The sequence below is a fragment of the Phasianus colchicus genome, chromosome 3, assembly GCF_987193195.1.
Source record: "Phasianus colchicus chromosome 3, bPhaCol1.hap1.1, whole genome shotgun sequence".
Classification (NCBI taxonomy): domain Eukaryota; kingdom Metazoa; phylum Chordata; class Aves; order Galliformes; family Phasianidae; genus Phasianus; species Phasianus colchicus.
In genome coordinates, this window is record NC_143438.1 from 81,016,966 (window position 1) to 81,089,054 (window position 72,089).

Here is a 72,089-nt window from a genome sequence, read left to right on the forward strand (position 1 = left end):
GAATTTTGACATGGCAGAGGACTATTACAGAGAAAAAGAAATATTAGATTGAGGGATCAGCTCACTCTCTAACAATAAAAAATATTTATTATTCTGTTCAGCCTGTCAGGCCATAATAGGGAGAATAAAGTTGTTTAGGTGATGCAAATCACGGGGCTTCTTCTTCCCATTTTTGTGATGATCAGTATATGGAATAGCACATAAAAAGGATTTAAGATACATGCACGTATTTGACTATCTTAATCCTCTTAACTACTTCTCAGGCCAATCTCTTCCTACACGACCATTAAAAGCAACCAGGGAACAGAGGTTCTATTCTAAAATCTTTTCGTAGAACTGCATATGTATGTTGATGCTGAGATTTTTGTTTATGTATAGACTTCAGCATTAAGCCAGAAAATACAACATCACTGAATCTAAATGAATACTTTCGTAGAAATATATTAACAATCTGTCTTGCACCAACATACATTTTGAGGAGGAAGTGTCTATGAGATACAGCTTATCAGATAGCTCCCACCCCCTGGGAACCTAAACAAATAGGCTTAGTTTCTAGTTTTAAGAATTGCTACTTTGTGCCTCTGTTTTCCCATTGGTAGGGCAGATAATGAGATCTTCCTCCTATAGAAGGCATTTTAAGATCTACTGGGGTTACTCTAATTAAGAAATAGTGATATTTGTTATTGCTATTATTTAAAATAATGAAAATGAATAACCCTTTGAATTAATTTTGAATTTTCCCAACCTTCCCATTTGGATTTTTATTTATTATACCAGACCTCTGCAGAATCACTTAATAGTGTCATATCCAAACAGTGTGTTATTATCATGATTTCTAATATGTGAATAATATAGTCAGTCCACAATAAATATAAGTCAGGATACCACACTGCTACTAAAACCACTGATGGAAATGTCTGCTTAAACTGCACATAACCCAGCCTGTTCAATAACTGCCCAAAGAACGTAATACCCCTGAAAATGCAGAATGAGGCACGAAGATGTCAAAAACTGCTCTTCTCTGTTCATTGCATGGATTTATAATAACCCTGTGTGGAGCTGCCCTCCATTCAGCATGGCCAGAACCTTGGATGGGAGCAAGCCCAGGAGCTGCTTGCTGGCTCTTCCTCCTGAGCTCATCCTCTTCTTACCTTGGGTATCAGAAAAAGGAGGGAGGGCAAAGGAAAATAATCAATTTGTAACTTCAGTTGTACAGGAGAGAAGTAAGAGAGAAAACATTTGCTCGATCTTGTGTGGCTTTGGCTCGCTGTTATTTGTATTAGTCAAAGAGGGTAATCTTACCTGCCTGAGCTCAGTGTCAGTTTTCCAAGCACAGCCCAGGGTTTCTGTACCATTTTCTGTCTGATAACTCAGGCCCCCTCTTTATTTCCCCACAATTGCTGCACATCTCTGCTCAAAGCTCTGTGTGGTGACTTTTATGTCTCTTTCCTCAGAGAGACTTTGAGAAATCAGAGCCCTTCAGCCTATCAGAAGTTCAACCTATTTTTACTAATGTGCGTTACCTGACGGTTCTCAATTATACTTTAATAGTCTCTTATGAGGGCCCTTATCAAAAAATCTTTTGAAAATCCAAGTGTGCTGTTTCCACTGGGTCACTGATATTAATACTCCAAAGAGCTCTAACAAGATTGAGAAGCACATTTTTTTCCTATGGAGAAACAGTGCTGCTTTGATCCTGAGAAGCTCTGCTCGCCGGAGCATTGTGCTATTCTCGCCCTAATTGAACCCTCAATCAGGTTCCCCACTATCATAATAAAGTTCACTGATCTGTGATGCCTCAGATGGCCCTGAGCTTCGTTTGAAGATAAGCACTATGCTAATGAGTTTTAAGTTTTCAGACCTCCTTGCTGTAAAGGCTGTAATGTATCCTTGTCAGAGTTGCTCCTGTTTACTGCTTTGTTTGTTTTCCAATCCTGGATGGGTATCAGTCAGCCTGTGTGATTTACTGCTCCTGAGTCTCACAGGCTGTACCACAGATAACTTTCTCCTTAGGAGATTCAGTCTATTGAAGGCCATAATTTGATTTCAAATACAAAATGCCCTTTAAATAGATTTTGCCCATGTTCTATCATAAAGACTGATGCACCAGTGTACATTTTCCCATTATAACTGACAAAAAAGAAAAAATCATGAGTGGAACTTTATTAAAACACGCTTTATTTTTTTCTATCACATTATAAAACTCACTGTGAAACCACAGAGGAGATTTTGCTATAGCAAGACCAAACCCAAGAACACAGGAACATCCCCGTGAGTTTCAGCAATCTAACCCATGAAGAAAAAGCCCTTACAATCAGTCTGAATTCTCTTTGCAGGTGCTTTCTCTTCTCTGTAAAAGAAGCCCAAGACAACTCCCAGCTCGGGTCTGTCAATTACATCCCTTACGGAAAGATGACTATGTGGAAGAAAAGACCTTATAGAGCTTAATTTAGAGTTCCTCAGTCAGGCTTCTGCACTGAGGTGTGCCTCCTTCTCTAAGAGCCCACTACTTTCTGCTCACCGTGCAGGGACCAAGGCAGTGCCTTCCTCAAGCACCAGCTCCCCAAAGTGCACTATCCCATACATTTAGGAAAACAGTGCTATATCCCATTTTTATGAGTAGACATACATGGTGGGAGAAATACATGTTGTCCATAAGTAAAATCTGTTAATTTTCCCTTTAAAAATACTTGGACATTCACACTTAGAAGTAGGACTTGGGAAAACTAGAGACACAATAATAGAATCATAGAATCATTAAGGTTGGAAAAGACCTCTAAGATTATCTAGTCCAACTTTTCAGCTGCCACCAATATTGCCCACTGAACCACGTTCTCAGTGACACATCTACATGTTTCCTGAACACCTTCAACTGAAATGACTGGAGATGCAAATCCAAGCTGGTGCTCCTTCCTGTCTTAGGGAATATCCCCTCAAATTTGATCAAGGAATACAAGACTTTGAGAAATACACGTCCTCAGGAAAGATGTTATTCGAATTTTATACATATTTGATGAGAAGATTTGGATATGAACAATCTTCAGTCTGAGGGTAAAGACTGCTGAGCACAGTTACTGAGCACATAGGCCAGACGTGTGCCAGGCATGGATCAGTGCTGTGCAATGGCAGAAACTGGTATTTGTCATGGTGGTACCTTCCAACATCTGCAAACTGTTGCCCTGAGAAACAGCAGAAGCAGCTGCCCCACAGCAGTGCTCCTGTCAGTCATTGAGCAAAGCACATGGAGCAAACCTTGCAAAGCCACCAATGCTGAATTCCTCATTTTCCAGCTGGCTGAGCTTACAGCTCTGAGGCACTGATCGTGCGCACACCACTTCAGCTAAAAACAGTGATAACTGTGATCAGAGCACATTAATTAGAGATGCTCCAAATGTTTTGGCATGACAATACTTCATCCAAGTCAAAATATTGCACAAGTGGCTTTCATGATCTCTATTTTTGAGGAAAAGTGGGTAGAACATGTGGGTAAGGGCATGAGCACAGCACAGTGGCAGGAGGGTCAAGTCCCTGGTCTGCAGAATTTGAGGTGTTTGCACCACATGGAAAGCTTTGCTCCGAGGAAGGCAGCTGTGCAAGGACATCAGCCTGAGGCTGCGTCTGCATTGGCAAGGGATGTAGCATGGAGAGGATGAACCAGAAGAAAAAAAGGGCTAGTGCTGAGCAACCAAGGCCCAAGTCATGAGTGTCTGCATGGTTAAGTCTAGCATAGTTTGATGGACTTAGTGTCTGTTAGCAGGCTGGAAAGCATCAGGTATCCTCCACAGCATATTCTTCAGTCACATTTCACCCAAAAAGAATTCAGTCAATGAGCATGATCAAGAGAATCACTTCAATTTATCTCTGATCAGAATTAAAACACCAGTGTTTATGTACCCACAGTGTCTGGCACACCAATGTCATGGTCTGCCCAACACATTTTCTGACAGTTCCAATTTCACAGTAAAATTGAAAGAGGTTTCAACTCAGTATGGATTAGAAACAAAATCAGAATGTCAAAGGGCAGTCACAGAGATGTTGTCCTGCAGGTAGCTCTACCATGAAAAACAACAGTTCTGCTTCTCAAAGTGGCTCTTTTTGATAGCTGAGATGTTAAACTCCCACAGACTTGATTCCATGACTGTAAGTGGGAGATAGAGTATCATTTCCTAACCTCATGGAAGTGTAGCAAAATCAGTGAACATTGTATAGTGTTCACAGACTTCAGAGCTGAGGGGGAAAAAATGAAGTTTAATAGAATTCTACAGTGAATGAGGCCATCTACTGAATAATGAAGGAAAGACAAAAAAATAATGTCTATTTTTTAATTAAGTATAATATCTTTTGCAAGAAGTTTTGGGCTTACAGAAAACATGTATTGATGACAACAGACTTCAGAACTATATCATCTGTATTTGCTGCACAATTTTAGAGTAAATAGTATGCCTTCTGTGATATGCATAAGGAGACCAAAGTTCAGATATCTTTATCCTACTGTGAGATATTTATATTTAAAACCTTAACAAAGCTAATGTAGTTTTATGGTGTAAGATATCTGTCTGTCCATCTAAATAGCTCTCTACTAGTACAGCACACCAGAGAAGTGGTATCTTTGCTGATAAATGCTTGTTTACACATGAGTTAAGAAAAAACAAACAACTGAAAGAGTAGAAAACAGTAATTCCCACATGTGTAAATACAATGCTCACTTTATGCATCCATTTTGGGGAACTGAAGCTGTCACTGAGCACAGACACAGGAGATAGCTGTGTGTGTATGTGCAGTTCCTCCAGGGCTGGTTGGCACAGGGCTGCTCTCGCTGCAGGACAGCCACACGGCTCTGCTGCTTGGCTGCCAGCTGTGCTCATGGAAACGCTCCGCAGGTACCCAGAGTGCATCCCTCAGCAGGAGCTCAGTGAGAAAAAAGGAAACACACTGACTTCTGGACTCTAAAATAAAATTCTGAATCTCCAATACAGCTTTATTCAGATTGCTGTGAGGGCACGAATTAGATCTCTGTAGAGATTAGCTTTCCCTTCTGTGTGGCCCCCGCTGACCCCAGGACACTCATCAAAAAATGCACAGCCTGAACCACTGCTTCCCAGGGAATTTAGTGACTGTCTCCAGCCTCAGCTTCCATGGGCAAATCCTCCTGCCCCTGAACAGGTGGGATGTGCTGATTCTGAAGGAAGGCTGGTTCTGTGGAAACTACAATAATGGAGGACAGTTCAAATTCAGAAAAAGAAATCTTAGAGAAGTGATGTTTGCCTGAGTTACATACGTCTTGGGAGGATGCAAGGAAAGAATTGCTGAAGTTAGCAAACAAAGTATAAGAAATGTAAGAACAAGCAAATGCAGAGATTTAAGTGTTGATGATCTTTAAGGTCCCTTGCAACGAAAGCCATTCTATGATTCTGTGATCCTAATAATAACAGCAGTGAGCCTGGGTAGTCATAGAGGCTCAATACGCAGCCAGTTCTGACCCAGATCCTAACAACTTTCTGAAAGACATCACAGGGCAGAGGTGCTCTGAGAACAGAGATTGAAGGGGGCATCCTATCCATATTCTGCTCCCAGCTCTGCTCTGCTCTGCAGTGCTTCCTTTTCACAGCCTGCGGATGGAGTATCACCCTACCGCCTCTAAGGGCTTCCAGCCCTGAGGATGTTCTGTGCTTTCAGAGGCTCTCAGAGCGAAGAGTACTCTAAAACTATCACATGCTGCCAAAATAAAGCATGCATTCCTTCTAACAAACTCTCAGATTAATTCAAGCCCCAAGCAACAGCTATTCAAGTGTCCTCTATAAATGTGAATGGGAGTGAGGATTTCATTTTTATCACTACAGAGCATTAGGCACTTTGTTAAGCACTGGCCAAGCTGTCTGCAATGCAAAACTTTCCTCAACAGGAGAACAACACAAATTACAATTCCTGGCTCTATTTTTAACTTTTTTGAGAATTTGAGTGAAGAGCATGGACTATCTACTGAAGGAACTGAAATATTTGTACCCTACATAGTGTTCTTGGAAAAAACTCAGCTTCCCCTGAAACATGGCTGTTTCTGGATTGCAAGGCTGGAGTACAGTGGACAGGTGTACAGCCGTGAAGGCAGTTCTGAAATGGCTGCTACTTGGTGTTTGCCCAAGTCTTAGCCACGTCAGCCTTAAAATCTGGATCAATTTGAAAATATGTAAAGATCTTTTTTTGGATAAAATGCAGAAAAGATCTTGATTCTGTTTCTTACTTGGAGAATTGGCTAGCAAACCCTTAAACCTCATGATGATGCATTGATTTAGCAGTTAGTATGGATGAAAAAATAAAAGACTCAATAGATCAACAATTCGGTCTCCTGTCATTAGCAGGGATGTGTTTAGAACAAGGACAAAGGCTTCAAATGGTGCAGAAGCAAGCAGAAATAGTGACAGCAGCTTCAATATAGACAGTAATGCTAATAATAATGTCAACATTGAAGCTGCAGTTGCCTGGATTGCTGTGTGTGCTAGACAGGTCCATGGGGCACCCTGAGTAGCCAAGCTGCTAGCTGCCAAGCTGGCTACTTTGGGTATTTCTGTCTTTGCTGCTGTCATGCATCTTACTGCAATACTTCTGGGAGTCTCGAAGTCCAGCACTGAGGCCCTTTGCTTAGAATATGAAAACTGCTGCTTGACATACAAATGGCACCTTAAAAAGAGAAAGCCAAGAAACAAAGTCAGCGTGGTCAACAGACCCATGAAGTTCATCAAGATGGCTAGGAGGATCGTGCTCAGGAGGTTCCGCTGGCTGTGTGAGGCTGCCCAAGAACTACCTCTGCTGGAGCTGCTGTGTCTTTGCAGAACAATTAACTCCGTTTCTGCTACATGACAAACACAACTCCAGAATTTCCTGGGGCAACGTATGCTGCTTTTTACGCAGCTAAACAGTGCAGAATAGTTCTCTACAAGATTTCCATTGAGACACCACCAAAGCTGTAATGTACAATCAATATTATTGACTGCTGCCTGGTTCCTGGCCCATCCCTAGGGTCCATGAAAGAAAGGAAGACCTGGTGGGCAAAAAGCCGTCATAAAAAGCTTTTCATTTTTACATGTTGTCAAAAGAAAAGTGTCTGCAGGCAACAAAATTCTTGCTATGCTTGCTTCCTTGCCATGCTGTTTTTTTCAGCGCAGATAAACTGAAGCCTGGATGACTCATGGTTATCACAAGTGTCTGGAGGAGTACGTGATGGCTTCAGGGCTGAGGCAGTCTGGAGCACTGGTTCAAGTGCCTGAGGCAGGAGCCCATGGAGTTGGTTCTGTCAGTGCCAAATCAAACCTGGCCCAACATTGCCTTGGGCAGTGGTTCCTGCTTTGGATCTGGGACCAACACCAGAATCTCCAATTTTATGAGTGTTCCACGCTTACATTTGCGGGGCTGGGTCTCAATCTGACTTCCTGGACATGTTTTGTATACAGACCCACTGGGTATGGAAGAAAAATTTTAAAGCCTCTTCCTTGCTTAATGTATTTAATGCTAATCTCAAGAAAGACTGTTTTATCCCTGCAGCTGCCTAGATGTTAGGACACGCCTGCCATATGGCAGACTAAAGTCCCATCCAAGTGTTTTGAGTACCATCTAATTGCTTTTAATCATCAACCAAAAAGATACATCAAAAAGCCTTCCTTTGAAACAGAAAACTCTGAAATCTCAAATTGTTTCCTACCCAGACCGAGATGTGAGACTGCAGACTCACTGCAGACAGCAATTGGACTTTGTTACTCTGGCTCCATGCAAGCCCTAGCAGTTGGATTTTCTCTCCAGGTGGCTGCGCCAAGGGATGCTGAACAAGCTGCAACACTATTCACAGGCACAGGAGTTAGCAGGCTTAGAACCAGGATTTACAGGAGGGCTTTCTTCTTCTTCTATCAGGGCCAAAATTAACTGAGTTCTTCCAGAGTAACTGATTGCGACAGAAATTGCTGCAGCTCTATCAGAGAGAAAAGGGCATTGGAAACTTTTCTGCACTGTTTCTAAGGTCAAAAGACCCCAGCGTTTGCACCGTCCACTTGTACAGACGGTGAGGTTTTTCATTTTGGAAGGTCTGAAGACTGCTGATCACCTCCCAGGGGCTTAAAGCATCGGAAGGGATGCTGCTCCTCGGGAGGGTTCAGGGGTGGCATTAACACCGCACAGATCGCAGCCCAAACACAGAACCCCACACACTGCCCTCTGCCGCGAGCCTTTCCTTCATCTCTAAAAAACAACTGCAATGTCATTTTGCAGAGAAGCAAAAGCCACGCTCAAACTCGCTCAGACCGTTGTGCCTGGTGTCGGCGTGGCTGCAAAGCACAGATCATCTGCTGCAGCAATTAAAGCTGGAGGAGGAGCAGGAGGTCAGCGGACGAGTCAATAACTGGTGCACCTTTTGCTCGCAGCTGGTACGCCGTCCTGCTTAAGCTTGGTGCTTAACGAAGGGCTGGAGTTTTCGGTAGAGCACTTCTGCCATCTAGAGGCTCGTCGCCATGCCGAAATCTTTATCAGGTCGGATTTCCTCCTTTGTATATTCCAAACGTCCCTAATCAGGTATCAAAGCTGAGCAGAGAATGACAAGGCTAAGCCTATATCACATAAGACAAAACTAAAATGAAGAATTAGTTGGGAATGGGAAAGAGGTGTTCTGTGGATCACAGTTTCGTTGGACTGAAGATTTTATCTATCAAGTATATTTCTTCATAATCTCTGAAAGGAAACATTTTGAAGCAAGGAGGATAATACCTGAATCAATATCTAAGATAAACCATTCTGGGGGAAAAAAAAGAAAAAAGAAAAAGAAACAGCATAAGACTCTGATCCCTTTTAGAGCTCTCTAAGACTGGGAAAGAACAATCCTTCTGCTTATTGCCCACAAATTAATTTGACTTCTAATGAAGGCTGATCCTGTGATTAATAGAAGCCTCATACTGAATGCACAGCCAGCACACCACAATTAAATATCCCTCAGCACTTGAAAGTAAAGTACGAGGATTTACATAATGACTGCACCCAGCCTGCAGCTCTCTCCTCACGCCCAGGCTCATGCTGCCATCATGTTGCCACCTGGCATCTTGACTCTGACCTTCAAGACATCCTCAGAACCTCTTTCAGCATGCTCAGCTCCTTATGCAGGTTTCAGACACTTCACAAGAGGGACAACAGTCATATTAACTGAGCTGACATATCTTTGCCCTGCAGCCTGATGGTGCCGATAGCACCAGACTCGCCACTATAGCAGCAGACAGGAAAGCTAAGCTGCAGACAGAGGTAAGACCTGTCTTCTATGCTTTTTGTGTGTCAAATACACCTGGCAGAGTGTTGCCAAGCGTATCCAGAAAGCTTGTGTCCTTGGCTACGCATGAGATAGCTTCTTGGTCTGAAGGCAAGTGGACCATGAGCCTATATGCTCATACCTGCTCTTGTGCATCCATCAAACTCATCCATCCATCAAATGTAAGGCACTACAGCCAGTCAACTGTCAGCTATCTCAGCTTAAAGTACAACCTCAACATTTCTCAACAGCTGCCACTTGCTTAAAGCCTGAAAGTTCACCAAGAAGATGCAGACCTGGTGATCTGTGCCAACAAACCTCCAGCCCCTGCTGGAACCTCAGAGCTGCTGTGGAGCAGTGCCCATGTCCCTCAGAAACAGCTGACGGATGTGATTGGCACACACCTGATGTACAACAATAGGATCCACTTGCTAATAATATAGCATTACAGATTTTTTTCCTTAGATGAATGGGTGAAGGTACCTGCTTGAATTTTTAGCATAGTGTTGGCTTATTGTAAACAGCATGATGAGAAGACTCAGGGCACCATGTCATCTTCTTGGGAATGTGTTGAGCACTAAAGAACAAAAGTCCTAATGCTTTACCATTGAGCTTGATTCTGCTTTTGAGAGAAGTTCATGCTTGCTGTCAGAGCCAGGGGCCCTGGCTTCTCTCTTACCATGCAGGGCTCCACGAGGAACAAGTTTTGGGAACATTCCTGTGTTACAGTTCCTGGTGGCTTGTTTGGCATTCCTCATTGCTCTGCACAAACCCTTTTCAATAACTTATCAATAACTACAGGATTTATATATATAGTTATATACCTTAGCACTGACTGTGGGCTTCAGCTCCTGCATGTTCCATACAATCAGCTACTCTCCGAGTCCTATAGGTTCAGATAAAGCCTTTGGAGGTCTGAAGGAGGACTGATCATTAGCCATTTCTGCCACCCAAGGAACCAGATTTAGTCATCAAGCACGGACACTGCCTTGAAGTTTGTAAGAGCTGAGAGGAAAACGTGGGGGAGAGAAGAAGAGCATGGGGTGAAAGAGCTTGAGCCATCAGTGTGCTTCCACACAGTTCAGCCATCTGCCATCATCTGGTACATCAGGTCTAAGCCAGCTCATGTCAGGGAAGAAACTCAAGTGCCAGAGAAGGGCCTTGCCAGTTGTGGTGTGATCATGGATGCTGTGGAAAGCTCAGCAAGTACAAAGCACATCTATTTCAGCAGCCTTGAGGAGCGAAGTCTCTGAGATTTCTCTTTTCTGAAGACATCAGGGACTCCTCTGGCAAGTGGTTAAACTAATCTATTTTGTCAGCCTTTAAAGAATTCACTGTAGGACCGGGCTACCTCCTAGTGCTCAGGGTCTGACCCTACTGAGTGCTTTAAAGTTTTAGGAAAATGCAACTTCCACCTCCGCCAGATAAGCATTTCAGCTCTTCTGCCAAGCAGGAATCCCACTGCTGCTACCCAGGGAATAAAGGCCATAAACAAGCAGTAGAAATGTCCTGCAGAGAAACCTTTTTGTTCAGCGTTCAGAGAGTAGCTGACACAGTGGGGTAGCAGCAACACAAATCATCATTATTATCATCCTGAAAGACAGAAGGAAAAATGCAGACAGAAACTAAATAGGAAAAGGGAAGCCTGTTTCCAGGTCAGATTTAAACCAGAGGCTGCACTCGAGTGAGCAGTGACTTAACTGCCAGAAGTTTTTGTCCTCTGCATGTTATAAAGCGCACAGTTCAGATGTAATTGAACAGATGTAATACAAACTCCCCTGGGGCAGCAGGAGGAAGGTGCTGTATTACAAACATCAGCTGAAGACAACGAATTGTATTGCAAGGCCTGTGTTTGAAGTTATAATGTGACTTTTCACAGTCACATAATTCAATAATTATGCTATTGTCACTAGTGTTGACTTGAAGTGATTACTTTCAACAAACTCACTGATTCATACAAATAGTAGTGACAGTGACTTAATTCAGTATGCCAATCTGATATACTTCAGAACGTAAAAAATATTGGGTATTAAAAAATACTGAAATCAAAGTCTGTTCACTCCATTTGGTTTATATCTGTCTGTGAGCAGACACGTGTAAAAGTCTGTAAACCATACCTGTGCAAACAGCACCAGCATTGCTGGGAACATTCTTCCTTGTCTGACTCCAGCCCAGTTTTATTGCCTTCCCAATTGCGTTGAAAACGTCATGCTTCCCATCAGACCCTTGCACTAGCTTGCTCTTCCTTAAGTTTTCCCCCTGGTTTCTTCCAAACTGTGCCTTTTTCAGCTGTGCAAAGCAAAAGCCCTCTCATGTGTGGTCACTTGTCATTCACAATCAAAGAAATAGGCTAGGTAGTGTGATTAATTTTTCGTTTCATCTTTCAACGTTTATGCTGTTAAAGCTTGGTATGTATTCATGGCCCATCTGAGGTATGATTCCCCCAGATAACTGCACCTGACACAAGCTGATTCCCTGGCTTCATATCATGCTTTATTTCATGTCAAGTCCCGCACAGAACAACATCTGAGGTACAGAGAAGATTTGAGAAGTCAGGGGGTGCTGCCCCCAGCTCAAAGCACTGTCAACGCTGATATTACAACAAAGCTCCTTTCAAACAGAAAGGTGAGCTGTGCTTGCTGCCGCTGCTTGTGTTTGCAGTCCCTGTCTTTGTCCTTTGTTTGAGGCCAGAGGACCGGGGAGTCCTTAGAGGGAAAAGAGGAAGAGCCATCGTGCTCAGCATGCCAGGAGCTGGTGGCTGATCTGAGTTCAACAGCTGAAACAGATATTATGATTTAAACGAACCCTGTGCTTAGGAACAAATTAAACCAGAAAATGTATTACAGGCCCTGCTCTTCCACTTGATGAACTGTATGTCTATTGATTTAAATATATATTTTTCTTTCTCATTATCAGTTAAATGTATGAGGATGGTGACTGATTCATAAAGCAGCAGGTATTGGTTCTTTTACATTTGATGGTAATTACTTTTATTTAATGAATAAGGTCCAGGTTCAATAAAAGACCCATCTGGCTTCATATAATAAATTGATTTTATGGGGCTGCTGTGAAGCGGAAGCCAGAGAGAATTTTTATTGAATCTAGGCCCTAACACAATATATCACAACTCTCATTTTCAGCTCATTTCATCTATTAATAAAACTCCATTTAATATCTTTGGATATTTTTCAAAGGTTTGTCCTTTATCCTCTTTGTCGTAATTAGCACAGAGGGTAATTAGTTTTTACATAGGCGTTCTCCTTCATCTAGATACAAGTCATCTAAATTATTTTCATTTGCTTATGGAAATGAGAGCACCACAATTTTATTTCTCCTTCAATTGCTCCCTGGCGATTACCTTAATTGGACTTACTATTTTGATGCTGCTATCATGGAGTTTAACTCTTCAGGCTTTGTTGTGATGGACAACTACCTCCAACCTCTCCACAGAGGTTTTGGTGGACGGCATACATCTGGCTCTGTGTGGAAAGGCAGTGTGACACCACAGCCACTGTACAACATAAGGCCTCCATGCCAGTTACCCATGAGGAAGGTTGAAGGCTGTGGGGTTGAGGCCTGCAGATGTTCTGGAGAAGGCTTTGGTCAAGGAAACAGCAGAAATAACATGTTATAAGCATGATGGTGTATAATACGGCACTGCTGATGATTGAGGCACAATTCTTTGGAAAAGGACATTAGAATTTCAGTGTCTATAATCGGTGCTGTCATTCCTGTAGGTGTCAAAGCCTAAGCAGATGTTCAAAAAAAGGTCTGGAGGTGGAAAGCACAACGACTTTACCCACTCACAAAACATGGCTGATCCTGCAACTGCAGCACCCCTGCCCTCTGCTGAGGATCCTGCAAAGCCATTTTGGCCATGCCTAAGTACAGCTTTGACCCCTGACCCTGTGTGGATCCTGATCCTGGCCTACATCCCCATGTTCTTGGGCTGCAGGGTGACCTTCACGAGCCCCACACTGTTCCAGCCCTTCAGTTCTTCCTGAGCACATCCTCATCCCACATGGCATGTAGGCTATATAAACCTATATTAGCATCCCATTAAATATGTTCTATATTTTCTTTATTTGGGAAAGTATTTGCATGAATATATAAAATGTAAATTAACTTAAGATTAATATTAAACTTCAAAATACAATAATACGATAATAATAGCATACTATTTATGTAGCAAAAATAATATTTTAATTTTTATTCCAGTTTCTAAAGTAAATGGGGGAAAAAAGGTATTCAGATCCCAGAAGTTTTCCTCTCTTCTTCTTTTGCTTCTGTCTTCATCTTCGTGACATTCTGCAGTATGCTTACCTCCATGAGACAGGGAAGGACTGCAGGAAAAAATGGAATGGAAAACACGAAACCATTTTAAAATTACTTTCTAATTCTTTAAAAAAAGCAATTTATTTTGAACAGCATGAGATGCAATGTTTTCTGTCATTTCAGAATAAATATTTTTTAATCTTAAATGTTTCTAGGAGTGCTTACTCTCATCCTTGCTGTGAAGCACTCCAAGACTTATCACAATGATATTTTGTTACTTTTTTAATTCTTGAGTTCACACGTTAGAGTTTTTGAAAGACCTGAGAGCTTATTCAAAGTGTTTTGATTAATTATAAAGAAGCAAGTAACTTTCTGTTCCAGCTGAATAAAATAGACAGTAAAACCTTACTTAGTATGACTGCATTTAATACCTACTTGACATCTTCATGTCACACACCCAGTGGCATATTATTTTAAATAATAAGGTCATTAGAAATACTCAGCTTGACTGTTCTCACATCAGGAAAAACACTTTCAAAGTTAATGTAGGAAAACTAAAAGTGTGAGGAAAAATAAAGAGCCATAAAATGAAACCTAAAATTAAAACACGGGCAAGCTCATTCATTCAGGTATCATCGCTGTGTGTGTGTACCCAAAAATACGTCTAAGAAAGGAAAAGATTCCCAGCTGGTGCAGTATTTAACGAAGCTAGCTATGATGCATCTGCAACCATGCTGGTATGGTAAACATACTGAGCTCAAGTTATGAATGACTGTAACTCACCAACTTCACTGCTGAGGAGGCAAAAAAGCCCCATATGACAAGTATTCAAATCTCAGGCTGATTCACTTCAGATGTAATACTGACGGGGGGGAAACATTTGAAAGAAGGTGCAAACTCAGTACAGAAAGCCATGGAGATATAAAAATGAATATGGGATAAGAGCTCAGTTACCCCTCAGAGCTAAACCTCTCTTTGTGGAACTGTCTGTTCACTTAAAACTGAAAAATCTAAACAATTCTCCAAGACCTACTTTAGATACCAAATATTTAAGCTGTGTGATCAATAGAATGTCCTCCTGTGGATTCCTGCACGTTGCTTCGGGAATCAATTAAAGGCTCAGCATCTTCCTTCTAGTCCTGCAGGTTTCATCTCTCAGCCACGGGGCCCAGGAGTTGCCAACTGCCAGAAGTACAAAGCTGAAGATTAGTGGAGATATGAAGGGCAGGATGGCAGGAGAGGAGGCAGGGAAGTCTGTGTCCTGCAACTATTCATACAATAAAACATTATCGTGCCCCTATTCAGAATAAGAATGTAATGTATGCTAATGAAATTGCTGAAAAATAATACCATGGTACAGTATGAACTGTTGAAGTAAGAATCACAGAATCACAGAATCACAGAATCGTAGGGGTTGGAAGGGACCTCCAGAGATCATCGAGTCCAACCCCCCTGCCAAAGCAGGATCCCTACACCAGGTCGCACAGGTAGGCGTCCAGGCGGGTCTTGAATATCTCCAGAGAAGGAGACTCCACAACCTCCCTGGGCAGCCTGTTCCAGTGCTCCGTCACCCTCACCGTAAAGAAGTTCTTGCGCACATTGGTGCGGAACTTCCTATGCTCCAGCTTCTGGCCATTTCCCCTTGTCCTGTCTCCACACACTGCTGAAAACAGTCTGGCCTCGCCACTCTGCCCCCCACACCTCAGATATTTATAGACCTGGATCAGGTCCCTTCTCAGTCTTCTCTTCTCAAGGCTAAACAGACCCAGTTCACTTAGCCTTTCTTCATAGGGGAGATGCTCCAGGCCCTTCACCATCTTTGTGGCTCTCCACTGGACTCTTTCCAAGAGATCCCTGTCTTTTTTGTACTGGGAAAAGTGTTTTATTCCCCGTAGCCTTGGGTATGAACAGGTGCCAGGAAAGTGTCCTTGTTGTAAAGAAGGCTAATGCTATTCTTGGCAGCATTAGGAACAGTATGGCCATCATGTTTGAGGGAGGTGATCTAGAGCCTTGTGCCCAGTTCTGGGCCCCCCAGTACAAGAAACCCATGGACATACTGGAGAGTCTAGGAAAATACCACAAAAATGGTCAAGGGACTGGAGCATTTCTCAAACAAAAGTGGAGAGAAATGGGCCTATTTAGCCTGGAGAAGAAAAGGCTTAGAGGGGACCTTATCAATGTCCATAGATACCTGAAGGAAAGGTGCAGAGGATGGAGCCAGGCTCTTTTCAGTGGTTCTCAGTGCAAGGACAAGAAGCAATGGACACTTACCCTGAACACCAGAAAACACTTCTGTGACAGAGTGCTGGCACAGGTTGCCCAGAGGCTGTGAAGTTCTCCAAAAGCCACCTGGACGTGGTCCTGGGTGTCCTGCTCTGGGTGCCCTGTTTGTGCAAGGATTTGGGCTAGAGGGACCCAGAAGTCCCTGACAATCTCAGTCATGCTGGGATTCTGTAAAGAGTCCAAGTGAAAAGATCCCATTCCCTGTAATAACACTTTTTTTCATCTCAACTTTTTTTGCCACAAACACTGAAATGAAGAACCTGCAACTTGGACCTACTGGAGAAGAGAAACCAGCTGATAATTATGCAAGTCCTATGTATTACAGTCCTTGGGCAAGGCAAGTTTATATGAGACAAGGTTTGGGTAGTGAGATACTACAGAAAATACTGAAAGAGATGACTAGAGACCAGCACCTGGGACAGGGGTTGAGATGGAAAGGGAGGAATTAATTCTAGAGACATGCTATGGGCTCAGCATTTTAGTAGGAATTTAGCTTGGGGGAGTGAAAAGGTTTGGAGGCAGGAAAAAGAAGCAGATCTGAGGGGTACTTTTCAAAGAGATCTGCAGGGTTGTCAGCCTGGATATCCACAAGAGCTCCCAGGTGAGACATCCCATTCCTCTTCTTATTAAAATTTAAAAAACATTGTTTTCTAAGGATTTCTATTATAGAAACAATGTCACAAAGTAGGATGGGTTCTTACTGCATGAATCTATGTCCATAAAACTAGTTCCCACTGCTCTCAGATTGCTAATGGAGCTGGGCTTCTTGTGAAGGATTCAGCAGAAATGCACCACAGATGCTCTGATTTCCTTCTGCAGGTGCTTACAGATGGAGGCTGGATGAGTAGCATAGAGCAGCTACCTTTTAGATAACTAATATATGTAGGTAGGGGCAGATTGAAGCAAATACCTCAAGATGAATTGATGAATTGAGTGTTAAGGCTTAGCATGTGATCAGGCTAGAAGAGCCAGTGAGACCTGGCACACTGCACTTGCCTGGAGTCAGCCAATCTCAATAAGCAGTACAATTCCAGTGATGGCAATGGATCACCTTCTGTCAAACATGTCATTTCTTAAACTCATGGGTTGCTGCATAACTTTATCTTCAGACAATTTACTTTCCAGTACTTCTAAAATGTCACAAATTATTTTGATACATGACCAAATCTTACTCAGAGCCAATCAAATGTCTATTAGTTCCATTAATCTTCATGGAATACCCTTCACACAGGTGCATCCCTGTGCACTTTATAACAGAAATCAATTTCAATGGCAGTATCTATTAATGAATCTTCTTTAATTGCTGACAGTGGGATAAGCAACATCAGCTTCTTCCATGAAGCTGTGTCCAGCTGTTGCACAGCCTTCCTAGCTGCAAAAGTAACTGGCAAATACAGCAGCCTCAATGGCCTTGCACATTAGGTTTAAGCTGATGGCCCAGGTAGTTTTCCCATTGCAGCTAAGCTGGTACTTTCCTGCTCCTGACTAAAAGCCTGTCATTCCTTAGATTTTTGTGTACTAACTCTACTGTATTGAGGATGCTCTGGATGGCCAGTCAGTGACAAGATAATGGGTGCTCTGCAGTTTCTAGGCAATATGTGCAGGTATACTGATAGTTGGATATGAAACCTTTTAGGCCCACCTCCCCTGTCAGCCTGCTGCACACACTTTACAGCAAAAATGCAACAGGATGAGGCTCTTAAAAAAGTGCTTGGATAAAATGTAAAATTTGTGTACTGTAATGCATGAACAGATTTTGAGTCACCACATAATATAATAGTAAGGTTCATGGCCTTTTAAAAATGATCTTCTTTCTTTTTCCCTCCTCTGCTAGTTCAATTACTTAGCTCTCTGACCCAGCATATTAATTTCTTGTGGTCTTCCTTTCTGTCTTACTGCTTTATGCAGTTCAATTCCCAATTGTCCACATTGCCACCAGTAATTACCACTCCCACTTTCCCAGTTTTCTGCCATAAAAAATGTTGATTTTGTTTAGACATGAGGGCTGCTCCAAAAGTAATGCCTCCTATACTATGATGTTGGCCCATGATGTCAGAGACTGATGCTGGTGGTATGGCAATAGAGGCTGGACCTTCTCAACAGTATTCCATTACATGTTGTTGCCATCTGACAGGTAGAAGCAGAGGAGCAGTCTGACAAAATGGCATCTGACATGGAAGTGCATATGAAGCAAAAGTGTGTCAATGAATTCCTCCATACAGAAAAAAATGGCACCCACTGACATTCATTGATGTTTGCTGAATATTTATGGATACCAAACAGTGGATACGAGCACAGTGAGGTGGATGGTGCACTTCAGCAGTGGTGATAGCAACAGTGGGTCACTTCTGCTGGTGCAGAATTTTATTAGCATGGCATGCAGGCTCCTGTTCATGGCTGGTGAAAATACACAGCGAATGGTGGCAACTATGGTTAAAAAAAAAAAAAAAAAAAAAAAAAGCTTTGTAGCTAAGAATTTGCTCTATCAAATCATATTATTGTGCTCTTTGTATCTCTTGTAGTTTCCATGGAAATAAATGGAATCATAGAATCATTTGAGTTGGATGAGACCCTAAAAGGCGATCTAGCCCACCTCCCCTACAATGGATAGGGACACCTGCAGCTAGAGCAGGGTGCTCATGGCCCTGTCCAGCCTGACCTTGAACACCTGCAGGGATGGAACATCCATCACCTCTCTGGGCAACCCGTTCCAGTGCAAACCACCCTCACTGTAAAAAATGTCTACCTTATATCCAGTCTAAATCTCCCCTTTAAGTTTGAAACCATTTCCCCTTGCCCTATCACAGCAAACACAGACTTAAGAGTCTGTCCTCTTCTTTCTTACAGCCCCCCTTTATCTACTGAAAGGCTGCTATCAGGTCTCCCCAGAGCCTTCTCTTTTCCAGGCTGAACAGCTCCAGCTCTCTCAGCCTGTCCTCATAGGAGATGTGTTCCATCCCTTGAATCATTTTTACGGCCCTTCTCTGGATGCACTCCAACAGGTCTGTTCTCTCCTGCACTGAGGACTCCACATCTGGATGCAGTAACTTCAGGTGAGGCACCACCATTGCAGAGCAGAGGGGCAGGATCACCTCCCTTGCCCTGCTGGCCATGCTTCTTTTGATGCAGCCCAGGATTTGGTTGGCTTTCTGGGCTGTGAGGGCACATTGCTGGCTCATGTCCATCTTCCCATCCACCAGTACCCCCAAGTGCTTTTCAGCAATGTTGTGTTCAATCCTTTCATCCCCCAACAGGTACTGATAGTAAATAGGAGGCATTACTTCTGGAGCCATCTACATAGATTAAAATATTAAAAATCTTGGAGTATCTTCACTGCAAAGAAATGCCTGTACAGACATGCAAGCTGGTCCAACTAATTGAGATCAACATGCAGTGGTTTTGTGAGTCATCAATAGCACTTACAGAAATATTACAGTGATAAGCAATACATGCTATTAGTGTGTCTGATCACATTAGTGGCAGGCAGTCACAATTCATGGTAGGTTATCAGAGGATGAAATTTCTATTCTGTGGGGAAAATCAGTATTTCTGAATTTGCTTTCATATTAAGTAAGAATAGAGATAAAACACAGACTTTCTTGGGAAGAAAATGACAGAAAAGTACAGAAAAAAAATTACTGAGAAGGTTCTTCAGTGAATTATTTCAATACCGGTGAAGTAGCCTTCTCCCCTTTTGTTTAACCTTTTCTAATGTATAACAATATATAAATATTTTGACGAGTCCGATAAAATGTTTCACCTCTTCCAGAATTTGATCTTTCAATATTTTTTCATTACACGTTGAATAACCAATTCATCTAATTAGCATTTTTATATCTTCAAATCAGAATTTTCTGATACAAGTTATTGGCCAACTCTACTTACTACATTTACAATTACTCCGTTGATGTGTTGTCAATAGCAACTGTAATTTACTCTCCTTTAGAAATGGCAGCTGCAACCTGAATACCAGGTATTAAAATTGACTCACCCATGACCTCTCAGGTGAAGCTGTATGAAGAATGCACATTCTGTAATTTTCCAGACTCAATCAAACCTCTTAGAAGAGATGGATGACAACATTCAGCAATTCTCATATTCCTCAGCTGTTTGCTTGCTTAATTGGTGTCAAGTCAACTTCACTTAAAAAAAGACCCTGACATCAGAGAGTGGGAGGTAGAGATTACTCTTAACGATCTTCTTTGTTTCAAGCCTTAAACATATCAACTTCAAAATAGGTTGGAAACTGTTTATCTCGGTGAAAAGCCTTTCATAGCTTGGATGAAAAAGAGGCAGTCCCTACCACTAAAAATAATAATGATAATTCAGAGGCTTTGGACTTCTTGAAAGCAGTGAGATTCCTTATATTTTGTTTTAGGGAATTTATTTGTATTGGTTAATACAAGCCTGACGGTGATTTACAGAAAGTTCCACATCTTCTTTAGCTCCTGAGGCATTTGCATCCTTGCCAGGCTGCCGTGCGAGCACCAGGTGGCGCTCACATCTTGCTGTTCTCAATGCAACGGCCGGGAGAGGAGCAAAAGCTCTGCCAGGGCGGGCAGAGCTCTGGGGAAACTTCTGGGCAGGTTTGTGAGAATTCTTCTTGCCCTGCAAATGACATTTATATTCTGGAAAGGCAATCAGATAGAAACCTGTACTTTAATTCAGATTGCTATGCCATCCCATGGTGAGGGCACAATTCAGACACAGTGGATAACTTGGGAAGATGTTTCAGTGCATAGGATTTGATAGTTATTATGACTGTTATTTCTTTTTGTGTTACTTTTAAAGATTATCTTCCCTAGAGGAAAGAAACAGACTAACAGTTTTCAGATATGTAAGAAATTCTTACAAAGTACACTGCTCTTTGTATTCACCCCGAATAAGACAAAAAGTAATGAGCTTAAATTGACACAAGGTTAGACAATAGATAAAATGCTGTAGCAAAGAGTGAAGCACTAGTAATGAGTGCACAAGGTGGCTCTGGAGAGCTCATCACACCCTGTTCAGGAACAAGTGGGACAAATTGGTTAAGGAGGAAGGGCAGTAGAGGAAGGATAGAGCACGCATCAGGGTTCCTCCTACAGCCATTTTCTCTGGTTAGGTGAGATAAAGGCTGTACTCAGGTTCTCCAGCAGCACGTTGCACAATGGTACTAGCTACATCATGTTGGATAAAATTCTTAATAAACACTTGGTAATTGCAGCTCCTCAGATCCAGACTTGCTCAGTTAACTCAAATACATCCATACTAAAGGCAGTCAACCCTTTGCATTGTATCCCATTCGTAATATATCCTTAGATTTTGCATTCAGAGGACAGATTGGGATAAAGAAGCAGCTCCTTTATCTTGTAAATAATTTCCGTTTTTCCCTTTGGATACAGTTCTGTTTAATATTCGAAAACATTTACTTGCCTGGTTCGCTTGATTTGTTTCTTCTGGCCCTTGGAAATTGCTCAGAAACAGATTCTGTTGTATATATGTGCAACAGCTTCCCACATTGTGGGCCATTAGGATAAAACTCAACTTGAACTAAAAGAAAATAATCATACTTCACAAACATCATAGTCTAACATTCCTACATATCATCACACAAGTGAACATTTTTCATATAATAACAAACATGGAAATTGTGAGATTATTTTCTGAGACTTGTCAGGTAAAAGTATTTTGTTTTACTAGATGACCATGATGCTTCTGGATAGAAATTTAGAATTCACTGAGATAATGATAAAATCCTTATTCTTGACATTATTTAAAATGTGTGTTGGTGGATCCTGTTAAAACTTGGTAGAGCCTTTCAAATTGAGATCCTTCTCAACTTTTTTTGCATTGTTGGTGACTTTTGTTAAATATGAGCTTGATTATCCTTTCAGTGAAGAGAATTTTCCTTTTTCATACAGCAGCTTTCCAGTGTTAGGCTTTTCCTGGCACAGAAACTTCCAGTTCCAGATGTACATTCCCTGTGCAGGCTGCTCTGTGGTACATGCGCAGCCTCCAGAGTGAACCTGATGGTGAAGTGGCTGTTTGGGACTGCCATCTCTTTAAAAATGACTGAAAGGGAATGAGATAAAATGATACAACATGAAGCGACAAGTAGTGAAATGATCCCCAGATTGAGGCATTTGGAATGCTGGTACTACAAAATGCCTTCGAGATATTAACTGATGCACACACAGCTTTGCGGTACAGGCAGAGACTCTTCTTAACAAGCTGTAAGCCCAAGGCTACCTGGATTAAAAGTCACTCCAGGCTCTCTGTGCAGTCACACCGTGTAGAGCTATGCTGAGTACAAGAAATCAAACCTGTACCAGTGCACCCTTCATCTATGCCATCAGCTGGGGAGCATGTCAAACTATTTATGGAGAAGTGGAGAAATAGCTGTTCCTCATCATTTCTTTCCCTACAAACATACATATGCAAGGAAGCACACGCTAGAACTATCTCCTATTGAAGACACCAATTTTCATGCTACGTTTCAGTTTTACACATTGATTTTCTGGTGTGTGTCTCTCTAATTTCCACTGTGTAAACTGGTCACTATTACGGCTTATTGTGCTATGAATCAGCTCAAGGTTGACTAGAAAGCTGTAATAAAAAGTATGAGCGGCATTTACTTGTATTATGAATAATAAATGTTTCATTAAAATTCCTCCCATCTCTCTCAGTTCCCTTCTGGCTGGATTAACCACATCACCCATGTAGACTGCTGATTCGTTGGCTCTGATGTCTGAAGCAGGAAGAAATGGAACCGAGCGGTCCTGGAGAAGTACTTGACTACAGTAAAGTGACAAATTACAGCCATCAAGAGATTTTTCCATCACACGCTATAACCAACCATCTCAAAAATACAAAGACTTGACAACAAATCCACATTAGTTTTTGGAGAAGCTAACAAATTTTCTTGTACTCCTACAGCCATTTTAGCCTTCCTTCTGAAGTTCCCACATTCTGTACAGCATCCCTCACTAACACTCATCTATCTTTTAAGAATTCCATCTCTCTTTCTCACCTTTCTTAACACCAGTCATCCCAATTATCACACAGAGAAAACTGTAACGGTTTTATGAACAGCATACTAGTTCAGATTTTTAAATATATATGTTACCCACATCCATCACCGAATCAGTTTGTAAGAAGATGCAACATTTCATTAGACCAGATGGCGCAATTAAGAAAAAAAGAGAAGGCTGGATATAATGTAAAAATTGAACTTTTCCCATTTGGAGCAATAAATGCATTAGTTCCACTTTTCAAACCACTTTGATCTTTAAAAACATTTTATTTTCTAATTTGGAGAATTAAGAAAGTCAAAAAAGACATCAAATTTTTGAATTCATTGGAAAAAAAATGTGTCAGCTGACCAAGAAGACAATGTTTTAATTGATGTTCTTTTTCTTAATTTGCCATTTTGTTTTATTCAAATTTCAAAAGGAAAATTAAAATCTTCAGTAATTCTGTTCCTGTAAATTTCTAGTTATGCTAATTTAACAGCAGCAGGCAATTTATAGACAACAGCCACTAAAACTGAGCTCATTCGTCTCACCACTCTTAAACAGTAAGTTCTACTTCAGCTTATCTTGAGACAGAATTGTCTGTCGTTACTTTTTAATTAAAGCAAAGTAAGAAGAGAACACTGAGAGAGAGAGCTTGGCACCGGGATTCTCAAATCTGTTTGCTGCACGAGGGCAGGAGCAGCTGTAGGGAAGTGGGCAGTAAAAGTAGAAGTGAAGTGATAAACTGCATTCTGCCTGCATCAGATAGCAAAGTGATAAGGACAAATATGACATTCATGGCATCAAACTTCTCAGGAAACTTTGGAAGATCTGAAAACTGATGGTGCCGTAAGACTCAAGTAATATGAAAATGAGAATATTAAAAACAAACAGGAATAGAAGGTGGGGAATTTAAGCTGACATTTTCAGAAATGCATTTAGTTGGGGAAAGAGTCCCTTTGGATTAGAAAGTAACCAACATAACCTTTTCGAAAAAGAGTCAAGGGATCCGACAGGAAAATACAGAGCAGTCACACTCACAATCTACTTTCAGAGATCAAAAGGAAGAATAGTTAAAATAGCCAGGCTCCTCTTGCCTTCAAATGCATCCTTTGTTAAGACTTCTTTGAAGATCTCTCTGACATGCTACTCAAGAGAGATGCATCCCTTAGCTAAGATGTCCTGGAGCACTTGATAACACAGCCCACCAGCAATGAATGTCTAATGTGAAGAAAGAAGCATAAACAGATAAGGCAGAAAGAGGAACAATGGGATAAGAATAACAGGTTGTCATAAACGAATCCCTTGCCTGCTGAAAAGAATGTCTGCATACCTTAGAGATCAGTGTTAGAGATGGCTCATTGCTTTGTCAACAAGTCAAGAGGAAAAAAAAATGGGAATTGAAATGATGCGTCTTTTACAATAACAGAACAAAATGCATTTTAAGGCTGAAAAACATAACGTATGTTAACACTGATTTACTCTCCGACATACCTCTCCTGGATACAGTATTCAAGGTGTATTCCACCTTATACTGCCAGATAAAGAACAGACAAATCCTGGTGACATCAGATTAAACAGCACAAGGATTTGCAGCCGTCCCCTCAGAACCCAGCTAAGGTGGGAAGACAGTGAGATTTTTATTTTTAGGGGCGAATCCTCAGCTGATGCAGTCTGGCACAGGGCCACTGAAATCAAGATGCAAACGTGAAAATGAAGAGCGCAGTTAACACCTTATTTTGAAGCAGTACAGCAGTTCACAGTATGCACTGTTAAGCCCTAGATGACTTGAACAGGACTCAGCTGTTGAATTCAGCTCTCTGGAGCTGCAACACAGAGACTTTAACACAGTCACCATGAGGCATGTCCTTAAAGCCATCAGTGTTAAATCTCTGCCGCTTTCAGAGCCTTATATGACTCAGTTCCTCTTTGCTGCTATTTGCTTGCATGTGTTCACTAATCTTTTATACATCATCACAACCGAAATTAGCCTGTAAGTGGCTTGGTGCAGGGAGTTCATCTCCTCTTTGTTAGTAAAGTGCCACATATACCCACAGTACAATATAAATAAATAATAAGGCTAACAAGGCTGACTCTATATGTAGGGACTTAGCAGTCAGACAACCTTAACATCAATCTGCCACTTTATTAGCAGTCAGTGAAGCTTGCAGATTCCTGGCCTAATGTGCACACGCCAGCCAGTTTCAGTTGGCAGCTTAGCTCCAGGTGACAAAACATCTTTTCTGACTTGCATAAAAATATGTGTGGAAGCAAAGAGAAAGCCCAGAAAATAATACCCACTCGAAAGAAAAATGATACAAGACAACAAAGAGATTTAGAAACTGGGGGAGGGAGAGATCTATAAAGCCCATGATGATTTGAAAGCGCAGAAAGATGTTGAATTCAGTGATGCTGATGGTGATGGATTGGGCATTTGGCAATATGCATTTCTTGTTGTTCCAAGCTGCTTGTCTGAATTCTTGTTCCCTTTTCTTTGTCTCTTTCATCTGTCAATACGGGGAGCATGAGAATGGAAACTGAATCCTTACCTGTCCAGGACTGAAAGCACACAGCAGGGAGGCAAGGCGGGAGATGAAGGGGAGTGCCAGCTTTTGCCATGCCTATCTGCTAAATAATGCAAACCTGTTAAGTAACACAAACTGTATCCTTTGTTTAGCATCCAATGCCCTCAACTCAGAGGTCCTGTTTCAAATTTTTGAAACTGACTAAGGGAAGAACTCTCAAAAGAGATTTAGCTTTTAGAATTACCTGATTTCGGGATCTCTGACCGCTGGCATTTTTCACAGAATGATGGTATGTTTAGAGAAGAGCACTTGGCACTTCTTGAAAGAGACCTTAGGCTGGGTGGATAGACAGTGGAATCAGATCATATCATTAGTCACCGTAGGATACCCTTGAGACAGTTTAAGCATTTTGTGGGACAAGATGGGGGAACTGAAATAAAGCCTGGACAAGGTATTAGTGACGACCTTGGGAAAAACAAGACCTTTATGTCCAGATGCTCAGTGAGGCTATTCAGGTCACTAGTGTCTACATCTCTTCTACATTAGAAGGTTGTACTGAGGCAGTTTTGCTGGCACACTGCTTTCACATAATAGAGAGTCATCGTAGAATCTTTTGAGTTGGAAGAGACCCTTAAAGGTCATCTAGTCCAACTGCCCTGCAATGAACAGGGTATCCAAGTGGACTCTCCAATATGGATTCCACTGTCTCCTTGAAAACCTCCTTGAAAATACTGTTTTTTGTGTCAGAGTAATGCAGACTTACCTTACACTCTCATTCTCTAACAGTGCAAGAGCAGGGAAGGACCTGCACTGGCTGTAAAGACCACAGTGAATATCTCAAATTGAAGTCTCTGCTTGGGTCAGGAATGAAGGGTTTGAAAAAGCCACCGGTGACAGACTGTAAAGGGAACATTGTGTTTAAGGATCCTTGCTGGAATGAAGCAGAGTACTCATGTATTTATCCATGCTGCATACAAGAACCATCAGCTGTTTATTAAGGGAAACATTAACGGCACAAGTAGTGAAGAAGTTATTCTACATAGAACAAAATACAGTGTATGTGCATGGCAAGACAGACAGCGCCAGAAAACAGAACAAAACAGAAGTATCAGAGAAAATGTCCCTGTAGAAAAAAATCAAATCTCACTCAGATACAAGTCCTGTTAACTTCCACTCATCCAGGACTATACAATTTTTCAGATTAAAGAGGATTGCTGTAGATATTTTAGTAAATAGGTTCTATTACACAGCAAATGAACCTAAATGGTTTTACAGTTTTTCTTTTTCTTTTACTGACATTCTATTTTTTCACATCTTTACTCTTCTTTCTCTTGCCTAAAATTCATCCTGAGAACAAAAACTTAGTAGCAAAGTGTCATTTTTTTCTTCAGCATTAGGGCATTTCACCTTTGCTATCCTTTAGCACCATCAAGCCTTCTATTTAAATCACTAATCCCCTTTGGAGGAGGTCTTGCTTTCTCAGTGGCTTCATCAGTCAGACATCAAAGAGACTGCTTCTCAATTTATATTATTTTAAATGAGATGCCTTTAACTGCCATTGTTGCACAGCACAGTAAGCCATCTTTGCAAGATGAGGGGGATGGTCTGTTTTGTCACTTTCAGCTCTCTACTGCAATTAGAACCTGTTTGTCTGCTAACCAATCACACTTTGTCTGGCTTACAGCCACATTTTCACTTTTTTACATTCTCTACTGGGTTCAGCTGCATTTCAAATCTCTGAAATTGACATGATTTCTCAGTTATAAGCTCTAGACCTACATCAACAACTCTCAGTTTTGTCTCAGCAGGAAAGTTCCCCTTCCATCTTTCTTTGTCACTTAACATTCATCTTTCAAAATAAAGAACAGTGTTGCACTTACGACATCAGACTTTGGACATCTGCTTCCAATTTTTAGCTATGCCTCACACTTCTCCGGTAGATTTCCCACTGCCACTGGAAATAAGACCTTCCTGACTCAGCTGTCCACTCCAAGCTATTCTCTAGTGCATCTTCAGTGCCCTTGGGAACATCTTTTCCTGCAGGTTTCTTTCAAGTTCCTGTAGCTGATGGGAAAGTCTGGACAACAAGCTTGTTCTGCACACCACAGCTTTCAGATGACTAATACTTATAAGGAAATCCTGTCACCACCTACTCTCCATCCCAGATCTTTAATGCGCTAATAACAATGATGCCCTTCTTCCATCTGTTACCAGCCATCTCTGTTCAGAATATGAAATGTTAAAACACTCTTATTGTGTGTTTGAAGAGTGTACAGTCTGATAAAAGAGAGTGTACATGTCCCTCCAGTGCAGAAAAGGTTAATGCCACAACGATCAGGATCCCCAAGAGTTTTGGCCTGAGCTGAACTCTAGTCTTGATCCAGAGTTGAGAAGACTTACAGATCCAGAAGCAGCAATTATCACTATAACAAAGTTTAAGGCATCAGGAACAACATAATGAAGAGAGGCTGCTGAAGTAATTCACTCACTTTTCGCCAGGAAGCCAATCTGTTCCTGGCTCTCAGGCTCATATGAAGGCTGTGTTCAAATTTAGGTCTTGCCATATATGGCCAAATATCTGTGCCTAAGGAACATTTCATTTGAAGTTATTTTCTACTTTTTCCTTCTCCTTTAGCTAGGGAACACTTCAGTTAAGTTCATTCTGAAAATGTTCTCCTCATTATAAACACTCCAGTATACCCTGACACGTTCTTGTGGTATATAAGGGAACACTACCAGCAGTAGCACGATTGCTGTAGATCAATTAAGCTGCTGACATTTATTAAATAACCAACAGACAAGACAAGACACAAGTTGGTATCATTTTTCCAGCAGTAAAACAGATGGGCACAGTCTTGTTCAGACAGTTCTCTGAATTTCAAAGAGTCAAAATACATAAGGGGTCAGAAAGACTCATTTCCTTCTTCTACATTTTGAATATAATGATCTACAGTATAAAGATGACAGGGCAGATTTATACATTTCATAGGGATACACAGGTATGTACAAACAGATACAGATACACACATACAAACATTAACATGCAATACAGCATATTCAATACATCAGATGTGGTTCATAAGTCTTTATAAGTTCACTCTCCTGAACGTAGATTTGTGTTGGATATATTTTTAAGATATGACATTCAGCTGCATATAATTCATTTTAAATGTATTTGTGTAGTTGGTTTCTTCAGTTTTTCAGAAATCATTTGTGTGCTGAATGACTTTCTAACATCCCTTATTTAGAAGGGTCAATACTAATCCGATTTTTGTGTCAACCTTAGAGCACAAAGCACAGCAATTTCAATAATAAAATTAGTTATTATTTTGACAGCTCTCAAAAGTGTGATGCTGGCCCGAGTCTGGAATGTCAATAAGCTCAAAGCTAAGCACATGCTTAAGTACTTCCCTGGATCAGAGCCCATAAAACCAGCTGAGATGAGGGATTCATTAAAGGTAGACTTATGAATCATTAGCATGGAAATGGTCACTGAATCTTTTTAAGCAGATTACATGGAGAAGCTGGATACAAACAAAGAGAAGAAAAGGGACACTGCTAACTACCCCTGATGGACGTGGCAGGAAGCTGAGGTCAGCAGAAGAATCTGCCAAAAGCATCCCAGTAAGAAACCGACTCTGTTTCTTCAGATATTGTGTAAAAATAAAACTGCTAGTGCTTTTCTGACCTTAACATAAACAATGAGGAAAGGTGCAGAGAGGGGAGACAGATGAAGTCCTGAGTATTAGCTATTCTGTGTGAGTTTACAGCCATCACTTACATCCATACTAAGAGACTGACAAAATGTTCTCATGCTGATGGAAACCAATTTGGAGTTTCTTCTAAAAACAACATGGTGCAGATGTACAGCTGGAACGATGAAGGATCATCAATAGGATCATCTGCTAGTCAATAAGCAATTTTGTATATGTACAGTGTAAGAATATATGCAACACAAGATCATGAGAGTTAAACTCTGAAACAAAGGCATCGCAAACTACTGACTCCTTGGTATATTTACTCTGGGAGGATGAAAGATTGTTGGTCCCTCTGGGATTATGAGTCTGAGAAGCACTGTTATTTCAGACCTGATATTTAGATCAATAATGACTCAATGCAGCCTTATTCTTTACTTCAGAATCAGTCCTGTTTCTAAAGTCATTTTTTCCCATTTAGTATGTGGATTTGATGTGATCAACAACTTAAATACATTGCCTGGGCCAATATATTACAATTTTTAAACTACGTTGGTCACGGAAGGGTGAACTATAGGGTTAATCAATTCTATTTTAGAATTTTAAACAGAAACAAAAATATAAAAAAAAAAAATTAAAATTAAGGGAGAGGTGTTTTATGTTATTAGTATCCTCACCAGTGGTTAAGTGTCCTGTGAAGAAGCCCAGTTCTTCCACTATGCTTGTGTTAGCTAGACTATACAAGAAGAATGTACTCTCAGTCTGAATTTCAAAGAGTTACCCCAGCAAAAATACGCATTTTAGAAACTGCCCCTTATTTACTCTCAGCTGGACCAAGCTCATCAATTCCACTTTCCAAAATTTCCAAAACCAAGATTTTGATTCTGCAGATCACACTTCGAATCTGCTAAAATCCAGTCTTTAAAGCTTCACCCTCATTAGCTTTCAGTCAGGATTGTCAGTTAATAAAATGCAGGATGGCACAGATCCTCCACTCATGTAAATTTGCCCTGCCACTTGATAGCTGGCTCTTTGACATCAGTGGAACCAGGACAATTTCCATCAACCCCAATACACATTTTTTCCTCCTGTTATCCACTTCCCCGAAGACATTAATCACAAGATACTGCCACTGCTGTCATATACTGCCATATAGACAAAAGATAAGTCACTTAGAAATCTTCACATTTCATGCTATCAGAAGATATGGATTTAAAAAAACAGTTCAACTTAAATGACAAATGATGAAACACTGACTTGACCTTCGCACTGTATTTTTCTTCTTTTCGTGCTTGAGGATAAGCTTTTAATTCCCCTCATGCCTGCAGCTATTACTCAGCAGATATCAGCTGCTGAAGGACCTCTTCCCACGCTCTCTTAATACTGTATGTTTGCTCTATCACTTCTGGCACTAAAGGAAGCAGCATCCCTAAATACAATTCTATCATTGAATATTAAGATGAAGAAGAAAGTTGGGATGGTTGAGTTGCATCTCTGTTGGGAAGATGTGTTCAGGCTGAAAGAACAAAAAGGATTACTTGAAAGCATTGTATTTACTGGTCAAAGGGAAGGATTTTCCTGTAGTGTGTGGAGCTTATAACAGTAAACTATAATCGTTCTAAATGAAACTAAATATTCTTTTCATCTCAACTGCAGGAGTAGCAACATGGCACTGACTTTTACCTGTAAGCACTCTTTCTATACTCAGACTTTCTTCCTCTTAAAGCTGCAAAATGGATTTTACAGGTTTTTCTGAATTAAAAAACTAACTTTTTAATGTTTTATTTACATACAATAATTTGGCATCTGCATATGAGAAATAAGGGCATATGGGTCTGAAGATCTTCAGCTCACACAATGACACCTAGAGGTAATATCTGCTGAAGTTAAAAATGGAAAAATAATTCTATACAATAAAGTACTGATTTTCTACACATTTATATCATCTCTTTGGTCTTAGAACTATGCATGAACTGTTACTGTTAGAAGCATCATATCAAGAGATCATATTTGTTTTAATGTCTGAGCCTTTCTTTAGTCAATAACCACACAGGTGGCATTTCCTAATGCTTTTTGGAAGGGCTTCTTTTAAAGGGTTAGTGTTACCATAACATTTTAAAAGTTGTAATTCCTATCCCTAAGCTACAATACTTGCCACATGTGCCAATAACACTCTAATAGCATTCTGTTAGCTTGTTTTATCATGTTTGTTGTTTTTTTTTTTCTTTTCCTTTGAGCTATCAAACTAATTAGCTTATTTTTGTGCTGCTATTTTCTGGTCTGCTTCACAGTGATAGTTTTTTCCTCTTGTTATCACAAATCTATGTGATATGTCACTGAGATAGTGCTGGACAGAAACTTTCCATCCAAAACTTTCATTTAACAAAAAGCTTCTTTTCAGTTGAATGTCTTCAGTCATACCTCCCATCATGTACCAAAAGATGAGTGCTTTCAGAAAGACATTTTCTGATTTCAGAGGTTAAAAATAAATGAAAAACAAATAAGAATATGATTTCCAACCAACTCTATTTGGTTACACCACATTTGCAGTTCTCACTGAATATTGAAAATAGACAATGGAAACATCTTCACCGACTTCCGGCATATACTTTTTCTAAGACCTAAATTTATGGCCTTTTATTTTTACATTTTTAATAGTGTCTTCTAAAATCCAAACCAAACCTTCTTGTTATTGCAAGAAGCATGCAGTTTGAGCTAAATGGACCCATGATGGCTGCTCTGAACTTGAAGTAGAAGATACACCACAGTACCATCCAATGTAACAGTCACAGTATTCAGTGTTGGAGTCAAGATGATTCATCAGCATTGACAGTGTATGTGAAAACAGTATTGTGTCATTCACAAAAGCAGCAATATTTCAGCCAGTTCTGCAGAGCAGCTAAGATCCGCCTGGAGGAGGAGGAGTAAGGCTGAACAGGAATGCTGGACTTGTGCTTTTCTGTTTTTCATTTCCTTTATAATTCATTGGATCTTCAAATATCTTGAGTAGGAAGTGATGCAAAACAGCTGCATTTTCTCAGAACGCTTTGCTATGGTACCATGCAATTTTAAATAATTTCGCATCTTTTTATCCTTAACTTTTGTCTGCTTGCATCCTTGCTTTTTGCATATCTACAAATACACAATAAGCCATGAGTCTTTTTAAGGTTGAGGCAGCTCCTCTACTGCCTGTATTGAATCAATGTCAACAGCACATCTATGGCAGCCCCTTTCAAAGGTACAACACTGTACTGCTCATCCACAACATCCTGATAAAGAAGCAGAGAAATTGATATTTGAGCGCTGTGTGGCTGAGATTCCTTTTTGCCTTTTATCATCATTTCCAGCAGACGTATTGCTACTGGCTGGGGTTGAGCCTTTGCACAAATGAGTGAAAATATGCTTCTCCCATCCAAAGCAGGAATCCTCTGATACTCGGAATATTATTAGCACATTCAGAGACCCTCATGCTATCACACTGTATATGACAGTATCCTCACTCTTCTAATAAGCCTTTTTGAGCTGTAATCTTAGAACACAGATCTCAGGTCATTAATTATCATCTGCATTCCAAAAAGAATTCTTCCTCCAGACACAGGCAAACTTCTGAAACTGAAGTAACATAAGATTTCTTGCTCACTTCACACAGAAAATGGATACTGTGCTCCTTCATGCTACATTTCATGTTAAAGACATCCTAAAATAATAGTAAAAACACCAGAACTCAAACTCCTCTAAATTCCATTTTTTTCCTTTTTAAAATGCTATAGATTACGAGATTTCCTCTTTAATAGCCTTCTTCTCTTCCATTTCATTTTGCATTTCAAAGATATTGGTTATAAGGACAAATTAAAAAAACATTTATTATGGGTACATTTTAAAGTGAGACTGCATTACATAAAGAAGAGTAGACTGGAGTGCATTTATGAAAGTATGGCCAGAGGTCAAGGGAGGTTCACTACCTCTAGTCTGCCCTGGTCAGGCCCCATCTGGAGTACTGTCTCCAATTCTGGACTACTCAGTCCAAGAAAGACAGGTAACTTACAGAGAGAGTCCAATGGAGGGACACAAGGATAATGAGCATCTCCTGTATGAGGAAAGGCTGGAACTGCTCAGCCTGGTGGAGACTGAGAGGAAGTCCTATCAATACTTATAAAAATCTAAAGCATGAGTGTCAAGTGGATGTGACCAGGCTCTTTCTGGTGACAGGACAAGGGGTATGGGCACAAACTGGAACACAAGAGGTTCACTCTGAACATGAGAAAGAAATTCTTACTTTGAGGGTGACAGTGCACCGGAACAGGCTGCCCAGAGAGGTTGCGGAGTCTCCTCTGCAGATACTCAAAACTCACCTGGATGCTTTCCTGTGAAACCTACTGTAGGGAACCTGCTTTACTAGGAGATCGGACAAAACAATCCCCAGAGGTCCTTTCCAGCCCCTTTAATTCTGCAGATCTGTGATTCTGTGTCTGCCCTGCTCAGCCAGCACTCTACTACCTACTGTCTGGAAGTTAACATGAGACAGTGATCACTCCCAGTAGGTAGTACATCTGTTGCTACTCTTTTCCAAAGTTAAGAGTCAAACAGTATGCATGTGGCCTATTCCATGCCAATTGGCCTCACACCAGAGAGAAGCCCAGTGAACGTTTATTAAGACAGTTGCAGCCATATAGAGTCTACTGAACATCTGTTTCACACACAGTATACGCTGTAAGCTACAAAACAATTTCCAACACTCCACAATAAAATTGGGATATACAGTGTTAAAGAGGAAAAGCCTAAAATCTCAATTACTATAGTAGTAGTGCAATTACTATAGACCAGGCAAGATGATGAGTTTTGCAACTGTCTAAGACTGCAATAGCTGGGAATGTGGTCAGTAAAAATGGCCAGGTGTTGCAATTAGCTTCCACGCTACTATAGGAAAACTACTTTGAGTAATTATGAGATACATCTAGAAGGCCATATAGGAACAAGATAGAAAACTTTAGAGAAATACAAGAAATTCACCCAATTCTGCAATGTATCACTTGTAATACATTACACAGAGGGAACATGGCCAGAAGTTTTGCATAAATTATGTCAGTGAGTCAATCCAGGAACCCTGCAATAGTGCATCAGCCTGGAGGGATGATTTGTTTTCAAACATCTGCCTCCAGCTATGCTTTTTTTCTATCTGTTGTTCCATTTCCTAGTTCGCATAGTCTTATATCACTGAGAAGACACAAGTGGCATTTGACTTACATTGAGAGATGATGGCTTTTGTGGACAGGATCCGCACTACATATCTTTCATGTCCTTATAACTTTTCCTGTAACACCATCTACAGTGCTGACTTCTTTCATGGTAAATTAGGACGCTCCAAACAACTTACCCAGAAGCTATCAGTTCCTTCCTTTATCTATCTTCATCGCTGTTAAATACACAATCTCTGAATTGCAAACTGTTTAGAACAGGGACTGTTCTCTGCATTCACACAGTAGAATGATGTTATGCTTCTCCCTGGAGTCTCCTACTGCTACCATAATGTATTTGCCATTACTAAACAACATGTCATTTTCTTTTTAAATCATTCTACAGCTACCAATAAGAAAATAAGATGAGCAAAATGCATCTTGTGGTGAATAGATTACGTGAATAAATGTCCAAATGAGGATGTAACAGAGGCAAAATGATTCAATGAATGATTATACGCAGATGCATGGAGCTACTGACCAGAAAGTCGCCCAGGACTAGATTTGTAGCACTAGACGGGACAATCTTACCACTTTTAATATCTGTTTTACATGCCATCCAAATTTGCAGGCAATATCTGATTCTCATGCAGGAGCAGTTGTAGAACCTGTAAGAAAGGAAACCACGGAATCTAAATAGATTGACACAGAATAAAACACAATTACTTTTGCTGATAAAAATGAAGTTACAGATGAAAGAAAACATATCTTGCTGGAGATAAAAAAAACAATGATGAGGCTTACAGTACTTTAAGAATACAAATATTTTTTGCAGGTGATGGACAGGTGGTTCCCCTTTCTCCCCTCCAACTGACAGTGGCAAGGGCTTGTTCCTATAAAGTCAGATAAAGTTTTCACCTGTTACTAGTGGTTTACAATCAGAGAAAGAAATAAATCATTAAAAGCAGATGAAGATACCCCAGGTTGCTGCATCTGTCAGAGTCTAGGACAAAACATCACCTACTACAGAGCACAGCATGGATATTTTACAGAACAAGGACATATTTTGTGAAATAGTACGTGATCCTTCTCTATCCTTCTACAGAGTAAGACACAGGAATATAATCTGTCAGCACCTTAATAAGAACTGTGGCTCCAACTGTAGAGGGTCAGTGGGAAACTGCATGCTAGCAGTGACCCCTGAAGAGAAAAGTCATCCTTGCACACCTGATTATAATGCTAATAGCACATAAGCAGTCAAACCACAGTGTACAGTAGCTTTTGTCCTATATTAACTACTGTGCTGTCCACCACAAAGTCATTTGTCACTAACATACTTCCAGCATTGGTGTAACAGCTGCAAAAATATAATTAGTCCCTCCACCTCTGTCCCACTGGGTACCAGTCACTGCTTCGGAGGTCTCTTTGGATAGGTTTCTGTCCTCTGCTGGACAGAGGTCAAGTCTTCCAGAAGCTACTTGCCTGTATAAATTACAGTGCACATATTTTACATCTCATTGTAATGCTTTCTTCTGCCAGCATCTGCTTCTTTGCAAATGTTCCATTTCCAAGCCATTTTTGTGCAAGCCCCAGGAGAAGCCATCAGACAAGCATGCTGAAAATCCAACCACAGGCATCATTAATGCACATCTGGCTGATGAAGACATACAGTTTATATAAAATGCAATTTGGAAAAACTCCTTGTCCAAACAGTTAGTCCCACAAGATACCATTTGCTCAGGAAAAAATAGTACCAGGGAAAATATCTGAATGTCTATCACAAGAAGTCAAATGCTGTCTAAAGTTATTTTGAGGCAAAAAGAAAAAGAAATGATGCCGTTGTGCTTGCGTACTTTGCTGTGTCAGCATTTAGAGCACTAATATAGCTATAGGCTGTGGAAGAGGAGCTGGATAGAAAGAGACAAAAGGAGACAGGATAGGCCTGCTGGTGGGTTTGGGTCTAATGTCACAATGTTGAGATTATGTTGGGAATCCAAGATGTCTCTTCAAAGACAAGCAACTGAATGGTTGCAAAATGAACAGGCACTTCCTTCTAATCCTTTTTTTACTCTTCTGTCACTATTACACTGAGAATACAACTGTTTACAAGGGTGGACAGTGATAGGACAAGGGGGAATGGTCTTAAACTGAGAGAGAGGAGGTTCAGGTTAGATATTAGGAGGAAGTTTTTCACACAGAGGATGGTGACACACTGGAACAGGTTGCCCAAGGAGGTTGTGGATGCCCCATCCCTGGAGGCATTCAAGGCCAGGCTGGATGTGGCTCTGGGCAGCCTGGTCAAGAGGTTGGTGACCCTGCACATAGCAGGAGGGTTGAAACTAGATGATCTTTGAGGTCCTTTTCAACCCAGGCCATTCTATGATTCTGTGACTGATTCTATGATTCTCTGATAATACATGCTACTGGGCATAATGGTCTACCATGTAAACATTCTTCACACCAAAACTGGAAGATGAAACTAGCTCTTATGTCCTATAAAATACCAACGAAAACATTTTCTGACTTTTGTGGTGTGATTACAAGTGTTAAGTAGCACTATCATGGATGGTCCTGCTTCCTTCTAAACTGCTGCCTTCACAGTTGATGGAGATGCTTGTTTGACTGAGGAAAACGACACTATGGGAAAAATAACCAACACTCCAAGCCCAATCACACACACAAGAACCCCACAATCCACCTCGCCTAATCACAGTTCTTAAATGCTTCTTTTGGCCTATAAATGTAATCTTTGTTGAATTAAACTCCACCCAGTTTTACTGTCTGTGTTGGCCACAAACACACTAAGAAATTTATGTGCTGTGCTGTTATCTATCACAGCCTGGTAACAATAAAATTGTGCCTTGCCTGTTTATTGTTGGCTAAGGTTCCAGAAAGTCCCATTATTTTTCCTTGAATCCACACATAAACACAGAATGGGACAGGACTGAGAATGAAAGTCCTTTCCTGGATAACACTTCTCCTCAAAGCCCATCTGTCACTCTGGAAGCAGTATCAAAGCACTGCTGCTAAGAAATACCACAAGGAGAACCTGAGAGTGAGCATACTTTTCTTTAAACAAGCAAAACAAATGATGATCCAGGAATTCTACTACTTCTGTTTATTTTTAAATAGAATGATTCACGCTGCCTTGCAAGCACATTGACTGTTTTACAGAAAATTGAAAGAAAACAAGATATACTCTTACCTCTCTATTGAGTGTTTTTGTTTTGTTGATAAAACACAGCCACACAAACTTTGTAGTTGCTCATGGTTTGAGTTAGAATCTCTTAAAATACTATAATATCATAAGTTATTATTACTATGAAAATGATAATCTCTGAACTAGTTACTCTTTAAAAAGCTCTAATTAGAAATTTGGTTTAAACTTCAGAGGACTAGAAGATCCTGTATAGATGCATGCTCTCTGTTAGTTTTTTGTTAGCTTCTCTACAACCCTGTGTAGGAAGAGAGAAAACAAGGACTTGATACTGTGTAGTAGTTGGCAGCATCCTAAGACACTGGTTGAACTGATGCCACAGAAACTGAAACGGATGTGAAAGATGAGCTGTCTGATTTGGACACCTTCCAGATGAAAGTAGTTTGGTCCAAGACCAAACTGAAGGCACACAAAGACAGCTTAACTGATTTTTTTAGAAAGCAAAATGTATATTCATCTTTTTCTCATCCAACCATAAAAACATTCCTTATCTGAAAGGAGATTCCTTTTCCTTGTAGTGAAAAATCAGACTTAGAGGGTTCCATAGATTGGCAGTGAAGAACATGAAGGTCCCCTAGCAACGTTCTTCAGCACTTTTTGCATGCAGACTTGGCTCTCCATTTCAACTGCCTACTGTAAGTAGCAGTCGTATACTTTAGTATTTGACTGTACATGGAGCCTGTGTCTGGCAGCACTGAACAGTAGGTGGTCTGAATCGCTCATTACTCTCTGGAACTTAAGATGCCATTGGATTTGGAGCAGCAAGTTAAGCAGTGTGAACAGAGCTCTTGGGCACACAATCAAAAAAGGAAAACATTATCCTTTGTGCTCAGCTCTTGAACAGTTCTTGCATCATTTCCTTAATGTACAGTAAAACATAAGCCCTTAGAAAATCTCTGGGGGCTGCTTTTCCCATGCGTTGTCTAGCCAGACGCAGTGGGATATTCTTTTGCTGTCTGAAAATATCTCCCTCTCATTTTTATGAGCACTTCTTTTTCACTCAGTTTAAGACACTCCTTTTGTATTTTTTTTTTAAATGTTAAAATTTTGTTAAAATACTTCATAATTATTTACATTGTGCCTTGGCTAAAAGAGCATGCTACAAAGAGAATGTAGCCAGGCAACAAAAACTTCAGTTTAAGCAATGGGGTGGTGTTTCCCCTCATTAATCTGAAGAAAAAAAAAAGCTTTCTGCAGCAAAATGTCTCTGAAAGCAACCTTGTACAGTTCTTGGCTACTTTCTTCTTTCTTAAACAAGGGTGGTATACTATGCGTCATTTCTGGGTTTTGTTGTTGTTGGTTTTGTTTGTTTGTTTGTTTGTTTTTGTTTGTTTTTTGTTTTTTTACAGCACTACAAATGCAATGCATTTTGTACAAAAGATCATTCATAACATTTTTATTACAGCACAACTACATTAAATGCCCTCTTCTGCATTTCAGGTTCCTGTTGTCAAAATCAGAGTTTTAGGTGAGACAGCAACAGCAAAAAGAAAAATTTTGACCCCATTTTTTGCTTGTGAAGAAATTCACTTTCCATTATAAAGACAGACAATAAACACCATGTAGTGCATTGATTACTGAGTACCTACCAGCCCTCACAAACTCTGCCCTATGTCTTTTAGGTGGAGTTCCTTTTTCCTTGCACAGGAATCGCTGTTCATGCTTTGAAATGGCACCAACTCAAGTACTTGTTGTGATAGGAAAAAGAAAATAGTTTCAAACTAAAAGGTGGGAGATTTCAATCGGTATAAGAAGAAAGGTTGTTATGCTAAGAGTGGTGAGGCACTGGGACAGGCTGCCCGGAGAGGTGGCAGATGCCCCATCCCTGAAGACACTCAAGGTCAGGTTGGGCTGCGCCCTGAGCATCCTGATGGAGCTGCAGGTGTCCCTGCTCATAGCAGGGGAGCTGCAATAGATGGACTTTAAGGCTCCCTTCCAACTCAAACGATTCTATGAACTACCTTAGTGTAGCATAAGCAGCCAGGACACGCACCACAGAAGCATCTTACACGCATTCAAATACTGCGAAACCAGAAGGCTTTTCTATACGGGAGAAAATACACCTACACAAAAAGATGCAGTGGTACGCCTATAAATGGATAAAATTAACACAGTATATAATCAACGATTTCCCAACGTGACCAGCCAAAAGCAGTGTGTGCCCAGCCGCTCCCTTTCGATACAAAAGCTGCGCCACACGCACAGACACGCCCAGCCCCAGCGACCCGCCCAACGGCACCGCACGAGCCGCGGGCAGCCAGCCTTGCGCGCAGCGCAGCCCCGCCCCGCTGCCGTGACGTCACTTCCGCTTCGCGTAGCCCGCGCTTCCGGGCGCTGTGCACTGCTTCCGCCTCTGCGTTTCCACGGCAACGCGGCGCCCCGGGCCCTTCCCCGGTCCCGTGAGTAATGGTCGCCGCTCGGCGTCGTGAGCGGCCTTAGCGCAGTCTCTGTCTCGATCGGCCCGCGCGGTTCCTCGCGTACCGCCTGATACGCTGGCCTGCTTTCCGGGACGGGCCCGTAGCCGCCGAGCGATGCCAGGACAGCGGCGGGAGCGCTCCCCGCAGTGCCTCGGCCCGCAGGCTGCGGTTTGGGCGGCCGGGCGGGAGAGGCGAGGGCTTCGTGTGTGAAATCAGGCAGCCCTCCGTATCGCCGTGTAGCACAGGGACAGAACCCCGCGTGCAGCTCCGTGAGGCCCAGCAAAGCCGTGATGGTTTAAGGAGCCCTGTCCAAAGCCAAGGGATGACACAGAGCCCTCTAATATTTGTTGAGTGGTTTTGTCTCAGACAGGACAACCTGTTGAGCAGAGGAGCGGTATAGCCAGAAGTTAGTTTCTTAGAATAGGCTCAGACAAATACTTCATCGTTGCCTTATCTTTGTGCAGGTCGGTTCAGTGGGACCCGCTGGCATCCAGAAATGTCAACCCCACCTCTGGCCGGGGCAGGGATGCCTCCCGGTGCATTCTCAGGAACGCAGGCACAGGCAGCTAGGGAGGTCAATACAGCATCTCTGTGCCGTATCGGCCAGGAGACCGTGCAGGACATTGTGTTTCGAACCATGGAAATCTTCCAGTTACTGAGGAACATGCAGGTGAGAAAACTTCTTTTTGATTTTTAATTTGGTGATCATCAGTTCCCTTCTCGTGTTTTTACTACTAAGTGACTATGTGCACGTGGAGGTAGCTTGGGACATGTAAATGCATAAATAGGCTAAACTGCCTTGAAAAAGGGGTTGGTTGGAGACACATATACAACTCTGAATATATTTGGCTGTTCCTGTGTATTTAGTGAACGTGGAGAACATTCACAAATGCTGAATTGTCATTTCTACCACAGTAAATATATTCCAAATACACTTAATTACTGTTTAATGAATAGTGAAGTGTATTTATATGGAGTTTATGTTTCTCTGTTTTAGTTAACCTCTAGGGAGTAATTTTAAAGGAGTTATCATTGATCAGTGATATCATTCTCCTGTAGTATTTTCCATTTAAAATATTGTGATGTTCTATTCATTATTAAAGTGGACAGAATCCTCTTGATTACATACTGAAGAGAACATACAAACTTCTTTCATGTTTCTCTGTTGACAGCAGAAGTGCATGCTCTCAACTTCAGAGACAAACATGCAAATAATCACTCCTTTTCCCTTTTTCCCTGTATTTTCATGTCTCCTGAAATTTCATTCCGTAATTATTTTATGTAGATACACAGAGTATTACTTTGAATTCGCTTTGATTGTCTGAAATGTGACCTGGGTTCAGGTGTAAAGTGTCTCAGATTGTAACAACAGCCATGCTTAAGCATGAATTAAGGCATTCACTGGAAGTTACAGAGATTGATAATGACCAGGATGTAGAAGACATGAAGCTGTTTGAGAGCAGTGATTTGGCACATGAGATGGGCAAATAAAATTCAGATTTTTACCGATAAAGAAAATAGAAATTTCACACTGTGAGAATAGTGTGATGGTCTTACATTAGAATGCACAAAAATTGTCTCATTTATCTTAATTTTTTATTCCCTATAAAAGAAAATAATATTTATAACTCTTTTGTGTTTTGGTTCTCTGAAGTTGCCAAATGGTGTTACTTATCATACTGGAACGTATCAAGACAGACTGGGAAAACTACAGGAGCATCTCCGTCAGCTATCAATACTCTTCAGAAAACTGAGATTAGTCTATGACAAATGTAATGAAAACTGTGCTGGACTTGATCCTATTCCCATAGAAGTGAGTATCTTTCTATATCTACAAATTACAGATCAGACTTTGTTTAAAATCTTAGCTGTTTACCTCAGGCTATGTGCACTCACCAGTTTATTTCCTCTAGGGAAAAAAAGGGCCAGGAGAAGTTTTTCTTTTAAGAGGTTGTTTTACTAGAGTAAGTCTGTAGTGAAACAATTACAGTAGTTGCAATTCTTTTTCCTTTTACTGATTTAGCATTCACTGTTAACACAATGCTTGCTTTCCTCATGTCAGGGTGAATGAAAGTGCCACATCATTTCTCTTTATCATCTTTCTGAAATTCTAATTTCAAATTTTCATTGATACTCTCAATCATATTGTTAAATGACTCGACATTCTCCTTTATCTTTAACGAATATAGACAAACTTCTTTTTTTAAACAATCAAATTACTTAATGGCTTTTTTCTTTTACTTAACTGACTCCCAGTTTCTAAGTCATTAGTGGAATATATGTACACTGCTCTAACCTCCTTACTGCCAATTATTAGCCTTCTTAATGATACTGCACTGAACAAGACAGGCAGTTATTCTGTGGCTCATGATCTAATTCTGTAGCAATTCATAAAATCATAGAATCGTAGAATCCTTAGAGTTGGAAGGAACATCTGAGGGCCGTCATTGCTCCCTTGCAATGAACAGGGACATCTACAGGTAGATCAGGTTGCCCAGGGCCTGATCCAGCTTCACCTTGAATGTCTCCAGGGTTGGGGCATCAACCACATCTCTGTTCCAGAGAGTGTTCTTATCACTCTCACTGTAAAAAGATTTTTTTTGTATGTCTAACCTAAATCTACCCTCTTTGAGCTTGAATTCATTTCCCCTTCTTCTGTCACTGCTTCAGAGCAGACCCCTCTTCACACAGAGCCTGCTTCAGAGTCTGTCCCCTTCTTTCCTGTAGTTCCTCTTTAAATACTGAAAGGCTGCTGTCAAGTCACGTTGCAGCCTTCTCTTCTCCGTGCTGAACAGCCCCCACTCTCTCAGCCTGTCCTCATAGGAGAGATGTTCCATCCCTTGGATCATTTTTGTGGCCCTCCTCAGAATGCACTCAATGAGTCCACATCTCTCCTGCACTGAGGACTCCCCATCTAGATGCAGTAACTCCAGGTGAGGCCTCACCAGTGCAGAGCAGAGGGGCAGGATCACCTCCCTCACCCTGCTGGCCATGTGTCTTTTGATGCAGCCCAGGATATGGTTGGCTTTCTGGGCTACAAGGGCACAACTGATGTCTGAAAACATGTGCAATTCCATTGTCACCGATCCTCTTGTCTTGAATACTTCTATTTTTGCTTAGATTTTGTTGCTCTTTAAATATATGTACATCCATACCTCCTCAGCCTGTCTTCCCTGACATTTTGAACATCACTGCTGCTAATGAGTGACAGTGTTGTCATTGTGCTTTATTCTGAGTAGTCAATAGTAAATGCTAAGTTAGATACCCACTTCAATAGTTATTTTAAGATATAAGAAAGTAACTCCTTACTTTCCATGAGATAGCACTGGGATAGATTTATCTGCATGTTATCTGCAGTGTTGCAAACATTGTGCAGCAGTTTGTTAGTTTGCTGCCATTTAGTGCAGAAATCCCAAGGCCAGTCCGTTGAATTCCCAGACTATAAAATTTAGGTTGATGTTACACCTTTCTCAACTTGCACTACCAAAACCACTTTGTTGTTTTCTATCTCTTTTTTTCTGTTTGCTTCTTGTTTATGGCAAGAAATTGTGTCATTACATTCCATGAATTAAGTCAGTGTCTACTAATATTAGTCTATTACTATTGGTATAAAAATAGTATATTTCTTTCATTAATGTGTACTGCTAGTTTAATAGGTGATCTTATCAACTTCCTTTTAGCCAACATAATAAGCTGTAAGATTATTGTGAAGGAGATTATTTTTTTAATTTTTCTGACATTATTTTTTCTTAAGAAAGAGGAGGAGCTTTTTCCAAGAGTATTTAATAGCTACACTACTTTTGCTTTACAGGGCAGAGGTTAACATGGCATTCTTTGTCCATTTCAATAAGTTTAATGAGTATGGCCTCCAAAAGCATATATAGAAGAAAATATGATTTTTCAGAGCTAAGTCAGAGTTTTCAGCAGAATGCTGAAGGTTGTTCCTGAATGCTTCATATTACACCCCAACCTAAGTAACAAGTTAATGTGCATTATATCAGCAACCTGTTTCCTGACTTTTGAACTGTCATGCTCATTTGCATCACTTACTAATATTTCATTTGTCTGTAGTATATAGATGTGATCAAGGATGTACTTTTGCTATCAGCTTCAGCTTTTCTCAGTTAAGGACAGAAAATTCAACAGATTCCATGTGTGTATGTTATGTTTAAATTGTACGTACGTTATAATTATTTTTGAACAAGGTGTTACTTTGGAAAAGTTTTGACACAAAGCATGTGTGTGTTTCGTAGCTAGTACATTTCCTGAGTCTTTAAAAAAACTTTTTTTAGAAGAAGAACATACGTTAATATTCATTTAGAAATTCTTTATTGAAGATTTTGACTTCTCAAAAGCTTGCCAAAAAAATGCAGTGCATTATGAGCTTGAGGAGATTACAGTGGAAAATCCCTATGGAGAAATTCCTATTATATAACTGTGGGCCTGATCTTAAGAACAGCCAAACAGAAGACCAATAAAATAGCAAGTCATAATTAGGGTATTAACCAAGTATTTAATCTCCATGTGTAAAGTCTGTCATAAATTATATTTAGTACATCATTGAAATACTTGATAATAATGATAACTTCATGTTTGTGTTATTTCATAGTGTGGAGTAGTAAACTTTAAAATCACAGTCCATAGAGTTCAAGAATACAAGGATTACCAGTGATTAACCTCTTAAAACTTTTATACTGTGCTCTGCCTGCAGTCTAGGTATGACAATATATGCTGTCATGTCTTTTTGAAGCACAGAACTTCCTTTGAAGGAAATTGTTAGTACCTCTCCTTTTCCGATTTTTCTTTTCCTTTTTTCTTCTTTTTAAAAGCTGATTTTTTTTGTCTTCTTAGCAACTTATTCCTTACGTTGAAGAAGATGGCTCTAAGCATGATGATCGTGGTGCTGCTAGTCAGCTTCGTTTTGCTAGTGAAGAGAGAAGGGAAATCATGGAAGTAAATAAGGTAAGGACGTTGAAATTAATTTGTGTAAAACAGAAAATGTCACTTTAATGTTACAAAGCCTAGGTTTCTAGACTGCTGTACTAAAGACCGTATGTGTGATGACTGCCATATAACTATTTTGGAATTACTTTTGTTAAACAATTTTTTTTTAACTGCAGCACTGGCTACTGTAGGTTTTAAGTACCATAACAACTTTCACTTACGACTCCTTTTAAAACAATATGTATTCTTTTGAGTATTCATAGAATCATGGAATGGCTTAGGTTGGAAGGGACCTAAGAGATCATCCACTTGCAGCCCTCCTGCCATGGGCAGGGTTGCCACCCACTAGATCAGGCTGCTCAGGGCCCCATTCAATCTGGCCTCCATGGAAGGAACATCTACAGCTTCTTTGGGCAGCCTGTGCCAGTGGTGACTCTCTGAGTTAAGAATTTCTTAATAACATCTAACCTAATTTTTCCCTTTTTAGTTTAAAGCTATTCCCCCTTGCTCTGTCACTGTTAGACTGGGTAAAAAAATAGGGCTCCCTCCTGCTTATAAGCTCCCTTTGAGTACTGGAAGGCTGCAGTGAGGTCTGCTCAAAGCTTGTTTTCTCCAAGCTAAACAAGCCCAGCTCCCTCAGCCTTTCTTCATTGTAGAGGTGCTTTGATCATCTTTGTGGACCTGCTCCTACAATGCTCCATTCTTCCTGTGCTGGGGGCCCCAGGCCTGAATTCAGTACTCCAACTGGGGCCCTTATTATGGCAAAGTAGAGGAGGACAATATTTTATCTATTTTATATATAAATATATATAATATATAAAATATATATTTTATATTGAGGCCATGGTTAGCCCAGTAGATATAGGCAATACAGATGGAGATAAGGTACCTTACTTAACTTCTAAATATACATTAGGCTAGTGCATTGATAAATGGATATAAAACATTAGATATGTAAGTATTATCACAATTATGTGTGTTGGCAGAGGATTTTCTGGGCTACTTTCTGTATTTTGACAATGTGAAGAAGAGCATTTCTTTTGTTAAGTACAGCATTTATTGAATCTTGACACATTCAGAAAAAATGTACCATACTATAAAGGTGCTGTTAAATTTTCAGTTTGAGTGGCAGTATGCAATTGAGTACAATTAATACAGACAGATATAAATCTAAAAATAAATATGCTGTAGTAGATGATAATATAGCATTGAGATTAAATATAAGTAGTTTTAACAGATCATAACATTAAATATTGTTCCTGCCATCTGTAAAGTACAAAGATAGGATTAACTAAGTATTTGTGTGGCAGTAATATCTGTAAGTGCTTGGTAAAAAGCAGGCATAATCTACAAAAAGAACTGAACAAAGGAAGTGAGTGTCTAAAATATTTTTGGAGAGAACTATCACTGGATTTACAGCTTTTGAATTATTTCCAATATTTGCATTTGTCTTCAACAATTAAAGATGTACCAAATTCTTCATAACCCGTTTATTTAGAAAAATTCATGCATATTGCACAGACAAAAATGGGTACTACGTGAATTTGGAGAAAAGCAGTTGTCTGCTTTCCTGTTGCGTTCTTTCTGTTCAGTGCTGCTGTTGCAGGGTGGTATGCATTATATTGTATGTAATGTTACTGTGAGAATTTATGCACATTTATTTGCAATCTTTAAGTGCTAATAAGCTTAACTGTCCATATTTGATATGTTTTTGATAGTTTTATGACATGTTTTGCCCTTGTTGTTGTACTTGTATGCTAATGTGTTTTTAAACCTCCCTGCCATGATCTTGTGAAGTGAATTTCATAAATGTTTATGATGAGTTTTAAATCTTAAGAAGGTTAATGATGTTACAGGAGCATTAGTAGTAAATCAGCAATTAAAAATGCATTCAAGCCATTGCATAAATGTGGACTGAAATCCAGTATTTGCATGTAAGTGCCTAAACATAATTTTCAGATTTTCAACAATAAATTTTAAGATAGTTGAACATTCAGTAGTATTTTTGTGAACAACTGTTATGTGCTGCAAGGGAAATTGAAGCCTCTTGTTTTTCAAACTGCACTTTTTTTTTTTTAAATTTTCTTTTTCCAATTTCAAAATTCAAATTGCAATATACTACAGTTTGGGAAATGCTAAGTGTTTTATGACTAGAAATAAAGCAAAACATATTTTCACACACACACACAAAAAGGTAGAATCATATTAATCGAATTTCTGATTCTGGCTTCTAAACTTAAATAGCTTTTTCTGTTGCTTTACTGGCATTCCTGATAGCTTTTCAGTCCTCTGTAATTTTAACATTCATCTCCAATTCAATTTTGGTTAATTTCTTTCAGCAAAATTTCAGTAATATAAAGCATTAATGAAAATGCTGGGACATAAAAACCAATTGACAGATGAAGTAGCTTTTTACGTTCTTCACTCACTATCTTTTCTCCCTTCAGTTGGTTGTCCTGATCTCATCTCGCTCTGTTTGCTGTGGTTCTTTAGCATTATTGAGACATCTGAATTGTTGGACCTTTCATGGGTTGCTTAAGTCCTTGCTTGACTTCCCAGGCAGTCTGATCTTTCTAGTGATACCTATGTGTGTTTGAAGAACACCATCTCCCAATGAGAAGCACAAACAAAACTAGTAGATAATATAAAGGTTTGTTTCATGCTCACACAAAGACTTAACCTCCTTTCAGGAACCACTAACTTGAAACTGTATATTTTGGTATGCTCCAGCAGTTGTCTGGGAAAAGGGGCAGCCTCATTTGAGGAAGTGGGGACTATCCCATATTTCCCCTATGTACCATTCACTCTTAGGGTAGAAGAACCTATTGATGTAGCAGAGTACCAAAACACTGCAGTTGTTTTTGGTATCAGTTTAACACAGTGACATCTTATTTATTTAATCTGCTGTATTAGACTTAACTTTTAGGTCAGAATATTTAATCACCTGATATTGGCTAAGAAGTACTTGTCCATTAATTAAAAGTATTGATCAGTTTACGAGGTAATGAATTTCTGTCCTAGCAATTCAATAATATCTAACAACTGTAACTTAAGATGAAACCTATTAGATTTAAATTGAGAGAGACTTTAGCCATACAAGAACAGAATGCTTATAACTGTGCACCACTATTATAAGAAAAACAAAAAACGTGTATAGTTTGTACCCACTAACTCTATCTTTTGTGTGAAACAATTATTTCCTGCACTTCCCACAACTCTTGGCTATTCCTTTATGATAGAATTGGAGAATGGCTTTGGAAGGAATGATAAAGATCATCTAGATCCAACCCCCTGCCATGGGCAGAGCTGTCACTCACTAGAATCAGGCTGCCCTGGTCCTGAATGCCTCCATGGATGGTATATTCACAACGTCCTTGGGCAGCCTGTGCCAGTGCCTCATCATTCTCTGAGTTAAGAATTTCTTCCTAACATCTAACCTACTTTTTCCCTTTTTAGTTTAAATCAACTCCCCCTTGTTCTATCACTACTAGACCATGTAAAAGTCTTCCTCCTGCTTATGAGCTCCTTTACAGTACTGGAAGACTGCAGTGAGGTCTCCTCAGAGCCTTCTCTTCTCCAAACTAAACAAGCCTGGCTCCCTCAACCTTTTTTCAAAGTACAGGTGCTCCAGTGCATCCATCTGCTGGATGGGGCTTTGAGCAATGTGGTCTAGTGGGAGCTGTCCCTGCCTCTAGCAGGGGAGCTGGAACTAGATGAACAAGTTCCTTCCAACCCATTCTATGATTTGTAGCCCTGCTCTGGGCCCACTCCTACAACTCTGCATCCTTCCTGTGCTGGGGGCCCCAAGCCTGAACGCTGTACTCCAGATATCAGTATTTGCTTTCCAGAGTTGGAAATTGGTGAGGAATTTCACTCTTTTTCTGTAATAAATAGTTTACTATTCCAATATCAATGTAGTATTTGAATTGTTTTGCTAATAGAAGTCCTGTAAGTTTTTAGTGAATATAATTACTGTTTGCAGCAGCAAATGGTAATTTAGCTGCTATTACAAATTTTTTCACTATTGCCATCATATTTTTTTTTAGTCTGTGTATAATATTATACTTACAGGTTTTTTGCCTTCGTAATACAGCATCGTCTGTAATATTTTTGAGATGACAGGTTCAAGTTTTGTAGTATATTTGATAGGACAGAGCAGAAAATATCAATATTGTATGATTATGAGAATATTGTAATCTGTATTGCTAGATTATGGACAGTCTTTTTTTACTGCTTGTTTTTAGAAATGGAGCAAATGCAGCTTCGGGTTTTTTTGGATTCTGCAGGTCTTGTTTAAAATGAAACATTTAGGAAAACCATTGCATAATTAGTGGTCTTAATGCATTTGGCTAAAAATGAAAAGATGTGAAATAGTACTGAGACATTTCAGGTGACCCTTTTGAAAATAATCGTGTTTGATATTCTTAATTAATCTTTGCTAACTGGTTAGCCATGATCTTGCTAGGAGTGGGAAAGACGATCTGCAGCCTTTTGAGTTAAGTTGCTATGAATTTACCTCAGGGCTTTTTTGATAATGAAACCCTTGTGCATTGGAACCAATGTTGTTTTGTGGAGTAGTCCTTTCATATGACAGCAGTTTGCAACTATCCTATCTCTTCATGGAAGAATTTTGCCTGAAAACTACTTTCTGTGCTAGAAACTTGATTTCTTTTAAAACTATCCATCACGGTATTTGCCTGTATTTATTATTTTGTATTTATGGGATCCTTTTCATCCCAGATATGAGTGTGTACCAAAGAACACTTTAGCAAGAGAGGAAGAATTGTTTCTTTGGACACTGTTTCAGCACATCAGTCTGCACTGAGCAGCAGTTTTCCTGCTGTTTTGGGTACCAAAATGGCTGTCTGCAAGGACGGAGAATTTAGGCTCAGTGTCTAGTTCAATCCCTAGCTCAAAGCAGGGCCAACTATTATAGATCCAGTTACTCAGGTGCATATCCAGTAGCTTTGTGAATTTTTGTTTACTGCCCCTCATCCTTTTGCTGTGCACATTCACAAAGAATCTAGTTTTGTCTTTTCTATAATCTTCATTAGGTAGTTAATTAGTGTGAAGGAAATGTTAAACTGTTTTAATGAACACTCTTATTTCTCTTTGAGCATCAGAGCAATGGATACATGACTTTGCTGTATGGCTCAATATGTGTAGCATGTTGAGCATAGAGTGGAACACAGGCTGTCACTGTTGTCCCTGCTGTTGTCAGGAGCATGAGCAATTTTCCTACTCACTGTAAGGCTAGGAGAGAGGCTGAAAACTCAGTTTTTCATTTCCAGCAAGGATAGAGCAGTTCTCTGAGAACAAGATCAGAAAAAGTTGCAGATAATGAATGATGAATACATTATATTTAATTGCCCAGAAGTTAGTGTGTTAACAATGAATACTCTTCTAAACCATTTGAAAAATGTATAAATAGCCATGTGTGTATTTATTATGATAGAATGTGTTCTTTAATATAAATTGAATAGCCATAATTTAGAACATCACCTGAAAACTTTAAGAGAGTTGGAGCAAAGTACTGATTCATTATTTCCCTTACAGCTTTTTTCTGCCGTTTACACATAATGTTGCAAGTCTTTTGACTACAAAACTGTTTTCCCACCTCCTTGCCTTAGAGATTTCATTTTGAAGGGCTCTTTTGAAAGAGTTCTCTAACAAAGCTGGTATAATCTATGGCTGGCATAGTATTTTTTGTCAAGCAGAAGAGATGCCTTTAAAGCACAAGCACATACGTTTGATGTCTTTCCAGGCATCAGCTGGAATGTAGTCTCACTCTTCCACATCATTATCTTAGGCTGAAGAAGAAGAGAATTTTAACAAATAAATTAAGTGCAGAATAATGACTCATAGTGTTGTTTAGGTTTTAAAATCTGAAAGATAACTGAACTTAATATGAAGAGAGATGGGATCAGCACACAAAGGAAAGTTTTGATACGTCTCTGATAGAAATGTGTAGATTGGCCTAGACAGCTTTGATTTCAAATGAAATGAATGGGAACCAAAAATGAGTTTAAGTCAAAAATGGATTTCGGTCAAAGCTGAAATTACTGCATCCCACTGAATCCAAATCTGTACAAAACACACCAAGTTCTTTATTGTGCATTCCTTGAAAGATAGGTACTGTCTGGGTGGATATTATGCTTCTCCCTCTTCTTTTCACCTACTGCTTTTTGTGCTTACATCCGTGTTTTCACAACCGCTCTACCTGACCTAAGCCTACTGAGGTCCATATTGCTGCTGAAGGGTGTAATCCTTGTCAACTGCCTCATGCTGGCACTGGTATTTGCCATCAGTCATAGTGGAGAGGTAATCACACTGGAAATAAGTATCACTGCAGAAAACCCCTCAGGACTGTTTTTTTGGTCAGATAACCTTTCTGATAGGGGGTGAACAACAGAAACATGCCTGTCAGATATAAGGTGAATGTACCTAAGTTAAATTCATTACAAACTACCTCATATAAGATAATTTTTATGTGCTATCTTTAAAACAGATAAAGGCAGAAGCTGTAGCATTTATGTAGGATGAAGAGCCTTTTCTTTTTTTGTGCAACCATTAATCCTGAGAAACAGTCCAGAGTTCAACTAAGTCATTTCAGGAGAAGGAGGAAGGAGTGGGAGACAACTTGCGAGCAATCTGTTCAAATGAAAATTTGTCAGCAGTGCAGAAGCTTCTTTCAGAACTTGTAAGTTTCCCAAGAAGGCCATTTCGCCTCCTTCCACAGCGAATGTCCTTATTGGTTAAGGTTAGAGCCTTAAACAGAGACCAGCACTGCCAGTGCCAGCGTAGGAAGGACATGCATTATATGCCATGATCCTTGCTACCAGGCTGTGACAGACAATGGTCCACACCACATAGACTGCTAACAAAGATCTCTACATGCTTTGAAGTGGAGGTTTTCCCCTTGCCATTTATTCTTTTCTCAGCCTTGCAATCCAGAGACGGTGCTTCACCTTAGATGTTTTTTCCGTCTCTGCAAGAAGTAGAAGAGCTAAAAAAATAAAATACCAAAGAAAAGGACTTAAAATTATCTTCAGATAGATATAATAAAAAATATATTACTCACCTCTTTACAGACACTTTGAAATCAAATGAAATCCAGTTCAGGAGTTCACTTGTCTAGAGTAAAAATCCTATTTCATAATAGTTGCACAAGAAATGAAAATTACTGTCTTATAGAATTAATCTTTTGAATGTAACTTATGCAAAGTTCATACGGGCATATCTACATTAAAAACATGTAACAGTGCAGTAAAAAAGGGATGGAGAGAAAACAGTCTGCAGCACCAGAGGTTAATGGTTCTTCTTTGTCTAACACGTAATCATCACTGACTGTTCATCCTTCACTTCTCTTGGTGAAGGCTTTGAAAAATAATGAACTGATGTGCCCTTGGTATCAGTGAGTGACAGTTTGCATTAAGCTAGTTGTTTTGATGTTACATTTCTTGATTTCTCTGAGATTAAATGTTGAGGGTGGGAAATGGAAATGCGTTTTTAAATGCCACAGGTATGAACGTGCTTGTTTATCTCATCTCTTGTACTCTGTAAAGCATTGAGTTCTTATGTCATTATGTTTTGTAGGGAAGCAAAATTATGTCATTTAAATGTTGTCATAGCTACATTGTTCTCTCAGTTCTCCCTCTTGTCTTCCGGAATGGAATCTTTGCTCTATATAGTGCAGTTTTCAATTAGCAAATGGAAAAAGATTAGAGAAATGCACATTGTAACTGTTAAAATGATTTTTAGTCAATCAAATGCTTGCTTAGAACTTCCAAATTAGTGCACATGAACAGTCCTACTTACCTTCTTCTCAGGAGTCAGAAAGGAGTCAGAGTGTGGGCTCTGCTTCCAGGGAACACGTCCACCGAAGTGTGTTCACAAATATTTCCCTTTCTCAAAGTACAGTGTTCTCCTAAATTTAATTACTGTATTTCTTAAGACTTTTTACAGGTCTGAAATGAAAAGGCTTTTTTTTTTCTCTTTTCCTCTGGACTTCTTTCTGAGCCTGACCGGCATTGGTTTGTTGTTCACCTGAAAAGACAGGGCTCTCATTTTCAGTATGCTGCTTCTTTTGTTGCTTCTTTTTGTCACTGTTACAGTTACTTTAGTTACTGAGCTGAGTTATTCTTTTAATGTATTGCTATTTGTGTAGTACAGAAGAAACAAAGTGATGTAAAACCTGAGACATTTTGAATGGCAGCAAGTCTTTCCTGTGCTTTGGCTTTACTTAGAAATCTGGACTTCCATTATGAATTCAATCTCTGACGTGAGGAGGTTGACTTTATATCACATTTGAATGGAATGAAGGGCATGGGTTTGTTGTTAACAATACACACTAACTTATTACTTGGCAGCTTTGATTTGAGCGGGAAAATGAATAAATTGGATAATAAATACGTGTATTGCTGTGAAACATGAACAGTTAGGAATATTCTGCATTGGCTTAATGCACTGATCTTCTGTAGACGTAATTTTTAAGTTCTGGTTGCTCAGATAAAGTGTATTTTCTATTCTGCTGTCCCTTCAGATGTTTCTGCAGTTCACAAAAGCAAGTACACAGTTTTATAGAATTCAGCACACTTGGGAGGACAGCATCACTTAGCTCATCAGAATTGACCGACGTAGGCAGAAGGTGTAGAAAAGCTTGATTGACTTTGTGGTTTTTCAGACTTTGACTTTTAATACCTTGCTTTTCTGAGCACCCAACTTATACAGTGCATATTAGCATAAATTTAGCTGTTCCCTGAGCTCTTCTGGTCTCAAATTTCACTTCCTTCCCTTTGCATCAAGTGCTGTCTTTTGGACTTTGGTTAGAGGGCCAATGGCCAGAAGTTTGCTCTTGTTGAAGGGATCAAGTGTTTTGATAAAAGACTGCTGTGAAAAGAAATAGCACTCCTCTCTAACAAAGGTCTTTAACTTCTGAGTCTTTCTTGTATTTTAAGAGTGTGCTTTAAAGAAGATGTATTATCTAATATTGCTCACAGACAGCTGACAAAAAGATACATATAGCATTTCATAACACTAACTTTTCTTGAAATCCTGAGTGTACTGTTTCAACTGATGACAAAAATCTTCTCATAAAATCTTCCCACAGAAACTGAAACTGAAGAATCAGCAACTGAAGCAGATCATGGATCAGTTACGGAATCTCATTTGGGACATAAATGCCATGTTGGCAATGCGGAACTGAACAAGGAAAATCAAACTTCATAACAGAAAATATACAAATATGTTTGAGTATACTTCATTTTAAGAATAAATATTTTTTCCTACAACTATATGGAAGCAGTACCTGAAATATCTTCAAGTTTAAAATGTTTTGTGTGTTTGATGACTTAAATGGTGTTGGCTCTGTTTTCATAAGAGTCATCCTGCAGATTGTACCTGAACAAGGTTGATTATAATACATTTTGTAGCTTAGAGTAATAATTTGGATTGTTATGCAGGTTGGATCTGTGTAACATAAGCATTTCTGGATTTTTTTAATAATACATTAAAATACATTTTAAATATATAATCTGCTTGCATTCAGTCTGTAGTGCAAACAACCTATACAGAGTGGAAAAGTTGCAGTGTAGAACAGTAGCTTCATTAAGCTACAGAACTGAAATAAATTATCAGATCTTGTGATGCAATATGTTTTCCTATTCTAGGAACATGAATTACAAGGTACTGCACCTCATAAGTTCATCTTATCCTATCGTTGTTATTTTGGTAGCATTAGATAAATCAGAGCAAAATCAAAACCTACATTAAAATTACTCATCTTCTCATGGATATTATTAAGTAATTTTAAATGAAGAGTGTCTGTTATATATCCTCCACCTTAGCTCCTTCTGTAACTGTATGTTATCATCTCTTGAATACTGCTCCAACTGTTGTCTGTCCAGTATTCTTGTAACTTTCTGTATGGTTGCAGTACTTTGGTTTTGTGCAATTTTCATTAATGCTTCTCCTGTGAATTGTGGTCCCAAAAAACTTTGGAGTGTATGAGCAGTTTACTATTATCTTCAGTTATTCTGCCAACTTTCATCTTTTATTGTTCTACTCTGGTGCTCTTATTGTCCATAGATGCTGCAAGTGCGCAGTGTATCTCTTTATGGATTAACAGATATCTGAAGTAATGCTGTTTCAATACAAATCTGTAGGGCAATTGATTTTTAATACAAGCTGAAAACTGACCATTCTCGTGACTTGCTTCATGCACATAACTTTAAATTCTCATTCCATGCCTGATTAGATTCCTTAATAGTTATGTTTGGAAGGTTTGCACAGACCCTAGCAGGTAAGGTCATGTTTTGCCCATATTACAAATGGAAGAGCGGATAGCTTGCACAGTGGCAGAGCTAGCAGCAGAACTGTTTGTTGCCCACTTAGCTTAGCAACTACAGTAATTTCTTTTTGTCAGAAATGATGGCTGATTTCTTCAGCTATGAGATGCTGTTGTTTATAAGTAAAGCACAAAAAAAACCAGCTTAAATTTTCAAAGAAAGCCTTTAGAAGGAAGTAAGGGCTTCTAGTAGAGATTTTTTTTGTTGTTCTTTAAGATGCAGGTATGTTTTTGTATATGCAAAGTGTAGTGGCAGCTTTTTAGTGTATGTATAAGCATACACTCAGCCAAAGAAACATTTCACATGGATTCTGAAATGGAACCAAGAGTTTAATGGTGAGGTAAAATTGTTAGTATTTTGTTCTAGCTTTGGAATAACTGTAGAAAATGGAGATTAGTCTATAGTTTTCTCCACTACCTATATAATAAATTTGTATTCTCTTCAAAAGTTTTTAGATTTTGCTGGCTTTTTTATTGTATCAGTGGTGCAAAAGCAACCTAGAATGTGGAAAAGAGTGCAAGTATGGCAAGTAGATGTCAGGCCAGTACAATATTCAGCTTGTGCTGTGCTGCTGCTGGCAGCAACCAAGGTTTATACTACAATTTTTCATCTGGGAGAGATGAGAAAACACTTTAAACCACTACCAGAATAGATAGCACAGTAGCTAAATTGCAAAGCGTAGAAATTGACAGAGTTGTAAATTATCACAGGGAATACTGTCAAAACAGGAACTTTGCAAAGTGTAAGACCAAAAGCATACACTTTGACTTACACAGATGAAAGTAAAGGTAGTATACATAATTCATTTGCTACTGCATCTGTGGATAAGTATAGGATCTGGTCGGGAAGATGGCAGGTTTAGGAAAAGTTCTTTAACAGTGGAACACTTAAATGAGCGTGTGCTGAAAAGTAATGTTTTAGTTAATGTTAACTGAACTTTAACTGCTAGTTAATGAAATGACACCAAATGTAGAATTTACAAATACCAGCAAAACAATATCTATATAGGTGCTTTAAAATTGTATTTATGTGTCATTGACTGTTAGACTATTTCTGCATTCCAGATTAGACAGAGGCTGGATAAGCATGCAGACAGTCCTGGAAGCAGAACCAAAATGTAGGATGGTTCTGTTGTTGGATTATAAAAACGTTTAAGGGTTGTGATGGGCTTTCTTAGGGCTCCAGTTTTGCCAGGAGTGGAAGAGGAGCAGTGGAGATAGGATGTTGAATACTTTGTAGAGTGTTTATGGGAGCACACCGAGATAACACTGTCTCAACAGGAAACCATTAGATCTGCATCTTCATATGTAATACAGCTGATACTGAGTATTCTGGTCAGTAGGTGAATTGAACCCAGATGACGTGGTAGCAGTATGCAAGGGTCAAGATCTATTTACATTAAAAAGGCTGAGTGCAGAGCAGGTTGATGTCATGTTCAGGAAAGATGCAAAGAGTTTACCTCCTTTTGACTTCTGTAAAGGAAGCAAGGCCACATCCAGAGTGCTTTAATAAACCATGATTGTTTTTGTTGTCTTGCAGAAAAACCTGTCCTTATCTTAGTATTTCTTACTTAATGAGAAACTGGAGACTGTACACAAGTGCTATTGAAATTCATCTCTGTAAATAATGGATTTAGGTGGAGACCGTCAGTCTGATTTCATAAGAACCAAGATTTCATCAGTGTGCTAGTTGGCTGCAAGAGCCAAAAAAGACTGCAGCCAAAAGATGACTGAGAACTGGTGTGGAAAACAAAGTTTCAGATGTAGATTTGAGGATTAGAAGTTAAGAAAAAATGCCAAAAAAAAAAAAAAAAAAAAAAAAAAGATGCAATGACAGTAAAGGACACCGAGTCAACTGAGGTTTACAGGGGATGGATTAGTTTAATTACTTTGTGCTAACAAAGGAAATGGGGAATTATAAAGTAATTTACAGATACATCAGTGCAGAAAAATATTTGAGGAAGAAAGTGAGTAGTCCCTTCTCTTATTTAACAGCAGTGAAGTTATATGGTAAAGCAAAGAAAAGCATTTGCTGAGTTGGAAGGTTATTCTATTTTTATATATAAAAATAGCAAACTGGCTGATCTACACTGATTGATGTTAATGAAAGTGACAAAGTTATATACCAGTGCCAGTTTTTATTTAAGAAAATATAATGGATAACTGGATATAATGCAAGAGTTAGACACGGTGTAGTCAAACTTATACATTAAATCTAGTTTCTATGTAAATTTTAAGGATTTTTCTTACATTATATTAGGGATCTGTTCTGATATCTGTAATAACACTACATTGCAAATAACAGCACTAAGAGCTGTGAGCGGTGTTTGCATTGATGTGAATGTGGTCAGAAGCAGAATATGTGTTTTACAGCACTTCTCCCTGGACTAGATCCAGTAAAGATCATAGACATATTTGAGGCAAATAAACAGAGGCACGTTTTTGTGTGTGTGCTTAACACTGGGACCATCTCAGGTCACCGTATGCCTTCACTTTCAACTTGGAAGTTATCTAATTGCCTAGACTTCTACTTCTGCAAATGCCCCTAGCAGCTCATGTCAGATAATCACTGCTGAGGTTATAATAACTGTGCTCTTTTGCCCAAATCCTAGAAGAAGCCTGCTGTACATGACCCTCTTCAGCTCCTCATGCTCTCACTTTCCCTTTTCAAATGACTGCCCTACTACAAGGCTGTAAAGTAATGTTCTGAAATAGAACTGAAAATGAGTGGCTGAAAGGAGAGTATTACGTCTATAATAAAATCAGTGAATTATTTAAGTTAGAAAAGATCTTCAAGATCGTCAAGTCCAGTCAACAACCTAACACTAGTCCACCAATAAACCATGTCCCTAACTGCTACATCCACATGTCTGTTAAATACCTTCAGGGATAGCAACTCCACTGCCTCCCTGGCCAGCCTGTTCCAAACGTTGACCACCCTCTCCATTAATGAATTTGTGCTGATATCCTGTTGAAACCTCTCCCGGTGCTGCACATTTCCTAGAGTAAAGAGGCCAACAGTCATTGTAGCCTCCTTTCACATAGTTGTAAGAAAGTGATGTGGTCTCCCCTCAGCCTCCTCTTCTCCAGACTAAGCTCAGTTCTCTCAGCTGCTCCTCATCTGGCTTGGTCCCTTCACCAGCATCACGGCTCTTCTGTGCACGTTTTAGTAACTCAGTATCTTTCTTGTACCGAGGGGCTCAAAACTGAGTACAGTACTCAAGATGTGGCATCATCAGTGCCACATATAGGGGGATGATGCTTCCCTTGGCCTTTTGACCATGCTATTTCTGATAAAGGCCAGGATGCATCAGACCTTCTTGGCCCTCTGGGCACTCTGCTGGCTTATGTTCAGTTGGCTATCGACCAGTGCCTTCAAGTCCTTTTTGGTCAGGCAACTTTCCAGCCACACTTCCCTGAGCTCACACCACTGCCTGGAGATATTATCAGGCACATAGAGCACCTGGCATTTAGTCTTACTGAATACATACAATTAAATGCAACCCATCGATTCAGCCTATGCAGATTCCTCTGCAGAGCTAACCCACCTTCAAGGAGATCAACACTCCTGCCCAACTTGGCATCATCTACAAACTTGCTGAGAGTGCACTTGACTCCCTCATCAATATAATTGATAAAGATATTAAACAAAATGCTTTCTCATGAACTCTTGAAAAATAAATTCAGATTTACAAAATAGAAAGAAAGATATGTGAGTTTAAAGTTGTCTGAATAGCAGTGAATAGTAATGCAGCTGTTTTTATCATCATGTAGAGGTTTTAGTTGTATTTACAGTGATGGAGAGAGGAAAGAAGATATGAAAACAGCCCATTACTGAAATACAGTGTTGAAGTGAGAAGACTTTCAAATAAAGGGAAAATACGAAGAAATAGAACAGCAATAATCAAAAGTTAGGTGAGCATAAATCGGCCCTAAAATAGTGCAGGGAAAGAGGATTTGGGAAAACACATTTTGAACTTGCATTAGAGATAATTGGGATGCAGTCAGGGGAAAAAAGCCACTGAAATTCCAGGGTGCATGACCAAATACTGCATGGTAGGGAGTATAAATGAGAGGACTCCTCTGAGTCCAGTAAATCTGCATGAAATACTGCATTAGTTTTGGGGTCAGCATGTTGCTAACACAGTGAAAGAGAAGAATACCAATGTGCTACTGTACAAAAAAAAAAAAAAAAACAATAACTTCTGAAAGCCAAAACAAGGCTCAAATATGGAAATTCTTGGGTGAATGCATAGGGGAGATAATTACTTAATGTGATTCGGAGTTGCTATAGCACAGAATAGTGAAAGAAGATAAGCAACTGCTTTATTTATTTCATGAAACACTAACAGGGAGATGGGGATGGGAAAACTCTTGATGCTAAGATATAAAATCTTAATTTCCCCAGGAGTTTAGAAGATGTTTCTTGGGTTATGTGGAAATCTTAAAATTAAACAGCACAACAAGAGTAGCAAAATACATTGAGAAAATGCAAAAAAAATCTTGCACTGGGTAAAGCAAGAGGTAGACTAAACTGACCTTAGTTTTCTGTCTTTAGATTCTATGGTTGTAAAGTATTTGTGTATCAGATGGCTATTAGTCACATGATGAGCTCCTGACATCACCTGCAAGCATTAAACAGGTTTTCATGGCTTCTTTGTGATGATTTGTTGCTGAAATTCTTCTTCAGGTTAAGTTGTTTTCATGGAATTTCTATTACAGAGGAATCAGAGCAGAAAAGGAAATGAAGCAGTAGCTGCCCGCCTTCCTACTCCACATCCCCCACCTCCCACCCTTAGCTTTAGTTCATTTCCTAGTGAAGAACTGCTCTGTGTTCTTGCTACAAAGCTGAAGAAGTAACTGATTCCTGATTACTGTCCATTGACCCAGCAGAACTTGTGAGGTCATTTACTGAAGTGAAACATGAGGCTATTTATCCATCCTTCCCCAGTTGAGATCAAAAACAACTGCAGCACTTACATGCCATGCAATGTGAGCTCTTGTCACGATCCACACTGGGAGAGCACGTTTGTTCCAGTGCAGAGACAGAGGGGTGACCTGAGTATGTGTAAAATCTGATTGCCTTTGGCCTCAGCTATAAAGCAGCCATCGTCGTATAAATTGTTATGTAAACCACATGCTGCTTGAACAGCATTTGCATATGCCACGTATGTTTTTTGTTCAGCGTGGGAGGCTTAAATTACTTTCTAGGAAATGACAACTTTTTTTTAAAAGGTCTTGAATAGTCTGAGCAACTGCATCTAAAATGCCCTCCAGCAATCACAGAAAGTGAGTAAAGGATGGAAATAGAATAGGCGTTGCACTTCCCACATGGAGAAGAAAATGTTTTTTTACATGTGTTTACTATTGCCACAGTCCCAAGGTCTCATCATAATCATTTGGAAGCTCAGATTTCATAAAAAATATTAGCCCCACTGTAGCATTTGGAAGTAGTAAGTTGATGCAAGGTAGATAAGGCAAATACAATTAGATTTATTTTACAGCTCCTTGAAGTAGCAGAAACTACTATATTTCAAATTATCTTTAAAAAACCAGAATGGATTTGGAGTTAATTCATAGGAAGAGATTATGGCTTTTAGATTTGAGCTTTTGAACTTGAACAATTTAGATATTCTTTCTGCTGAAAGGAAATAAATGTAGAGAAACCATAAATCCTTCAGCTCTGCGTGTTCACATCATAGATGGGAGCAAGGAAAATGGGAAATTTCAGCCTGCTGATACTCCAAAATACAGCTGTGGAACAGATTATGGAATGTACTGCCGTTTTGCTACCTGCTAGTACAGCATCTACCAGAAGAGTTGTTATGACAGAACCAAAACTGGTAGCGTAAGTCAGTAGGATGCACTTGTGGCCACAGTCTGTTTTGAGGTACAAGTATTTATTCCTGAAGTTGGTTGGATCCATGCACCATATGTGTCAGTTTGTAAAAACCCTTTGCATGATGGTCTTTGTACTTCTCAAAAGGCACTAACTGCTGACATGGAGTAAATGAAGTTTCTTTTGATCAGGCCTATACAGGATGCCAGTAAAGGTCTCTATTTGTGCAGGTGGAGATATACAAAACTGGAAGGTGTCTCTGTTCCTGAGAAGCAAGCTAGATATAGAGGAAGGAGTAATAACAGTAATAGAGGAAATAGTTGCTGCTACAGAAACTAGAGGGGTTTGCTTTTCCTTTTTTCCAGATATTTTTGTTTGTCAGGCTTTTATTTGAATATGTGAATAACTCATCATTTTTGTTGCATGCAGATTTCTACTTGCAGATCCAAGACCATCTGAATTTGGAGTTTGAATTCAGGCTGTTGAAAAACTATCTGCAGAGTGCAAATCTGAACATGGAGCGCAACTGCCCAGGAGAACGGTGATACATCATCTCCAGGGTTTGCTGAGGCCTTATATTTTAACAGTGTCAGCCTTCCCACTCTGTTGCAAGCAAAATTTACACCCCTTCTGTCTCCTAAGAGGAAAGGAAATAGAGGCGACAAAGATGTTCCCAGAGGAGTGACTAATCTTTACCCTTCAGGAGTTCTCAAGGATAGCCACCTCTACTAATCATTACATAGTTGATTTTAAAACAAGAAAAAAAATTACAATAAATGCAAAGCAGTTAATTCCATTTCCCAAGTGTTCTGCAATGTACATCATTATCTATTCAGCTTGCCGTAGTCATTACTAGATAGAAATTAGGTCTAGCAATGAATGGTCAGTATGATGCCGTCAGCAGTATACACTTCAATTTTAAATTTAAAATGGAGTCTGTTGTCTGAGTATATCAGCTATTAACTTTACTGTCATTGTCACACAGCCATCAATCTCAGTCTGTCCCAAACCCATTTTCTGTGTAGAGTCAGCCCATCTTCCTCATTTCCTACACATGCAGATTTTAAATCATCTTGTAAGACTTGTACTGCACCAAAGGTTTAAGGCTGTAAGAGCTGGCAGGCTGTTTTTTGTGGTGTTTTTTTTTTGTTTTTTGTTTTTTGTTTTTTTGCTTTTTTTTTAATTTTTTCCCCCCTGACGTACATTCAGTGTCTACTACCAGATGACAGATTGCAGCTATTCTCTGGACTGGCTCATGCCAGAAACAAGCAGGAAAACAGAAAAGAAACCTTATAAGCCGATATAAAGCGGATGAAAGCTTTATTCCACTGAGGCTGGTGGCAAATGCAACCTTAATTTACAATTTGCAATTAATTGCTAGAAAAATTGTTTCAGAGAGTGCTCAAATTGGCCTTTGTAGGCAGGATCTTGTATATTTTAGAAATGATCTCTATTTGTATAGCATCAAAGCATATGAGATTATCAGAAATGCCCTAGTAGGGCAACAACCTTCTAGTTTAATGAGGGGGAGTTTGTTCCCAGAATATTTTAAAACTTTATGAGTCTTCAGTTCTGGATTTTGCCTCTCTTTCTGATCTAACAGTGTCCAAGAACATTGACTTTTATGGCCCATAAATTTCCTCAAACTTGCTAGAAGGGCAAAGCTTAGGAAGCATATATATGATTGGAGAGCTACAGCTTTGATGGATGGACTATCAGAGGGATAAGGAATTGCTAATTCCTATGGGTGGCCATATTCATTGCAGTCAGTGGCTGAATGTCCAAATGGAAACCTGTAATGAGTGGTGTCCCTCAAGGGTCCATACTAGGACCACTACTATTTAATGTCTTCATTAATGACATGGATAGGGGGATTGAATGCACTCTCAGCAAGACTACAGAAGACACCAAGCTGACTACTGCCATTGAAACAGCAGTGGCAAAGGGTGTCATCAAGAGGATCTTGACAGGCTTGAGAAGTGGGCCCATGTGAGTGTCATGAAATTCAACAAGACCGAGTGCAAAGCCCTGCACCTGGGTTGGGGCAATCCCCAACCTCAGTACAGACTGTGGGATGGATGGATTGAGAGCAGCCCTGCAAAGAACTTGGGGCTACTGATAAATGAAAAATTGTATATGATCTGGCAATGTGCACTTACAGACCAGAAAGCCAATGGTATCGTGGGATGCATTAAAAGAAGACAGCAGCTCAAGAGAGATCTTTCTCTCCCTCTGCTCCCTTGAGACCCCACTTGGAATTATTGTATCCATCTCTGGGGCCCAGGTACAAGACATGGGCCTGTTAGAGCAGGTGTAGAGGAGGGCCTCAAAAATGATCAGAGGGCTGGAATTTCTCTGTTACGAAGACAAGCAGAGAGAGCTGGGGCTGTTTAGCCTACAGAAGAAAAGACTGTTGGGAAACCTTACTGCGGCCTTTTGATATATAAAAAGATGAAAAAATGAAGAGTTTTTTACCAGGGCCTGCAGAAACAGGACATAGGGTGTTGGCTTTAAACTGAAAGAGGGTAGATTCAGGTTGCGTATAAGAAGAAATTTTTTGTGTTGAGAGTGTTAAGACACTGGAACAGTTTCCCTGAGAAACTGTGGCTATTAGGAAAAGTTCCACACCAGAGGTTGGTGGGCATGGAACAGCCTCTCTAGGGCAGTCGGTTCAGCCCCACACTTCAAGAAGCATTTGGACAATGCTCTCAAAGACCGGGTTTGAATTTTGGGTGGTTCTGTGTGGAGCCAGGAGTCTGACTTAATAATACTTGTGAGTCCCATCCAGCTCAGGGTATTCTACAATTTTATGATCCTATACTGGTTGTGATATGAAGGGTCCCTTGGATAGAAACATGTCCCGACCTTCAGTTTACTCTACAAACACAAAATCCTTTGAGCAAGAGCCTCCTTTAAAATTGCTACAGATAAGTTTCTGCTTCTTTGTTCCATCACAGAAAGCTGCTTCATTTACCAACAAATCACAGTGAAAACTGTGATGGGACAGATTTGTTAAATTCAATAATTGCGATTGTGTGTTACAGCAGTTCATAACACAGCATTTAATGAAATATGGATAATTTTGGTCATTTACATGTGCAATTACATTGTTTTTTAGCATTGATTGAGCACTCAGTGGATTGTGCTTTTGTAATGTACCTGAATGCCAAGCCAAATACTGGGTACGTGGAACCTGAGTGCTCCAAGAGCTCTTTGAGTGCTATGTCCAACAGCTAAGGTGCCAGTATTTGTTATAGATCCTGTGTTCAAATCCCATTCCACCTTGTGGATGTTTATATTATTGTAATGAAGTGCTGAGGTTTTGCTTACAGGAAATCACAGACTTGCTAATCCTTAATGTCACTGAGCAGTTGTGAGCCTTAGATAGTACCTAAGTATTTCATGAAAACTGGAAGATGACACAGTATGTATATAATTCTGCTTATTTTTGTTTATTTATTTATTTTTGGAAGATACAGTTTCTAAGTACAGATCAAACAGCTGCAGCCAGACAAAGGAAGAGTAAAAAACACAACACAATGAGAACCAAGCAAGTATTCCCCTTAGCAACAGCAACAACTGCCAGGGCATAAAGAGAGATGGTACTGTAAGAAGGCCCACTGAAGCAAGGTGCACTGAGTATTTGTGCCTTCAAACTCTGCCTTGAGGTACGGTGAACTGCTTCCCTGCTCAAAGAGCAGTACAGATATACTGGCCCTTAAATCTATGTTACTGCTCACATGGTAGCAGGAGCTTTTTCTACAGTCTTTGGAATATCCATTAGCATTGCACTTGGTCCTGTAACACTGCTTCTACTATGAGAATTAATCTCCAGTTACAGGCCTGGGCAAAAGACACGGTTGCAACACCTTCTCACCAGATCTTTGCCAAACTGCCAGAAAATACTCCATTAGATAAAATACACTACACACCCTCTTTTTTACATTTTCTTCATGCACTCAGAACCAACACATAAAAAGCTGAGTCCTATAACTCTTCATGACAAACATACCTGCATAGCAACAGCTGTACACATAAAATTGCAAACCTAAGCTTCTGTTATTCACATTTTGAGCAACTGGAAAAAAAAGAAAAAGAAAAGGAAAAAAAAAACATCTTTTACCAGTGGAAAGAAGCATTCTTGGCTAAGCCACTAGACCTGTGATGCCTGACTCCAATAGCTGGCTGAGATTCTCCACCAGCCCTTGGAAGGATGAGCCTGCAGTGCCACGTGTCTTCTAGGTCTAAATAAGGGAAGAATTTAGCAAGGGCCAATTATGAGAAGAGGCTCTATGGCAGGAGAACAGAAGTGTCCTGGACTTAGCCTCAGCAAGTTGGGTAGGGATTGTGGAATATTCAGGAGACCTAAATCTTCACTCCATGTTTGTTTGTTTATTTGTTTGTTTGCATCTGGTAAGATTCTCTGGTTTGAAAAACAGCACTGATCTATCCATAAAATAGGAAGGATAATAGTACTTAATTGTAGGACTCCACATGTTATTAGTTGTTGAAGACTAGAAGTAGGTTGGCTCTGTGCAAGGCATGAAGAATGCTGCTGTCTCCAGTAGCTTTAAAAAAATGAATTATAAATACAAGCCTGGAGCTCTTGAGTGGTCAGTGTGATATCACTGTCTAGTTTTAATAGTGCTTGGCCTTACCTGAATGGCAATGTCATACTGGAGCAGGGAGGGATGTAAGTCAACAGAGGAAGGTGTGTTGTGAAAAAGGATGTATGAAAACAGAGGTTCATTCCTTAGTGAATTGCATAAAAAAGGCATTTCAGTTGTTGAGGACAGTATGGGGCATGGAGGAGACGATAAAGATATCACTGAGGTGTGATATAATGGTTGAGTGGGAACGGGAGGAGGAAATATTGCAGCTGGTGCTATAGGTCAGAGCATTGTTCTGGAGGATCTTGAAAGAAACTATGAGTAGCTGAAATTTAATGCAGGAGGCCAAAGGAAAATGATAGAAGAATTCAGAGGTGCCACTGTTGAGGCAGATGATTTACTGAGGCCTTTGAAATAGCTCGCAAAAAGAGCAGATGAAAATGAAGAGGAGGATGAGTAGCCTTGAGGAGAAATGATCAGGATGTGACCACAATTTCTGTTGTATAGCTGACAAGGGTGAACCTGAGAGAAGCTGCACATGGTGAAGTGATGGATCTTGTCTCAAACAGGGAGAGACAAGTCTCAGGAGATTTAATTAATGTCTAGAAGTCCTTGTGAGAGATTGCTCGGTGTTGCTATGCCCAGAAGTTTCTCAAGAAATAGAAAAGAAAAGGAAAGATGGTCTCGATTCCCTGATTTCCAAAAGAAATTCAGTAGGAGTGGTAATCTAGGCTTGCTGTCCAAGCAACGAGTATTTGCACCTATTTTCTCCCTATGAGTAGAAAGCTCCAGAGACATCAGTGCCTTTCTTCTCGGGCCTCTAGAGGGTTCTCTCTGAATGATGTTTGAAATCATTATGGAGAGGTAAAGTATAAATTCTCTCTTGATTTTGTATTGACTTCTTATTGACAAACAGTTCTTCCCAAAATGTTCATTCATCTCCCTTTAGTGAACGCAGTGTGACAGTTTCTGAAAAGAACAAAATTATCATGTATTATTTCTGAATGCAAGCAATTTGTGGTTTACATTACTCCATCAAAAATGTGTACCAAACTTCTGCAACCAAAACTACCAAACCAGGCAAGCTTATTGGACAAATTTGAAGGAAAGGGGAGAAATTTTCACCTCATCCAAATAATCCAGCATGTACTGACAGCCTACAAATAAAACTGAAGATAGAGCAGCTTAAAAGGAGAAGATGAAGAATATTAATATAGCAAAATATCTGTAAGTCAATGATGTTTCCGAACTAGTGGGCTTAGCTGAGGAAAGGTGGGCTGACTCTTGTCAACACTTTAGATATCAGTAAAGAAGAATACAGCCTGCACAAACCAGGCGGCACATGGTGACCTGATACAGATGTTTTCTCACTGATGTGGTGGATGCAATTAGCACAAAAGGGGACCAGAGGAAATAATGAACATGATGAATACAGTGTGGCATTTTTGTTCAGATCTTGGAAATTCTAAAACTCCTGTACAAAATGAATATGAATTTCTTTATGATAAAAGACAATTTGAGCATTTTTGTTAAATGCAACCTCACTACTCCTTAGTGAAGCTAAGGAACTGTGGATGATATATTTGAATGTTAAGTGTATTCTTATGAAGTTTCCTAATTGCAATTAGCACCAGCCATGTCGTGGGCCACTCACTTCTCTTTCCCACTTTGATGTCATCTGCTCAAGGGAAAAACATAAACAGAAGCTGGACTGAAAATGCAAACACTTCTTGAGGTTTTGGCCTCAGTATTGTAGCCCTGAGTCATTGTTTTAAGGTTGGCCATCTCAAGAGTACAAGAAAGAACTATCCTATGAATTATGAAACCATAAATAAGACATTTTAGTCAGTCCCTAGGCGTAAGTAGTTTGATCATTAATGGTTTTTGCACTTTTCTTTTGCACACTGCATTGATCACTGAAATTCTACATCCTTTGGCTGAATTCTTATGTTGTGAGCACACAGACAGCTGGGTTTGGATGAAGCGTGCTTAGCTTTCCCCAGGGATCCTAGTGGAGGCTGAAGCCATATGCTAGAGTATGCATTGCCTGCTGTCTCTAGAGGCTGAACCCTGAGCTGTTGGTTGCAACCCACACCAAGCCACTGGACGAGCTGCATGTTCCTTGTTGGAGATGGCTGCAGGCAGGTGGGTGCAGCCTCCACCCCTGCATTGCTTCTGGCCTCAGGACTGAACAGTGCCTCTTAGGAACAGCAGAATGCTTTATACTCAGGATATTGCTGCAATCTCTTTCCAGCAATTTTTCTAGCACCCACACATACCCAAATGCTGGCTGGATGAAGCTGGCACTTCAGCTCTCCAGTCTTGCGCACGTCCTGCTTTCCACTACCATGGGTCTCCCTGCAGCCTGTACCAGCTGTGCTAGCTGCTCCTCACCATCCTGAGAGTTAGCGCCCTATTCCTTTCCACACGGAATCATAGAATCATAGAATCATAGAATCATATAGTGGCCACCAACCTCCACATTTAATACTAGACCAGGCTGCCCAGAGCCCCATCCAACCTGGCCTTGAACACCTCCAGGGACGGGGCATCCACAGCCTTTCTGGACAGCCTGTTGCAGCACTTCACCACTCTCATAGTACTCTCAGAACTGCACCTCCTTCCTCAGAATTGACCCTCCTTCCATTTAGATTAGCTTAAATGTTTTTGAGCAGTAAGTACATCCTCAAACGAATCAGTCAGAGGATGGGGAATGCTTGTTTGACTAACCTACCCCTAATGCTTTAGCAGCAGAGCTTTTATCTAGCAGAAATGGCGAGTAAACTACACAGGACAAAGGCTTGTTAGCAGAAAATATTGCACTATTGTGTTCTCTTTGGCAACTCCACAGCAGACAGCAAGGTTTTATAGACATGCATGTGTCAAAGCAAGCCATGCTGCTCTGCTGAATGCAGCCTGCTGGGAGTTGGGAAGGAGCAAAATTGGAGATGGGTCTGGAATGAGATATTGCAATCTGCAACTGTCCCACATGGATTATTAAATCAGCGCTTTTTGATTTAAAAACAGTGTGGAACTGTCAACACTAAATATGTCAGTCACAGGTAGAAACTGCCTGGTGTCCTGCCATTCTTATTTGCATGAAATCAAAAATAGTAGGAGGAAATCTGCCCACAGCAGACTTTCAATTTACGTCAGCCTGCCAAACTCTTCAGTGACAGAAAGCCGCTGTGCGAACACTTAGTCATCTCCTTCATTTAACATCCAGTGGGTGTAATGTTTGGCAGCCTAGCCCTCAGAAGAGACAGTCCTGGCATCTCATTTTAGCACATTATCCCATTATATTGCACTTTGTAGTATCCTAGTGTAAGGAAAGCAATGAATAGCTGCATTCTGAACAACCTGATCTAGTGGTAATTGTCCCTGTTCATTGCAGGAGAGTTAGACTGGATGACCATAATGGGTCCCTTCCAACTCAAATGATTCTATGATTCTGTGATTCTGTAACTGCACTAGGGGCAGGCAGTCAACTCTGGCCTGTCTGGGACCACATGAGTGCCTGTAATTAACAATTAACGGAGGAGCAAGTCAGGCAAGGGAAGCGCTGACACTGCCTGAGCAGACTGGGGGCGCATGTAGACAGTTGCCAGGGATGCTGACTGGACCACACCATGGCTCAGAAGTGTCCTGGCTGGTGCAGACCAGCAGCTGCCCAGTCCCTGAGCTGGAGGATTCTAGGAATGCCCTCAGGCTGAACTTGAATGTCTTTTTAGACATCAAAACTCATTCCAAATTTGATCCTATATGGAATAGAACACAGGTTTTTGGTGGTACAAGTTCAGAAAATACTGAAGTGCACGACACTGATGGGAGATGTTTACTAAATCATCATTTATTTTTTAACAAATTACATTTAGGTTTTTAGGGACTATTCTTGTGACCTTAGATGCTTAATTTTTGTAGAATTTAAAATCCAAGGCCCAGACAGACCCTCAAGGGCACCAAGCTGTCAATGAAATTCATGAAGCTGGAAAGTAAGAGGGAAATTAATATACCTACAAGTAAAGTACCACAGCAGTTGGTTTTTAGACCTCCCTGGTGCAGAACACAAAGTTAGAGTGGGAATATAGAAATCACAGCCACTCCAGTGAATGAAGTACACCCAGAAGCTCTCTGTCATTGGGGCTGGCTGGCATCAAGGGGCCTGCGTTGATGAGGTTGATGCCACAAGCAGACTGCCTACTTGGAAAGACTCTGGCCTATTCCTGCTACCAGACCTTGGCTGGATGCTCTTTGGCAGACCAAGAGGTGTCACGAGCCAAAGAATTTTCCAGAAACCATTTGGATGATTTAAAAAGCCTTGGAATTGAATTTCAGTTTCCCTAGAAGCTCCCTGGCAGTGTAGTTGCCCAATGCAAACGCGCTCATGGGCGCTATACAGCGTTCAGGAGAGAACAGCACTGACAGAGGAGACATGTCCTTCACCTTCACCAGGTGGCCACCAGGCTGCAGCATGCTGTGCTCGCTCATGCATTCTTCTTCTCCCCCAGAAATCATAGAATCATAGAGTCATAGAATGGCCTTGGTTGAAAAAGACCTCAGTGATCATCTAGTTTCAACCCCCCTGCTGTGTGCAGGGTTGCCAACCACCAGACCAGGCTGCCCAGAGCCACATCCAGCCTGGCCTTGAATGCCTCCAGGGATGGGGCATCCACAACCTCCTTGGGCAACCTTGAATCCTGAATAACTGTGCATGCTGTTAATTTCTTGTTGTTTCTCTCAACCTTGGGCAACTCTCTGCTTTGCTGGCCATCCCTGCTATGTCGCACTGTCATCTGCCTCCAGGCAATTTACAAGGAACCTGAATAGTATGGGATATGCAGCAGAAAATCCTGTGAGAGCTTTGTTCTGCTAAGCAATAGTGAAATCCCTCACTTCTGTTTTTTGACCTTTAAAAATAGGAATAAGGTGCTTAAAATGTTATCCTGAGGAAAACTGGATGGAGCTGCTATGGTGGCTTTGAAGCCTTGTAACAGGCTGTGTGACATGAACATCCCTGAAATTCCACACATGCTCCAGGCAAGGAGGTAGATATTTTTATTTACAGCAGGCCTGCGACCTGATCCTGCTAAAGCATGCTTATTAGCAGTCCTGGTACAAGTGACATTTCTCATTGCTCCCCAAAAGATTGAGCCCACCGGGCAGAATATACCCTAGCAGATCAGGTAGCAGATGAGTCATCTTTTCCAAACACAAGAAGACAGCGAGTAAATAAGCACATTAGTTAAATTAACTATCTCAACTGAAGTCTAATTTTTAAAGAACCTGGGGATAGCCACCCACACATGCTCACATCTCTGGTCTAATGTGTCCCAGCCCACTAGGGACTGCTCCTCTCTACAAGTGCACAAACTGTGGTGTGGCTGTGTGCAGGTGGGTGGAGTGGTGAGTCCTGCAAGGTAAGCATGGCGAGGTCACGTCTGTCTGCTCTGCTTCCTCTGCAGCCTGCTCAAGTCCATAGGGTCACACAGAGCAAATTAGGGGGGAATTGTGTTCATGAGGTCTGATTACACTTAAGCGTAACACTATGATATTTCCCCATGGGTGTTTCAAATAACTTTCAAGAACTCGTATAAAATCATAAGCATTAAATTAATAAAATAATATTTACGTTGGGAATCCATCCCTGAGGAATTAAAACCTTTATAAAACCCACACAGAAGTGTTCTCCGCAGGAGTCTCCTGGTGTTTTATTCCACACATCTCTCAAAGGACCAAGCAATAGGCCTCTGCTAGCACACAGTCAATTAGACCTCACCCGTGGGAAAGTCCCACCTACATTCAGTCCGCATTGTTCTCATCAGACTTTGTCCCGCTCTTCGCTGGCCTCATCAGTGGCAGCCTTGGTGGTAGGGACTGAACCCATCAGCAGTGTCCTTGAAGACCTCATGCAGTGCCCTCTGGGCAGCGGGAGCCTTTCCAGTTAGCACGGTGTGGCACAAGCACCGCGGGGCTGTCCGCTGGCCTGTGCCCTGCTGTCACAGGAGGCACTGCCCTTCAGCAGGAAGCTGCCATGTTCATCTGGGGACTTCTGATTTGGGGTCATACTGAGCAACAGCGAGGGCCCATTCTTTAGCAGAACTGAGGATGTTGATATATATAATGTGCTCATTGTCTGTGAAAGTCAGAAAAACGCATAGGATATACACAGATGGTGTTCAGTGCTGGAGAAAATAGAGCTGTTGAGGGAGTTTTGATGAATATGTCGTTGCTGCATATGGCTGCTGTGCCTTTCAAAAGAGAGAGCTGTGTGTTTTGTATGGACCTTTGTTGCATAAGGTGTCAGCTTCAAAACTTTAATGAAGCAATTTTTTTGTGCATCTTTTCCCCTCGGCACTGGATTGTCCACAAGACACATTTTTTCCCATTGTATTTCCTTCTTAGAAGAAATCTGACAATGACACTTGAGATCCCTACAGCTGTAACCTTATTTTGACAGTACTGTAAATGAATTACGGGACCAATTTAGGCTGTAGCA

The 72,089-nt window shown here is 40.2% G+C and overlaps 1 protein-coding gene and 1 long non-coding RNA gene across 4 annotated transcripts; one reads left to right on the top strand and one right to left on the bottom strand.

The window, feature by feature from the left end:
* Nucleotides 1-13,494: 13,494 nt before the first annotated feature.
* Nucleotides 13,495-39,533, bottom strand: LOC116227692 (uncharacterized). Of its 2 annotated transcripts, XR_004166620.2 has the most exons (5): nucleotides 39,400-39,533; nucleotides 39,028-39,125; nucleotides 34,813-34,889; nucleotides 14,583-14,731; nucleotides 13,495-13,617 (listed from the first exon to the last, which is right to left on the bottom strand). It is a non-coding gene; the product is annotated as an uncharacterized LOC116227692 (long non-coding RNA). The 2 variants fall into 2 exon arrangements; XR_016465287.1 differs by having other exon boundaries at nucleotides 39,028-39,533.
* A 178-nt stretch (nucleotides 39,534-39,711) lies between these two features.
* On the top strand, nucleotides 39,712-55,558 carry MED30 (mediator complex subunit 30). Of its 2 annotated transcripts, XR_004166619.2 has the most exons (6): nucleotides 39,712-39,837; nucleotides 40,320-40,525; nucleotides 41,510-41,668; nucleotides 44,707-44,817; nucleotides 51,308-51,499; nucleotides 53,909-53,998. XR_004166619.2 is itself a non-coding variant. In XM_031591152.2 (5 exons), the coding sequence occupies exons 2-5, from the start codon at nucleotides 40,352-40,354 to the stop codon at nucleotides 54,002-54,004; spliced, it is 540 nt and encodes a 179-aa protein (XP_031447012.1). In that variant the 5' UTR covers nucleotides 39,712-39,837; nucleotides 40,320-40,351; the 3' UTR covers nucleotides 54,005-55,558. The 2 variants fall into 2 exon arrangements, 1 of the variants encoding a protein (XP_031447012.1); XM_031591152.2 differs by lacking the exon at nucleotides 51,308-51,499 and having other exon boundaries at nucleotides 53,909-55,558.
* Nucleotides 55,559-72,089: the final 16,531 nt, after the last annotated feature.

Coding starts and splice junctions, on each gene's coding strand:
- MED30 (XM_031591152.2), top strand. CDS start 40,352: ATGTCAACCCCACCTCTGGCCGGGGCAGGGATGCCTCCCGGTGCATTC. Junction 40,526..41,509: donor AGTTACTGAGGAACATGCAG/GTGAGAAAACTT, acceptor GGTTCTCTGAAG/TTGCCAAATGGTGTTACTTA. Junction 41,669..44,706: donor TTGATCCTATTCCCATAGAA/GTGAGTATCTTT, acceptor TTGTCTTCTTAG/CAACTTATTCCTTACGTTGA.